At 42.8% G+C, this 60,948-nt stretch overlaps 1 protein-coding gene and 1 long non-coding RNA gene across 4 annotated transcripts; both read right to left on the reverse strand.

Moving 5' to 3' along the window:
- Positions 1-17,948: 17,948 nt before the first annotated feature.
- SLC71A2 (solute carrier family 71 member 2) lies at positions 17,949-59,160 on the reverse strand. Of its 3 annotated transcripts, none has more exons than XM_028748206.2 (12): positions 58,734-59,158; positions 51,807-51,899; positions 48,434-48,496; positions 38,911-39,038; positions 38,540-38,654; positions 32,827-33,036; positions 30,881-30,994; positions 29,495-29,566; positions 26,564-26,676; positions 25,370-25,467; positions 22,850-23,007; positions 17,949-19,478 (listed from the first exon to the last, which is right to left on the reverse strand). In XM_028748206.2, the coding sequence occupies exons 1-12, from the start codon at positions 58,926-58,928 to the stop codon at positions 19,275-19,277; spliced, it is 1,563 nt and encodes a 520-aa protein (XP_028604039.2). In that variant the 5' UTR covers positions 58,929-59,158; the 3' UTR covers positions 17,949-19,274. The 3 variants fall into 3 exon arrangements, with proteins under 3 accessions (XP_028604039.2, XP_028604040.2, XP_077792164.1); XM_077936038.1 differs by lacking the exon at positions 17,949-19,478 and adding an exon at positions 20,262-20,686 and having other exon boundaries at positions 58,734-59,160; XM_028748207.2 differs by lacking the exon at positions 51,807-51,899 and having other exon boundaries at positions 58,734-59,159.
- LOC144329190 (uncharacterized) lies at positions 39,212-42,666 on the reverse strand. The gene is made up of 2 exons (XR_013394617.1): positions 41,861-42,666; positions 39,212-41,472 (listed from the first exon to the last, which is right to left on the reverse strand). It is a non-coding gene; the product is annotated as an uncharacterized LOC144329190 (long non-coding RNA).
- Positions 59,161-60,948: the final 1,788 nt, after the last annotated feature.

The following is a 60,948-nucleotide window of genomic DNA, read 5'->3' on the forward strand; positions in this document are numbered from 1 at the left end:
GAATATGCAACAGATGGAGACATTGCCCTTCCAATGTAACCATTCTGCAGATCTTAAGTCACAAGGTCTCAGCTTTATTTTCTTCCTCTTTTCTGCTTTCTGCTTAGTAAGCGAAGTTTTTATTGTTTTTAAATTAACACAAGCCTTGGCACCAGCTTCCTCTGCCCTGCCTCTCTCCCTCAACTGGCCTCTTGAGCTCAATATCAAAGGCGAGGAAGAAATAAGTGATTTAGAAATGCCACATCGAAAGCCAACCCTTTTAATCTTTGCAATAAATATTCTGTCCAATATCAAGCCCTTCATAAACGTTCAAGGATTTAATGGACCTTTATCTCTTTGCCCCCCCACCCCACCCCTGCCAGCCTTTTGTATGTCGGTGGAGAGTGGGTGTTCTTTATAGTTTCATAAAAGTTGGGAAATATATTTATTTTCAAATCAACACGGATGTAAATCTGGAGTGAGCTGGATTTTATTGGTGGAATTAAAATGGTTTCAAGTTTCCACTCATCTGGCAAACTTTTTAGTCTGAAATCTCAGTATCAAAATCGAAAAATAGGCAGAGGCAGTATGTGGGCCCCTTCATACAGCCTTCTTATTGTACATTCATGATTATTTGGGCTCATGTTGCTCCTGTGGCAGTCACACATGAGCCAAATTTCAACACTGTATGGGGTTTTGGGGTAGTCACACTGCTTCATTTCCAGTTAGTGCAAATCCTTTTTATATGTTTATGGGGAGCAGGGTATTTTATTCTGTACATGACAGATAGATGACTGATTGACTGATTGATTGAGAAATAGAGATAATATAAACAGAACATTTTTTCCTCTTTTCTGATCTTTTCTCCCCAAGTAATATTCCATTTTTAAAATGATTATCCCCCCCCCCCCCGCGTACAGAATTAGATCATTTGCAGCTTCTGAATGCGAAACTCAAAGAGCATGTCACTGAACTCTACAGATGTCATGCAAGTAAACACGGCACATCTCCGTAAGAAATTGGAACTGAGAGTTCATTATTCAAATGCAAATATACCGAAGTGCTATTTAATATTTCAAAGTCCCATTAAGAATGGAAAGGGCACCAACTGGAAGGCAGGAAGATATTTCAATTACTCGGATGGAACCAGGGACCATTGTGCCTCTTTATTTTAAAAATGCATACCCCACGTTTCAAACAAGTTTCAAAGCTGCACACTTAAAATGCGTATGTTTCGAGTATTAAAGCACAAAGTCAGCAAAAAACAGAAAAAAGAAGATTCCCCACACCCTCCAAGCAGCCTCTTTCTCACAGTGGCCAACCAGAAAGCAAAGGAAAGCCGACATGCTGGACATGATAAGCCAATATGCTGTTGGCGAACAGCCCCCCTTGGGAAAGGCTGACTCCTCTTCCCAGGCGCTGGGGCCTGTTGCTGGTGATCTGCCCCTGGCTGGTCTTCAGTCAGTCCAGGGAGATCGGTAATTAGCGACACCTCCCTTTTGAGAGATGCACACTGCCTTTCCCCTTGCATGTTAGCAGAAGAAAGAAAGAAAGAAGAAAGAAAACAGTCACAGACTGTACACTGTACATGAGTTTGCACAAAGCATGTCTGCTCTCTCAGAACTCTCCATACAACTGACTCACTCCCCCTTTACAGCAACAACAGGAAGGTCTCAAGTTACACTGAGAATACAACCCTGAGAAGAGCGTTGAACATCCTGTCGCACGCTCAGAAACATCAGATGAATCACATGATGTAAACAATGAGCTGCTAGTTCGCAGCTGCTGAGCATTCATATCCCAACATATGCTTCTTGTCTTATTGTTCTACACTAAAATCCTGAATATCTTGTGGGGGCGGTCCAATGGAGCCACAATCACGCCTCCAAAACAAATGAGAAGGTCTCCAAGGGTATGATAAACAGCAGACAAATTCACAGGAATCCCCAAAACCAACTAAAATGGCAGAAAAAATATTTATAAGTTTTTTATTTTATTTTATTTATGATTTTCCGTTTTATACATTTCAATAATTTTACAATCATTTTAACATTTCAAAACTCACCTTCCTTCCCCCCCCCTTTCTACGGTTCCTTAAATTTATTTTTAATATCTTCTGCATATCCAAATTAACTTAATTTGCTCATTTATTCATCTGCTTTAAATATATACTCTTCTAGAACTGCAGGTTATTACAATAATCCTGCCCATGTTCTTATCTGTTTACAATTTATCTGTAAATATTCAATAAACCTTTTCTTCTTTTGTAAAAAAATAAATAAATTGTTAAAACGATATAATGAACTGTGTGTAGCTGAGTCCCCAGAGAGGCTCATCTGCCAAGTCTTGTCTGGAGTTTGAGTCCTTTCTAGTGTGCTTTTTGACACCCAGCCTGAGCATGCACCCCTGGCGGGGTATCCCTGCAAGAGGGTGAGCTCCCGTTGCTCTGTCCCAATTTCTGCCAACCTACCAGGGACGCGGGTGGCGCTGTGGGTAAAAGCCTCAGCGCCTAGGGCTTGCCGATCGAAAGGTCGGCGGTTCAAATCCCTGCGGCGGGGTGGGCTCCCGTTGTTCGGTCCCAGCGCCTGCCCACCTAGCAGTTCGAAAGCACCCCCGGGTGCAAGTAGATAAATAGGGACCGCTTACTGGCGGGAAGGTAAACGGCGTTTCCGTGTGCGGCTCTGGCTCGCCAGAGCAGTGATGTCACGCTGGCCACGTGACCCGGAAGTGTCTCCGGACAGCGCTGGCCCCCGGCCTCTTAAGTGAGATGGGCGCACAACCCTAGCGTCTGTCAAGACTGGCCCGTACGGGCAGGGGTACCTTTACCTTTTTTTACCAGTTCAAAATCATACCAGTGCAAGTAGGTACTGCTGTGGCGGGAAGGTAAATGGCATTTCCGTGTGCTCTGGCTTACGTCACGATGTCCCGTTACACCAGAAGTAGTTTAGTCATGCTGGCCACATGAGCCGGGAAGCTGTCTGTGGACAAATGCCGGTTCCCTCAGCCTGAAAGTGAGATGAGTGCCGCAACTCCATAGTCGCCTTTGACTGGACTTAACTTCTAGGTGTGCTTTACCTTTAGTTTTACCCTTCATCTGCTTGCTGCAGTCAGAGATGAACTCTCCAGATAATGTTTTCACGAACATCTGCCAGCTTCTCTTAGGTCCATCATGAGACGTCCGCCAGCTTCCAACCCCGGATACCAGCAGCCTTCAAGCAAGCAAACTTGCCTTATTATCGCTCCCTAGCACCCGACTGCCAGATGATTGCCTCCTTCCATTCACCAGTTTGCCTCCTCCAAGTGTAAGAAACCTGGGCAGTGCTGAATGTCACATTCGTTGCCAGGTGTGTCCTGTTGGAAACAGAAAAGGGCTTTCCCCTTGGCCTGCCTTTATATCCACTCAGTTGCCAAGTGCTTTAGTGACATCACAAGAAACCCACAGCCAATGGCAACAGCTGGGGAGGCATCATCTTCATTGCTTTGTGCCTCACAATGGCAGGTGGACCTATCAGTGATTGTGTGCTTATTTATTTGGCAAATAAATGGTTAGAAAGCAAGCAATGGGTTTCTCAAGTGTCTATGTGGGCTAAAGGTTAGTTTTGGGTCTGCATTGGTTAAACGACAGAGTGCACCTTCTCCACCACAAGCAAAAACAATAGGTGGTCCCTGAAACCATAATTTTTTGCTTAAAAAGAAAAAGGTAAAGGACCCCTGACAGTTAAGTCCAGTCACAGACGACTCTGGGGTTGCAGCACTCATCTCACCTTACAGGCCGAGGGAGCTGGCGTTTGTCCGCAGACAGTTTTTCTGGGTTATGTGGTCAGTATGACTAAGCCACGTCTGGTGCAACAGAATACTGAAACCAGAGCAGTGCACAGAAACGCCGTTTACCTTCCCGCCGGAGCAGTACCTATTTATCTACTTGTACTTTTTGGCGTGCTTTCGAACCGCTGTGTTGGCAGGAGGTGGGATAAAGCAATGGGAGCTCACCCCGTCGCAGGGATTTGAACCGCTGACCTTCTGATCAGCAAGCCCAAGAGGCTCAGTGGTTTAGACCACAGTGCCACCTGCGTCCCAAATAAACAAGCACACAATCACTGATAGGTTCACCCGCGTGCTTATGACAGATCTAAAGTGGTGCAAAATGCTGATCTGTAATAGGTTTATGCAGATAACCATTATGATAGCAAAAGAAATCTGCACGATCCAACCTCGGGAGTTCTATCAGCTCCTTCCAAGAGGTTAAAAGATAACGTGATCTACACTCTCAGTTCAAAACCCCATGGCTTATAGACATTCCAGGGTTGATTTATCCCGAAGCTGTCCATGGACCTCAAAATAAAGAATTAAAGGCTTCCCCGTTGGCCTAGTCTGTTGCCTGGTCCAAAGCTTGCCATCCCTGCTGTGACATCTGAGCAGCTGAATCAACAGCAGTCGGCTGCAATACTAGAATTCCTATTTGAAAATCTTAAATTGGAGATAGCCTTGTTAAGTGCAGCAGAAGCAGATAACTGCCTCATATGAGGACCAAAGGTCACTGCAACATCAAAGCGACTTAGCTAATGGCATTAAGAGACAGGGAAAGAAGGAGGATGGAAGCTGAGATAGCTGTACTTAATTGCCTTTATTTTGCCCTGGCCAAATCTGAAGGTTTGTGAATTTTTATGGCTTAGCTTGGTATGATGAAGACAGACAGGCACAGATGTATAATACGTATTTGGAGAAGCAAAGCCTTTTGAACCCAGGACAGAAGAAGAGACACAAAAAATGCTCTATGATTGCTTTGGAAATGAATTTTTTTATAAAAAAAAATCTGTGCTGTTCTCCACTCGTAACCTTTCTATGTACTGTGACAAAATTCAACATTTTGAATTGATTGTGATAGATTAAACACATGGCGAAAAACAATTTGAATATACGGCAGAAAACAAGAGGAATCCACTAAAAATGACTTAATGCATAACGTTTTTAGAGAACTAAAAGTGAGCAAACCATGCAGGCATCTATTTTATGTATTTATTTCAAGAATTTATAAACTACCCCTATTCAAACACATTGTGATGAAAATACAAAATACACACACACACACACGCGCGAGCTGTAATCCTTCCAACAATTCTGTAAAATAAATCCGTATTATTATCTCTATGTTAGAGATGGGGAGGAGCTTGCCTAAGACCTAATGAGTTTGTGAAAGAGCAGAATTTGAACCAGGGTGTTATGTACTGAGTTGAATAGGATCCAATATGCAACAGTCTGATTGGTCCTAGAACAATAGGATCCAAAATGCAGCAGTATGATTGGTCCTAGAACAATAGGATTCGGAATGCAGCAGTCTGATTGGTCCTAGAACAATGCAGCAGTATGATTGGTCTGCAGGAGCCACCCAATCCAGCTCCAGGTGGAAGTGAATCCACAACCTGATTGGCCTACAGGAGAATTCTGGAATTAGTCAATCACGTGCAGCCTATTGTGTAAATAATGTATATAAAGCAGATACTTTGGGGAAACTTTCATTCCTCCTCACCACTATGAGCTGAATAAAGAGCATGAAATCCACTCTCAACTCCGAGTATATTTCACAGGGTCTTCCCAATGCATTGCTCAGGCTGCAATGCTATACTGTCTTACCTGAGAGTAAGGTAAACCCCCATTAAATTCAGTGGCACCTGCTTTCAAGTCCGGACATCCAATTGTGCTGTCAATCATTTAGCCACTATGCTGCACCAACTTTCTGTCTTTCAGGGTCTGTTTTCCTTTTAGTTAAGCCAGCTGAGAATTCACCAGCAAAATACTAAAAAAAAAAAAAAACCACTCCCAGATGCACAGAAATCCAATATCTTTCCCCACCTTTTAAAATAAAAACACACACATATCCTTTATAAGTTATGATGCGATGCATCCATGGTAAAAGCTGTATAACAATGCCAGCTAGTGGCCAGTTGGCTGCAAGACACAGTTATTCAGAGCAAGCTGTTTCAAAAGCTTTTCCTGCAGCAGTAAGAAATACCGTATTTTTTGCTCTATGGCTCACTTTTTCCCTCCTAAAAAGTAAGGGGAAATGTGTGTGTGTCTTATGGAGCGAATGCAGGCTGCGCAGCTATCCCAGAAGCCAGAACAGCAAGAGGGATTGCTGCTTTCACTGCGCAGCGATCCCTCTTGCTGTTCTGGTTTCTGAGATTCAGAATATTTTTTTTCTTGTTTTCCTCCTCCAAAAATTAGGTGTGTCTTGTGGTCTGGTGCGTCTTATAGAGCGAAAAATACGGTAATCCTATTCTTAAACTCCAATGTAAAGCAGCCATTTCAGATGCACATGCTAATATTTAGATACATTTACTGCACTTGAGTTTAGTTTTTCATTTCAAGTACGCTAGTATATCGCAAACCATAAAAGTCACCTAACTGGCAGGAAGTAGGAAATTTTATTACCCTTGGATCAGCATTAGCCCCATTCTTCAATGGTAAATATAGTCTGGAATGTCAGGATTACTGCTGCTAGTTCTCCTGCGAGGGAGGGAGGATATTGCATGCCATCATTTTAATAACCTCAGCAAAGGCATTACAGTGGTACCTTGGCTCTCAAACGTCTTGGTTTTCAAACACCTTGGTTCTCAAACGCCAAAAACCCGGAAGTAAGTGTTCCGGTTTTCAAATGATTTTCAGAAGCCAAACGTCCAATACAGCTGTTGGCTATTGTTTCCAGGGCACCTGCACCAATCAGAATCTGCACCTTGGTTTTCGAACATTTCGGAAGTCAAATGGGCGTCTGGAACGCAATAGGTTTGGTGCTTTTGTTTTTGTGGTTTCATTTGCATTTTTGTTTTTGAGGCTTTTCCAGTTAATTTGTTTTTGTGACTGTGTGGAATCCAGTTCAGCTACTGATTGATTGATTGATTGATTGATTGATTGTGTGACTGCGGAAATGGATAAAAGCCCCCCAGTGACTGTCATCAGTACAGCTAAGAAAAAATAATATTTTTTATTTTTATCATCTACAATACTGTCTGATTTATTTTATAGTACAGTACATTGATTATTGATTTCATTTTATGTGTGGTCTCTTTAGATAGTAAAATTCATGTTAAATTGCTGTTTTATGGGTTGTTTTTAAGAGTCTGGAATAGATTCATCCATTTTGCATTACTTTCTATGGGAAAGCGTGCCTTGGTTTTGGAATGCTTTGGTTTTGGACTGGACTGGACTTCCGGAATGGATTAAGTTTGAGAACCAAGGTACCACTGTGTACATGTTTTGCATGCAGAAGGTCCTTGGCATCTTCAACTAAAGCAGAAGTAGCAGGCCTGTGGCCTTGCAGAGGTTGTTAGCCGACAACTCCAATTCATGATACAAGTTAGGGACAGCCAAAGACGTTTTGGCACCTGAGGTGAACCCCAAATCGCCGCTCCCCGCATCTGGGGAAGAAGGGTTGAGTGAGGATCTACATCAGGAACAAGCGGGGTGTTAGAAGTGGGCCTTGAGACCCTCAAAATAAAATCTGAACAAAACTGGTGAAGCAGCAAAGAGTTTATGGATTACAAAATGTTCTTGCAAGAGTGGGTGTCCCAAATAAGGTACAGTGGTACCCCGCAAGACGAACGCCTCGCGAGACGAAAAACTCGCAAAACGAAAGGTTTTTTCGTTTTCGAGTTGCCTCGCAAGACGAATTTCCCTATGGGCTTGCTTCGCAAAACGAAGCTTGCCCAGGGGACAGCGGGTCTTCTCTTTTGAAGCAAGGGGCAGCGGGGAGATCGCTTCTCCCGGTGCTCCGAAGCCGGGCGGGGGGGAGGGAACACCTGCCCCCACCGCCCGGCTTCGGAACGCTGCTCCGAAGCGGGGCGGGGGGGCGGGAACACCTGCCCCAGCCGCCCCGCTTCGGAACGCTGCCCCGAAGCGGGGCGGGGGGCGGGAACACCTGCCCCAGCCGCCCCGCTTCGGAACGCTGCCCCGAAGCGGGGCGGGGGGGCGGGAACACCTGCCCCAGCCGCCCCGCTTCGGAACGCTGCTCCGAAGCGGGGCGGGGGGGCGGGAACCTCTCACCCCGCCGCCGGGCATCGGAACGAGGTCCTGGACCTCTTCTGAAGGCAGGCGGGGGCAAAAGTCTTTGCTCCCCCCGCCTGCCTTCCCGGGACAGCGGAGACTTCTCCGCTGCCCCGGGCGATCTTAAAATGCTGGCGGGCGGGAGCGAAGTGTTCGCTGCCGACCCCCAGCATTTTAAAATCTCGGGGCAGCGGAGACTTCGCTCCCGCCCGCCAGCATTTTAAAATCGCCCCGGGACAGCAGGGGCTTTTAAAATGCTGGCGGTCGGCAGCAAAGCCCTCCTGTCCCCGGAGCTTGCGGGGCGGGAGGTGGGAAGAAGGGCTTTTCTTCCCACCGCCAGCCTTCAGAACAGCCTTCTGAAGGCTGGCAGTGGGAAGAAAAGCCCTTGTCCCCCCCCCCCCCCCAGCCTTCAGAAGAGGTTGGGGGACAGACTGTCCCCGGACCTGGTCTGAAGGCGGTTTCCCTAGGAACGCATTAATTGATTTTCAATGCATTCCTATGGGAAACCGTGCATCGCAAGACGAAAAAACTGCAAGACGAAGAGACTTGCGGAACGAATTAATTTCATCTTGCGAGGCACCACTGTAAAGGTAAAGGGATCCCTGACCATTAGGTCCAGTCGTGGCCAACTCTGGGGTTGCGGCGCTCATCTCACTTTATTGGCTGAGGGAGCCAGCGTACAGCTTCCGGGTCATGTGGCCAGCATGACTAAGCCACTTCTGGCGAACCAGAGAAGCGCACGGAAACGCCGTTTACCTTCCCGCCGGAGTGGTACCTATTTATCTACTTGCACTTCGTGCTTTCAAACTGCTAGGTTGGCAGGAGCAGGGACCGAGCAACGGGAGCTCACCCCATCGCTGGGATTTGAACTGCCGACCTTCTGATCGGCAAGTGCTAGGCTCTGTGGTTTAACCCACCGCGCCACCCGTGCCCCTTTTGTGTGCAAAATAGTCACACCCAAAATTGACAAAAGCACAAGTTTATATTTCCTCAACCAAGCCACATGGTTCCTCCCTCTTTCCTCCACTGGCTGGATACTCAGAAGTTTACAGCCTATCCTGAACACTTAATTATCTTATTCATTATTTGATCTATGTTCTTATCAATTTAGATACTGACGCAGGCATCAGAGTCACATCCTGTCCACTAGTTGTCCCAGTTACAGGTGTAAACGAGTTCTATACCTGCTGAAACCTACGAATAAACCATATTCCAGCAGCAAGCTGTCCTGTTTTATGAACATCCTAACCACAAGTGTTCTAACTACGAGAGTAAGCAAGTCTGGGCTATCTGAGTTTGTCTAGCAGTTGCAGCATGTGGAAAATAAAGATCTACAGTGGTGCGTCGCAAGATGAAATTAATTCGTTCCGTGAGGCTCTTCGTATAGCGGTTTTTTCGTCTTGCGAAGCAAGCCCATTGACAGCTTAACGGATTAGCGCTATTAGCGGTTTAGCGGCTTTTGGCAATCAGCTGTTAAGCGGCTTATCAGCTGATAAGCGGCTTAGCGCTTGGGAAAAGGGGGGGGGGAGGGAAAAAAACCCGAAGGAACTCGCAAGACTTTTTTGTCTTGCGAAGCAAGCCCATAGGGAAATTCGTTTTGCGAAGCGCCTCCAAAACGGAAAACCCTTTCGTCTAGCGGGTTTTCCGTCTTGCGAGGCGTTTGTCTTGCGGGGCACCACTGTACATCAGAATCTGCTGATCCTGTGGGTCATGCTATCTGAGGCAGTCACCTCACCTTGCCTCATGGAAGGGCCGGCCCTGGGCCCAGCACTGAGATAGCAGGTGGAAAAAGGCGGATGAAAAAGACCCTGGAGAATAAACAATACTGAGGCTGAATACCTGTTTAAAGCACATTGCCTTCTTCAAAGAATACTCCCTTCACAGAGAGAGCTACAATTCCCAGCATAAACTACAGTTCCCAGGATTTGGGCAGGGAGACTTGCATGCTTTAAATATGCTTTAAATGTGAGATAGCTATTAATGATAAATTAAGGTGGGGAATATGCAGAAATGATTTTGAGGAGATACGGAAGGTGTTTGTAGAATTTGCACTGTCAAAACAGAAAGGCGTCAAACCATCGCAAGAGGTGTTGACATTTTGGGAGGTTGGATAGTTACAATGGAATGGTCTCGGGAGGTGAGGTGCACATTTTTATTCTTTTTTCTTTGTCAAAATAAAAAATAAAATAAAATTATATTTTTAAAAAATGTTATAAATGTGTGGTATGCAAGCAGTCCGGGTGTGAACATTCTTCATGAATTCAGGACAAATTATGAAAGCAACTCTATTTACGCTGAGGTCTACCGGAATCTTACCTGATCAGATCTAGCATGTGGAGAGACTGACCTCAGAAGTAAAATTACAGAAGGAGAAGGATGGAACAGGTTGCAGTCACCTAGCGTTCTGGCTTAGTTTTCATCAGCACAGTCATTTCTTCTTGTGCAACAGAATGTGCTCGCCCTCTCCTCCCCCTACATTTTGCTTAAATCTGTTCAGAGGATTGCCTCAACCCTCTGGAACAAATTTGTGGATGGCTCTGGCAGGTTTGGTAGGAGAGGAGGCAGGAAATTGCCTTGTACTTAGTGCTACTCCCTAACGGTAAAGGTAAAGGGACCCATGACCATTAGGTCCAGTCATAGCCGACTCTGGGGTTGCGGTGCTCATCTCGCTTTATTGGCCAAGGGAGCCGGCATACAGCTTCTGGGTCATGTGGCCAGCATGACTAAGCCGCTCCTGGGGAACCAGAGCAGTGCACAGAAACACCATTTACCTTCCCGCCAGAGCGGTACCTATTTATCTACTTGCACTTTGACGTGCTTTCGAACTGCTAGGTTGGCAGGAGCAGGGACCGAGCAATGGGAGCTCACCCCGTTGCGGGGATTTGAACCACCAACCTTCTGATCGGCAAGTCCTAGGCTCTGTGGTTTAACCCACAGCGCCACCTGCGTCCCAGTGCTACTCCCTACACCAGCACAAAAAGTTAGCTGAATCATGCCCAGTAAGTTTTTACCTCAGAAAGTGGCTGAGGAACAGTTCCTTCTAGCTGTGGGTTCCAAAATAAAATCAAAAGTAGACATGCACATAAACTCTCTTATTGTTTACTCCCACCCTCAATATTACAGCGCAGTTGGTTCAATTAGCACTGTATATATTTGGCAGTATCCCAGCTGGAAAGCATTTGGCCCCAGCAAGACTTACAGAGATCCTGATTTATTGATTTTTTTAGCTTAAAAAGCCGGAAGCAATGTGATTAGGATTTCGGACCGGCATGCAAGGCTTAAGTTTAGTTCCTTTGAGCAGAATTACGCAAAGTTAATAAATGAATAATGTTTATGAGGCCCGTAAATCCATTTCTTCTTGACAGCATTTTCGGGTTTATTTGCCAGATTTCCACCCTCCTCTGTGGAATACAGGAAAACATGAGGCCGTACATAACTGAAATATTCAGAAGGACACTGCATGGTAGATCGATGGAGATTATGGCTAACACCAAACCCACAGCAGCTGTAAAGGGAGACCTGGATAAATTCGAACAAATACAGAACACAGTCAAGCAGGACTCGGTCGAAAATAGCACAAGCTATTGTCACCCTTATTGATCATCAACTAGGACCCTAGCTGATAACATCCTTTACTTCTGTCAAGCGCCAATCACAATACACTATATTATGTGTTATGGCTCTCAGCTTTAGCTGCCAGAATGGTTTGGTCCACATCCATATATACAGGCATGTTTTTGCAGGCACAGGAGTCATGGCCGTATCTTGTATCAATGGAAACAATGTACCATGCGACCCATCAACGGACAAGTCTCAAATGAGACATCTTCTAAAGTCTGATGTGCATTTTAAAGCCCCAGATTTCAGCCGAGATTGTGAGCTACCATCTCATCTTACGTTTCTCACATAAACCCAGGAGTTCTTGCGGCATATGCAAAACCTGGCTCTTGGCCAAAAGATTACAGCAGAAATAATTAAGGGCCTTTAGATCCAAGCAATTAGACAAAGCACAACAGAGAACACATTCTGGCCTTTGGTTATATATGGCTACCCATTCGTCATCGTTTAAGAGTAGGCATTGTGAGTGCAAGCCCAGATAGCGCAACACAAAATTAATCTTCATGAAATTCAAGCAGGAAGAGGGATGTGTATATGAATAAGGAGGAGGAGGCAAGCTAGAAAAATAAGAATTCAACGATGTAGGTCAAGCTGATTGATTGCATGAATCGCAATCAACACACATTTGTAGCTTAACTTTCTCTTTGTAATTTTCCCTTCCCGCTCCTTACACCTATTTTCTTTGTATGGGGCTTTTTCATAACAAAACAGTCTTGGGGGAATTAGCCTGCAGTGTTGAAACATAAGCCATTGTTATGCAGATAAACAGATACGCTGCCTTAAGTGTGTGCGTTTCTTCAAAGAAATAAGGAAGCCTCAGATGCTAATGCTCACAGCTCATGTTTTAACTTAATACTTGAAGGTCAGCGCCTGAGGCAAAGTCAGACTTAACAACATGTTAGGTATTGTAGATTGATGTACAACTTCACTTCGGATTTTCTCCTATGACTACTTCTCCGTAATAACAGAAATGTTACAATCCTTTACAGAGACACTGACAACCTAACACACCCCTGAGATTTTGCTGTGAGCATTTCAAGGAAGAGAAGGCAACAGTCTGGATTTTCGGATATTTTAACCCCTAAAGCAAGCTTCCTGCAAAGCTGTACCTAGTATGGGAGCCGGTTCTGACATTCATTAAGCCTGCAGTTCTTCTTCAAACCCCAATCACTTGAGACCTTGGCAGCACAAAAGCTTGAAAAATAAAAGGGCCCTGCAACCTTGTACACTTGTTTTTGACTTCGTATCTCCACCCAGAACGTAACTGCAGGGCACTGCTTCACATTTTAACATGCCTTTCTTGGAAATATTAGCTGGTTTTGATAAGTCACAGAGGAAATACTTCTAGCAACAGGAAACCACCACTGACGTACCTAGGCATCCATTTATTGAATTGCTAAATGCTAAACATGCAGCTGTTTACTGAAATCTTCACCAAGAGTATTTCACACACACACACACACACACACACACACACACACACACACACACACACCAGGTAACAACCCTAATTAAAACTGCTCAGAGACACTTGATAGGCACTTAGTCTATCAAAGTAGGGAAGCTAAAAGGGAAGTCATTTTAGGAGCAACCCTTTATCAACAAATCATCTGTCAGGTTAAAACAAAATTAACCAGTTTTGCTTTCTTGAGAGAAAATTTATCCATCAAAGCAGAAGGAACATGGTGCGTCATGTCAACAGTTTATGAGAAAAATATGTGAGATCGGATCCTAATTTATCTTCAGAAGGTTCACAGAATGAAAGATTATTGTCTCCTGCTTCCAGCAGACAACACTCATATCCCCAAATACTTCTCTGGAGAGTTGGGAGGGGGTTTCTGCCAATGTAGGAAGAGGGAAATTGTCCCAAATCAAGCTACACGGAAAAATGAGCAGAGCCCCATCATCCCCCATGCTTTTTAATATCTATATGAAGCCACTGGGAGAGATCATCAGGGGGTTTGGGCTGGGTGCTCATCAGTATGCGGATGATACCCAGCTCTACTTCTCTTTTAAATCGGAACCAGTGAAGGCGGTGAAGGTCCTGTGTGAGTGCCTGGAGGTGGTTGGAGGATGGATGGCTGCTAACAGATTGAGGTTGAACCCTGACAGGACAGAAGGACTGTTCTTGGGGGACAGGGGGTGGGTGGGTGGGGGAACTCCCTGGTCCTGAATGGGGTAACTGTGCCCCTAAAGGACCAGGTGTGCAGCCTGGGAGTCCTTTTGGACTCACAGCTGTCCATGGAGGAGCAGATCAATTCTGTGTCCAAAGCATCTGTCTACCAGCTCCATCTGGTATGCAGGCTGAGACCCTATCTGCCCACGGATTGTCTCGCCAGAGTGGTGCATGCTCTAGTTATCTCCCGTTTGGACTACTGCAACACGCTCTACGTGGGGCTACCTTTGAAGGTGACCCGGAAACTACAACTAAACCAGAATGCAGATGCTACGTTTCCGAGCACAGTTCGAAGTATTGGTGCTGACCTTTAAATCCATAAACAGCCTCAGCCCAAGATACCTGAAGGAGCATCTCCACTCCCATCGGTCCAGTGCTGAGAGATTCTGGCGGTTCCCTCCCTGTGAAAAGTGAAGTTACAGGGAACCAGGCAGAGGGCCTTCTCGGTAGTGGCGCCTGCCCTGCGGAACGCCCTCCCAGCAGATGTCAAAGAGAAAAACAACTACCAGACTTTTAGAAGACATCTGAAGACAGCCCTGTTTAGGGAAGTCTTTAATGTTTGATGTTTTATCGTGTTTTTAATATTCTGTTGGGAGCCACCCGGAGTGGCTGGGGAAACCCCAGTAATAAATATATTACTACTACTACTACTACTACTACTACTACTACTATATACCCAAACCAAAATCATATCAATGTATGATGTTAAAAATACTGTTTGGCATTAACTTAACAGCAGTAGAATTGTAAGCATTTGAAAATAAGCCTTTAATGCAGATATTGATAGTTGTTGTCAGTTTGGTGTCAGTATCTTATGTGTCTATTGTTTTTGAAAAATCAATAAACACATTGTTAAGTAAAATTAATTCTAAAGCTGTTTGAACGTTTAATCATAAGAGCAAAATGAATCCATAGGAAAATGAATCCAACTAAATCTACTCTGTATTGGATAAAGGTAAAACGGTAAAGGGACCCCTGGACGGTTAAGCCCAGTCAAAGGGAACTATGGGGTTGCAGCACTCATCTCGCTTTCAGGCCGAGGGAGCTGGTGTTTGTCCACAGACAGCTTTCCGGGTCATGTGGACAGCATGATTAAACCGCTTTTGGCCATGACAGAAACCAGAGCGCACAGAAACACCGTTTACCTTCCCGCTGCAGTGGTACCTCTTTATCTACTTGTATTGGTGTGCTTTCGAAATGCTAGGTTGGCAGGTGCTGGGACAGAGCAATGGGAGCTCACCGTCGCAGGGATTCAAACCACCGACCTTCCAATCAGCAAGCCCAAGAGGCTCAGTGGTTTAGACCACAGCGCCACCCACATCCCATTTACCTCTATATTAGTTCCATACTGAAGCACTTAGCAATCTTCATTCCTCTCAGCATAAAGCATCTCCTGTTTTTGGAGTGTGGCTCCAGGATAGCCTTCCAGCTTCTTTCTCCAGATTTCAACTGTCTTCCTTTAAGCAAACCCATTACAAGCTTTTGTTTTTGCTTGGCACAGGAAGCTGGGATGTGCTCTGCAGCAGATCAAGATGATGAGCTTGTTTTTTTGAGAAAAATCTCTTTCGCTCATCTCTAAATACCTTGGCACCAGTTGAAGGTTTTCGTTTTTCAAGGCTTTTAAACTCTTAGTTGCCTGTATAATTGTTGCAACTGTTGTTTTTATTCTATTCATTGTTGTATTTACTTCTTATGCGGTTTGATTTTTGGAAATTTATTTTGAATTGAAAGACTGGATATAAGCTCAGAGTAAAGCATGGGACTGGCGGAGATGACTGGCAGAATTCGAGACCGGGGAAAGGAGGCGGTGGATGATGACTGGAGTAAATTTAAAGTTTACCTTAAAAATTGTTATAATTTGGATGAAAACTAGAAGATCAGGGAAATAAGAGATAAAGAACTACAGCTGTTTTAATAACTTAAGGAAGTTAAATTTATGAAACATAAAATAAGTTCATGACGAAAGGGTTGCTGAAAAACTTTGAAACAAGGATGCAGAAAAGGGGTGGTACGGGGAAGTCGATTTTGTGTTTGTTTATGTTTTTGTTTTGTTTCTTTTTATCTATGGAAAATCAATAAAAAATTATTTTAAAAAAAAATATATAAGCTCAGAGTAAAGCAAAGCCACTATGACAACCATACAGCTTTTTTGGATTAATCATACTGGTAAAGGTAAAGGACCCCTGGACAGTTAAATCCAGTCAAAGGGGACTATGGGGTGTGGCGCTCATCTCCGTTTTCAGGCCAAGGGAGCTGGCATTTGTCCACAGACAGCTTTCCAGGTCATGTGGCCAGCAGGACTAAACCGCTTCTGGCACAACAGAACACCGTGACAAGTGCCAGAGCGCATGGAAACACTGTTTACCTTCCCGTCTCAGCGGTACCTATTTATCTACTCATACTGGTGTGCTTTCCAACTGCTAAATTGGCAGGAGCTGGGACAAAGCAACGGGAGCTCACCCCGTCGAGGGGATTCGAACCACCGACCTTCTGATCAGCAAACCCAAGAAGCTCAGTGGTTCAGACCACAGCACCACCCTTGTCTCTAATCATGCTGGTAATTGTTTTATTGAATGCTCTCATTCCAGCCTCAAAGCACTTTACTATACCTTATATAGAGTATGCACTTCTCCAAAAGGCACTGTTATTCAGCTGCAAAGCTTAGAGCAAGTTTTCATCTTGCAACTGTAGGCTGTCTTGTGTGTGCTGTAACAGGGAAACACAGTATCTGGGTCCAAGGCAGGGATTGGCAAGGTTTACCGGCCATGGGCCGGATCACTCCCACTGAGATTTTCCGTGGGCTGGACTGGTGCAGCATGATGCCGGAAATCACTTTTGTGCATGTCTGCGGTGCCGGAAATCGCACCTGTGCAGAAGCGATTTCCGGCGTCTAGACATGCGCAGAAGCGTTTTCCGGCATCTGGACATGCGCAGACGTGATTTCCGGTATCTGCACAGGTGCAATTTCTGGCGCTGCTTGGCGAGTCCCCGCACCGCGCTGGTTTAGCACAGCACGAGGGGACTTGCCAAGCTGGCGGCTTAGTTCGTTGGTGGCTCTCGGGCCGATAAAACGGTCTTCGTGGGCCGCACATTGCCGATCTCTGGTCTAAGGTATCAGGACACAGGCATTTCTGGCTTCATACATATTGAGAATTGCCAACTGAGATTTCTGAGTTGTAGACATAGAGAATCATCAGTGCTGGGATGCATATCACCAAATGAATTCTGTACAGTGGTACCTCGCAAGACGAATGCCTCGCAAGACAAAAAACTCGCTAGACGAAAGGGTTTTTTGAGCTGCTTCGCAAGACGATTTTCCCTATGGGCTTGCTTCGCAAGACGGAAACGTCTTGCAAGTTTGTTTCCTTTTTCTTAACACCGTTAATACAGTTGCGACTTGACTTCGAGGAGCAACTCATAGAACGCGGTGTGGTAGCCTTTTTTGAGGTTTTTAAAGACTTTGGTGATTTTTGAAGCTTTTCCAAAACTTTCCCGACACCGTGCTTCGCAAGACGAAAAAAATCACAAGACGACAAAACTCGCGGAACGAATTAATTTCGTCTTGCGAGTCACCACTGTACTAGTTTAGCCATAATATAATCAAAGTGAGAGGAAGAATGCTTGTGAAATACGGCAGCACGGTAACTTGTCTTCCCTACTTCTTCACTTTGCAATTAGGGCCAGGGAAACAGCGAGTCATTCCAGGCACTCGAAGGTTACTTCTTCTTATACCTCACTTATACTGAGAGACCTACACAATCTTGTTTTCGTCTTGGGAAAACTCACTAACAGCTCTGAGATCCCCAGTTTACCTGATACTAGTTATGCTGAACAAAAGTGTGAAGGGAAGGGAACAATTGTTACTAGCAAAGCAGTTGTGACTGGCTCATCCTTACAGATTTATCAGTGCCATCATAGGGGTGTAGGGAGAAAAGGAGTTCAGGGTTAAGATGATAAATTACTGTTATTGTTGTTGTTATTATTATTATTATTAATTACTTATACCCCACCCATCTGGCTAGGTTTCCCCAGACTGATATGCAGTAACGCATTAGCCAAGAATGTGCTACAAATAATTCAAACTCAGCTTCAGTATTGGAAGAAAATATATGGAATAAAAATAAAACCACGCTTGTAGTAGGTATATAGCATAGGTTGCAAATTTATTGTGCATTAGGAAGCTTTTTAACTTAAAAACCAAACTGCATAGTACAAAAGGTTTGTTATCTTTGCTTAAGGCGGAACAAGTTTCAAAATATATATATATATATTTATTTTGTTCAGTCATTACACAATCCTTTATAAAAGCTGTATATCCATCACCATCATTACATTTATAAATACAAGATTTACACAGTACCTTATCTGGAAAAAGTAAAACTTCTTACAAATATCTACATATATTCAATACATATAAAACATTCTTAAGAGTACTTGGTTAGTTTGTGTGTGTGTAATGGTCCATTTCCACTGCCGCAAAATACATAGAAATCTGTGCAATTTAATAAAATGTCTCTAAAAATTATAACATGATACTCTGTAGAAACTAAACCATCTTTAGGGCCTCTTTGGGAGAGGCATTTCATAATTATAACCCATGAAATTCTTCCGAAGTTTGATATGATGGCTAAATAAGAGTTGGTAACAAATGCACACTAAGTAGCAGTTAAGGCAGGAGTGAAATTAACAGGAGAGGGAGTGCTTCATACGGCAGATAAAAAGTGATAGATGATGCAATAAATACACACAAGTAAATGTAAATTGCCTCAGCATCCAGTTAATTAGCCTCTATGTCAAAACTGGCTACATTGGTAGTGCTACCTAGTTCAGTGAGCATTACTAACCATCAGTGAAAGTACATGTGCCCTTTTAAGGTTTCCAAAGGAGCTCCTGACATACGGGTTAAGAGTCCTTGGGAATGAGGGTTGAAGACTTCCAAAAAAACCAAAAACCAAATCTATATTCAATGGCTGAAATTCTCTTAACACTTCTAACACAATATTCAATTTACCAGGCAGCCTATTAATTAGAAATGTAGGAACATAATGGTGAAGGGTTTTTGTTATCTTTATCCATCAGTAGAAGTAACTTTTCTCTGATTGGCGGGGGCTGTGGTCTGCTCACAGTGAATCTGTGTACTCAGTAAGTTCCACTTTGTTTGAAGGTTTTCCAAGATACTGTGTGTATTCCATATTCTGTCCGGTGCGGGGCTCGATAGCATTTCCAAATCAGATACAGAAAAATAACTGCGTTGAATTCTTATTTTTTTTAGAAAAAAAAGAAAAGTGGTTAAATCCGTCCCGACGGGACATCCATGGACACCAACATAGCAAACCTTAGGTGAGTGAAATGTGCAAAGCTTCTGACAAATCAAAAGCTCACTCCAGTCCTGCTCTGGATTCAGAGCTCAGTGCGTGGGTTTTGCTTGCTTGCAGACTACATGAACGTTAGGAAAATCTAGCTCTCACACGCTGCTGTCCTGCAGCAATGGCTCAATGTCCTCGTCGCTGCCTCGGTCGGGGTTGGTGCTCTGTATGCTGCTGATGCTGTTGGTGTGCTTTCTGGTACTGCTGGCTTTACTGTGCTCGGGGATGAATAAGGCAACCAGAAAAGCGAGGAGGACTGCACATGCTCCAAACAGGAATGGCGGGCCAGGAATAATCGAACTCTGCAGAGAGAAAGAAAGGAGCCACAATGAACAGGCTTACGGGGAATAACTCAGGCTGTGCAAAGCTGGGTCCAAGCATTCCTATTTGCCTACAGATATCAGTTTTTAGTCAGATTGCTGAACTGATTTACCAAGGAGATTTAGCCAAACTGATTTAGCCAAACTGACCGGCAGGATTCGGGATCAGGACGATCAGAAATTCCAGGATAATTGGAGTAAATTTATTGTATACTTAAAAGATAACTGTAAAAACTTAAAAGACATTAGCAGGATTGAAGTAATTCCTACAATGTAGATAAGATGTAAAAAGTTAAAATACGCAATTGGATTCGATAAGGGCGCTGAAGGGAAGGAGGGAAGTCGCAAGCTCGGCGGAGCAAAAAGGTTTATATGTTGAATAACGTATTGTAAGAATGACTGTGTAAAGAAAATAATAAAAAATTATTGAGGGGGAAAAAGAGAGTACTAAATAAATATATTGGAATATATACTGGAATGTATACAGTGGTACCTCGGGTTACATGTGCCTCGGGTTACAGACGCTTCAGGTTACACACTCCGCTAACCCAGAAATAGTACCTCTGGTTAAGAACTTTTCTTCAGGATGAGAACAGAAATTGCGTGGTGGCAGTGCGGCAGCAGCAGCAGGAGGCCCCATTAGCTAAAGTGGTGCTTCAGGTTAAGAACAGTTTCAGGTTAAGAACGGACCTCCGGAACGAATTAAGTACTTAACCCGAGGTACCACTGTATTGGAATATATATTGGCAAAAAAAAAAGTAAAGCTAGGAGACCAGAGATTTCGGCTGGCCTCGGCATCTACTCAAATATTTGTGGCTTCCACTGCCCCGCATCCTCCCTGACTCAGAAGGGGGCTGAGATCTCTTGTCTGACGTCATGTACAGTGGAGGCAGCACTTGGAAGTGGGGTTTCAAATACCATCCAAGTTCATCAGAAAACAACCCACGTTTGTGTCTCACCTTGGCTTGCAGGAGGCTGAGAAGAGCCTGCTCAAGGAGGCAGCTGAAACATGCAAGATTGCCTGTCCAGAACCTGCAAGGGAGAAGCTGGTCCACAATTGAGAGTGGCTGTCTGAACCACGGGATTAAACTCAAGCATGCCCTCCTACCCAGCTGCTCAACTTGATCGGACTTACTTTTGAGTAGACATGTCCAGTACTGCAGTGTAAAAGGATTACACCCGTATCAGCCCTGATGAAGAATATGAAACTCAGGCGCTTGTAAAATGTTTCACTCGAGACCCTTTGTCGCAGGCTTCAGCAGTGCATACAGCACAAAACGCAAATTATCGAAAATACAGGACTATCAATGGAGGTGCTTAATTGGCCATAACCTTGTGGAAATTCTGACAACCCTGTTACAAAGCACCCCAAGCACACAAGCAAAGAGTAAACTACATAAATATACAGTGGTGCCTCGCAAGACGAAAAGAATCCGTTCTGCGAGTCTCTTCGTCTAGCGGTTTTTTTGTCTTGCGAAGCAACCCTATTAGCGGCATAGCGGATTAGCGCTATTAGCAGTTTAGCGGTTTAGCGGCTATTAAAGGCTTAGCGGCTTAGCTGCTAAAAGGCTATTAGCGGCCTAGCGGCTTAGAAAAAGGGGGGGGGGGGAGAAAAAAAATCGCAAGACTAGCAAGACGTTTCGTCTTGCGAAGCAAGCCCATAGGGAAAACCGTCTTGCGAAGCAACTCAAAAACGGAAAACCCTTTCGTCTAGCGGGTTTTCCGTCTTGCGAGGCATTCGTCTTGCGGGGCACCACTGTAGATTAATTGTGGTGATGAGGTTGGGTGGGCGGGTACAATGAAATGCCCATTAAACATAGTCGACAAACACAAATGGCAAAATAAATGTTCAGTCTCGATATTCTATTTCTCAAAAGATTTCAGCCTTAGTTCTTAAAAGGATATGGGCATTACCTAAAGAACCTTTTATTTTTCATGGAACTGAATGAAATCTCAGAAGAGGCAGTTTTGGAGTACGGTGGTACCTCAAGTTACAAACGCCTCAGGTTACAAATGCTTCAGGTTACAAACTCCGCTAACCTGGAAGAGTTACCTCGAGTTGAGAACTTTGCCCCAGGATGAGAACGGAAATTGTGTGCCGGCGGGGCAGTGGCAGCAGCAAGAGGCCTCATTAGCGAAAGCACACCTCTAGTTAAGAACAGTTTCAGGTTAAGAACAGACCTCCGGAACGAATTAAGTTCGTAACTAGAGGTACCACTGTACTGTGAAAGCATTCCATGTACATACTTACTTCGCCAAAACTTTATTAGGCATTACAAATATGGGCCATCATAAAACATCCATATATAAAATTTGAAAATATATACAAAAACAGCCATGTAAAAAATGCAGTAGCAAGGATTTTCATTGGAGTTTCTTCCCGCTAAATCACCACTCTAAGAGATACTATTGACAAAAACTCAGCCACCGTTGCTGTTAATTCCATGTATATAAGGAAGTTCTAATGTCCCTACAGGCATTTTTTTCAAAAAGCAAGGCAACCTTCACAATAATTTCAGGAGTGACTGGACAAAATAGAGCAACGCCAGAGCAATTTTTTGCAGGGTGGAGGGAGAAGTTCCACCACATGAACAGATGTTGTTCTGCTCATGCAGTGGTTTCGATGTACAATTCATGGGGAATAATCATTTAACTGGTTCCGGTAGTTTGTTCTTCAAGGAGGTGCTGTGTATTTTAAGCAGACGGTCTCATTTACAGTTGTAAAAACCAAGCATTTACAACTAGAATGGACTGTATGCTCAACTGGCACTATTTTAAAGAGATTTCAAAAAATAGGTTTTTAAATAGAAGCGGTTGGTACAGAATTGTTCTGTTAAGTAGTGGAAGAGGAGAAATTTGTGGTGTGCAACTCGCCACAGCTGTACAACACTGCAAGGAAATCATATCCAACTACTGGCAGACCCATCAAGCGATATTCCAGTTGTAGATTTACTCCATGTTTCACCCTCTAAGCAGACATGAAGCCTAGAAATGGCTATCTTGTATGTTGTTGGATGCCAAAAGATTTCATTATATGAAATGTTACATAGACTTTTGCTCAGTGCCTAAATAAAGCAAGAAAAGCATATATAACATGAGGGTCACCTATGGGGAGGGCGGTTTGCTTTGCTTACTTGTTATGTATGTGTTTCTGTGTGGCTGTATCAATGTTGTAACGTATTTTAAAATGTTTAAAATAGGTTCTAAGTCGCTGGACAACTTTGTTTAACAAGTGACTAACAAGTCTAATAGTAATATGAACAGCATGGGTTCTTACCAGGAAATTTAACATCACAAATAAGTGGGGTGCCTTGATCAAGCACTATTAAAAGTTATGATTTACAATAATTTACCTCATCGCTTGGATCTTGCATTGCTTTTTTATCAGGATCCGGGACAGGCGCCAACTCGGTGAGCTCCACATGGAACAGAAAGAAGATGAAGCCAAAGAGAGCAGGACCAAGACCATTGCAAAGGCCTCTGATTCCAGTTATTATCCCCTGGACAACACCTGTAAAAGAGAAAGAGAACGGGAGATATAATTTCCATGAGCTTGACTCCCGTTCTAAAATGATGCAAAAACTGGAAAGCTTACCGTTTAATTGCTGTACTTTCAGGCTATCCTGCAGTTAACAGGCGGGCCTTATTTCAAACTGATCAGTTTCAATAAAATAGTTTAAGGAGGATAAACTGAACTTTCCTTGTTCCAAAATGACTGAATTAGTCTACTTGTTTCAATGAAGGAAGAGGAAAGTTCTGATCCAGGGGTTCTCAAATTTTACTGAAGCCCACCAATCACAAAATGGCAGTGCAAGAGATGAATGAACCGCAAAATGGTGGTTGACGGAAGCGGAGTTTGGCATAATCAGCTGGCTGGCATCACTTTCTATTGCCCACATTTAATCTTTGGAAAACATAAAATTCTTTGCTATAGCATTTTCCTTGTGGCAATGTCCTCCATACCTCGGACTACAGTTTCCCTCAGGCTAAATACAGACACTTGCTCGGTCAGTCTTGTCACTTAGCTACCTCATTTTAGGCAGAATTTGCTGATCCCCTTCCCATCTCTACATATTGCTCAAAAATATTCACACACCCATCTCCTGTCATTCCTTCTCCCAGTCTCCTTTAACATTCAACTTGTACCTTTCCCACCCCAAGTTGCAGCCCAAGACCTCACCATTCCTTGCATCCCTCCTTTCTGGGTCCTTTTACGATCACTTCTTCCACCTATTACTGCTTTTGTTTCTTATCCCTTTCATTTCTATTCCCGGTTTATTTCTGAATAATTATAATAAAGATTTATCTTTTATCTGTATCTTATTTCCTTCAACACCTCCTCCAGCCATCGCTGCTCAAGACAAACCTTCCTTCCATCCCCCTTTCCTAAACTTCTCTCTGTCTCCCGACCGCCTTTACTTAGCATGAAATGAGTCAGAACTGGTCTGATTAAAAGGCTGTGTGGCATAGTGAGCAGATGGGGCAAGCAAGTGTGGAGGCACTGGGCAAACGGTGGCACAGAGCCCCACCAAAAAGTGGCCTAAGGCGCTCTGGTGGGTTCTGATCCACAGTTTGAGAAACACTAACCTGTCACATGTTCAAAACACCACTAGAGGGTGTTAACATCAACTTCCTAACTGCTAAAAAATACTTCAAAGGATTCTTAATTGAAAAAAGAGGAAGAACTTTGGGATTTCTTTGGCTGTAACTTGCACTTACCCACTCAAATTACTTTTAAAAGGTCATGTTTTCTCATGTTAATGCCAACAAATTTAGCCCCATTCGGCAAAAACTGTAGATATCCTACACAGGAAAGGGAACCAAATCTGTATGTCCTGTTCAGATAATCTCTCACACAGAGCCTGCAACTGGGATAACCAACTGCAAGATTCTCACATTCCTACTGGCCCTGTGAGACCAAATTTGCAAAGAGTATATTTTAATTAGTCATCTCTAATACTGAACAGTTCTGGAAACAAGGCTCAGCTACAGTCAAAGTACTTTTGGAAGAGAAAAATAATCTACCACAATCAACCTTCCATGGAAATTGTACCAAAGTCTGTGTACTGTTATACTTGTTATTATTATTACCTGTCCTCAGAGCAGGTCCTCAGAGCAGATTATAAAATTATAAACAGTTAAAATGAATTAGTGTTACAGGAATTAAGCCGGTCCTGTAAACATGTGTCTCAGGTGTCAAAGACCAGGGTAAAATTGTGTGTCTTCCGCATAAAAAAAGAATCATCATTTGTGAAGATCAATAATACCACCACTTACTTTGCCTAGAGTACCGTGAACATCCAAAAGCAAATTGTTTTCTGAAGCACAGGTAAATGTTTGCATGCTGGTGTTGGAAAGAAAATAGCTCTATGGAAGATGCTTCACAGAACTTGGTTTCCTAGAACGTAAGAGCGTGGGGCTGATAACGCCAGGGTTGCTGGTTTGATCCCCTTATGGGACCACTACATATTTCTGCATTCCGGGGGGTTGGACTAGATCAGGGGTAGGCAACCTGAGGACCGGGGGCAGGATGCGGCCCAATTGCCTTCTCAATCTGGCCCGCGGACGGTCCGGGAATCAGCGTGTTTTTATATGAGTAGAATGTGTGCTTTTCTTTAAAATGCATCTCTGGGTTATTCGCGGGGCCTGCCTGGTGTTTTTGCATGAGTAGAAGGTGTGCTTTTCTTTAAAATGCATCTCTGGGTTATTTGTGGGGCACAGGAATTTGTTCATTATTTTTTCCAAAATATAGTCCGGCTCCCCACAAGGTCTGAGGGACAGTGTTGAAAAATGTTGCTGACCCCTGGACTAAATGACCCACGGAGTCCCTTCCGACTCTACAATTCTATGAAAAACAAAATCAGTGTACTCACCTTGTTGGTCTGAGTCTGCATTTCGTGACACAAGAGCGCTGATTGCTGGGAACGTAATACTTGACATGGATGCTACGGCTCCAGCTGCCCACATCATCCTGAGAGCAAGACACAAAGCAAAGCCATTACGCCATTTGTAATGAAGGAGCTATGCAGAAACAAAAACTAGCTCTCCTGCTATTGGGGTACCTTGTTGGAAGCGTTAGAATTGTAGTCAGACTACATGGTACAGTTGCCATGAGGGTTTGCAGCATTCCAGGGGAAGTTTATTATCCCACTGGCTGTGATTTTTAGCAGCGCTGAAATGGATCAGGACCATCAGTTAGCATATTTCCCCACACCAGTAGCGGCTGCTAGCAGAGTCCATAGTACTTAGAAGGTGGTGCTCATTTCGCACAATAACTGTGGCTAAGTACCGTATTTCTCCGAGTATAAGACATGGGGTTTTTTGTTACCAGGGCTGCCTAGGCTGCGGATGTGTTCCCGAAGCGTCGGGCGCTCTGCTTTCAGCGCGCCCGGCGCTCCGGGAAGCAGACTGCTATCCGCAGCCTAGACAGCCCTGCGGGAACTCCCGCAGGGCTGCCGATGTCTTCCTGAAGCCTGGAGAGCGAGAGGGGTCGGTGCGCACCGACCCCTCTCGCTCTCCAAGCTTCAGCAAAAGCCTGTATTCGCCCCATAGGACGCACCCAGATTTCCCCTTCATTTTTGGAGGGGAAAAAGTGCGTCCTATAAGGCAAAAAATACGGTAAATCTGTTCTGGGTTTTCCTCCAACCCTCCAGAGCAGATCTGGGGAGGGAGTGGAAGGAATCTAGGGAGAGGAAGGGGAAGTTCCACTGCACAACCAGAAGTTATTGAGCTAATCGAATTACTTTATGGGATACTGCCCTACGAAAAGATTTAAGAAGTAGGTTGACAAATGCACACGGGGAATAAGGATTTTCAGATATGAAAAGGCTGAGGAATACTGGTCTAGAAAGTTCAGATCAGCACTCGGGGGAAAAAACCCCATTATTTTTTTTATTAATCAAAGTATTTCTACATTGCCATTACTGATCCCACTGCCAGCCCAAACAGGCACCCAAGGTGACTTGCAGCAATATGAAAGATAAAAGTACACCCAAGAGTAAAAGAATTAGAAAGAGCACTGAAGCAAATAGACAGAGACGTGGCTATTCTGCAATTACTGCACTTACCAAGGTTGGGAACCAAATCCATACCAAGCCAGCTGGAACATCTGAAAGCCAAGGCCAAGGAGCACAGTATTTTTGTTTCCTATAGACCTCATTAGGATACTGAGAAAAACAGTCTATAAAAAAAAGATAATAAATAATGTAGGAAAAAGCTTTACAATTGGATAATTCTATATATTTATAATAAAAAAAAACATTTAATTACCAATACAGTGGTACCTTGGGTTAAGTACTTAATTCGTTCCGGAGGTCTGTTCTTAACCTGAAACTGTTCTTAACCTGAAGCACCACTTTAGCTAATGGGGCCTCCTGCTCCGCCACGCCGCCGGAGCACGATTTCTGTTCTTAGCCTGAAGCAAAGTTCTTAACCTGAAGCACTATTTCTGGGTTAGCGGAATCTATAACCTGAAGCGTATGTAACCTGAAGTGTATGTAACCCGAGGTAGCACTGTACATACATTTTCTAAACAAGATACTGTTAGAAGCACAAAGCTTCAAATTAATCACTTACAGCGCAGTTGTATGAATATCTACTCAAAAGAATTAAGGGCTTTAATTCCACCCAGTGAAACCACAGCCAAGGCAAAATTTGAACTGGGGATTTCCTACTCAAAAATGCACGTTCTTAACTGTCACCGTAGATCAGGGGTGCCCAGCAGGCCACTCGTGACTTGCCAGGGGCCAGAAAACTTTTTCAACAGGGGGCTGGTCCACTGTCCCTCAGACTTTGTAGGGGCTGGACTATATTTGGGGGGGGGAGGCAAATTCCTATGCCCCACAAATAACCCAGAGATGCATTTTAAATAAAAAGACACATTCAACTCATGTAAAAACACGCTGATTCCTGGACAATCCGCAGGCCGGATTTAAAAGGCAACTGGGCCGGATCCGGCCCCTGGGCCTTAAGTTTGCCTACCCATGGGCTAAGGGATCCAATTTGGGCTGTGGATCCATTTTCCCCAAAACATGCCCACCCATTCACTCATCAACTGACATGACTGGCGACATAAGCTGATTGGCAGGAAGACAAGGTTAAATCCAGCACTGGCTGCATATCCTGCTCTCAGTAAAGGATAGATAGTAAGATTCTCTCATTAGCCGATGAGTAGGGGTTAAAACCTGCACCGTTCTTTGCAACAGACCATAGGGGTTGTCTGAAAGCATCCACAAACAGGAGGTGATGGAGTGGAGGGGTGGCTGGGAAAACCCTTTGCCTTTAAAATCACTCGCTTGTTGCGACTGTTGGGACTTCAAAGCACATCACCTGACATCATAGTGATATCAAGGGATGGGCAGGTGGCTGGCCCGGAGCTCCTATCAAATTTGGCCCAATGGGAAGATCCGGGACCCACTGGCAGCAAAATGTTCCCCGCCCCTTCCCTAGCGCTTCCACCAATAGTTAATCGGGAAAATGATTTCATCAGTATTCATCCTTCCTTTCTGGCACTCCCAACCACTGCAATTTCATCCCCCCATCCCGTTTTTATGACCGCATTCTTTTCAATTCTGGACTGCTAATCCCCAACTATGCAGGGGATCTAGGGGAGGGCAGGCTCTTAAGGCAGCCTCACATCAAACAGATGTCAAATTGTGTGCGCAGCTCTCAGCCCTAAATGAGTCTTACTACCCAAGGCAGACAAGGCAGACATTTGGTAAAGCATTTATACTATACAAAAAAGCAACTCATGTGAAAAGGAGACGGAGAGGACTTCTGAGTAGCAAAACTCCAGCTTAAAAATGTTCTCCAGGAAACCAGTCCGATACCTTTCCCGCACCAGGCCAAATACCATTTTATTATCCCAGGATTGTTAGCACTTTCAATTTTTTTAATATGGACCCTAAGTGTATCAATGTTGTTCAGACCTGGAGTAAAAAATGTTCTCCCTGTCTCAATCAAACTTTAAACAAGCACACCATTCTATCGTAGCTAGAAGTTCTTGCATGTTGAAAAGGTGCTGGAAATGTAACAACCTTAATAGAAACCAGGCAGGGACACCTTTATGCATAAAGATCCTTCTTTTCTTTTCTTTTTTCTTTTTTAAAGGAATATAGCATTAGGCGGCAAACCAAACATCTCATCTAGGTTCATTGTATAAAGGGTAAAGGTAACCCCTGACCATTAGGTCCAGTCGTGACCGACTCTGGGGTTGCGGCTCTCATCTCGCTTTATTGGCCGAGGGAGCCGGCGTACAGCTTCCAGGTCATGTGGCCAGCATGACTAAGCCGCTTCTGGAAAACCAGAGCAGCGCACAGAAACACCGTTTACCTTCCCGCTGGAGCGGTACCTATTTATCTACTTGCACTTTGACGTGCTTTCGAACTGCTAGGTTGGCAGGAGCAGGGACCGAGCAACGGGAGCTCACCCCGTCGCGGGGATTCGAACCGCCGATCTTCTGATCGGCAAGTCCTAGGCTCTGTGGTTTAACCCACAGCGCCACCCGAGTCCCATAGGTTCATTGTATATTGCATATTAAAAAGTTACAGGCTTGGTTGAATGTTCAAGAACTGTACAGGTGAAACTCAAAAAATTAGAATATTGTGAAAAGGTTCTTTTACTTCAGTAATTCAACTCAAAAGGTGAAACTAATATGTGAGATAGACTCATGACATGCAAAGTGAGATATCTCAAGCCTTTATTTGTTATAATTGTGGTGATTATGGCATACACCTGATGAAAACTCCAAATTAACAATCTCAGAAAATTAGAAAATGTTTCATGGACGAAGTTTTGTTCCTCCCAAAGAATGTCGACTGTTTTTAAATACCTGTGGTCTGCAAGAAGGCCACAAGAATTCAGTCACAATTTGCGCACCTCTATCTCAGCCTTCCCACAGAACACATGTACTTAATGTGCAAATCACTTATCACCCTGATCGTTAATATTTGCCTTTTATTATGAGCTATCACCTAAGACATAGGATTGTAAATGCTTACCTGCGCAACGATAGACAGAATTCCTATCACAGCTATGAATGCTGCAATGCTGGCATACTCAAATTTTATCACCTGCAGATAACACAAAAACAATGCGTGTAAAGTTCAAAGAAACAGTAAGTGAAGAACAATTACATTTATAGGCAGCTTACAAAACTGAAGCAACCCAGTACAGTAAATTTTCATACAGTAAGGACAAATTTGGAAGACTAGAAGGTAAAGTGATTTCAGAGGTGGAAATAGGAGTTGGGGTGGGCAAAGGAAGACGGCAGTCAAGACTAGGTAAAAATATCTTATCAACATCCAGTCAAATATAGGTCATCACATTCAGGTCATATTTAGTATAAGACTATAAACTGAACTCTCTTACGGGAAATAAAAAGAACCACCAACCTATGTATTATGCTTCCATATTTAAATCATGCATTTTCCTTCGTACTCACTGAACTACACTTGAGGGGGGGTGTTTGCATTATCAGGAATGCCCAGGTGTATACAAGATCACAGCCTTACAGCAAACATGCAGGAAAACAAACTGCCATGGGCCAATTCTAATTTGACAAAAGGCAATCTAACTTTTCCATTGGTGTACTTTGTATTTTCTACCCAGTTGCATGAGCTAATCCCCTGTATCCTGAACAAGCTACTGGATATGTCTATACCATATAATATGGTATATGTCAATAATGCCTATGACCATATCCCGAAAACCCCTTGTTATCTCAAGGCCCAGCTTGAAACTTTCTTTTGAGTAGCAGTTCCCCATATGGAATCAGAAATTACCTTTGAACTTCTTGACCTACTTTTAAAAAGGGGTGGGTGGGAATCTACTGCGATAATACAATTATTAGTCATGCAATCTGGATTTTTGGCACTGTGCTATTTAAACAGCTTTGCATTTTTACCAATGACTGGCATTTTGAATAAACTCTAGGTTACACTGTTTTAATTTCATTAACTGCTGTAACTATATGGCACAACTGATTTATAGTTTTACGAATTTGCTTTCATTGTATTTTTAGCGATTTTACTACTGTGTAAACTTCTTTGCTATTTTCTTCAGAAAAAAGTGTTACATATTTTTAATAAATGCAACGGCTACGTACTATGTACATGTTTGATGCGAGTCTTTTAGTTTTTACGCTCTTACAGTTGTTTTAACTGAATGTTTTATTTGTTTTTAGTTTTTATCTGTTTTAATTATCAATTCTGTTTTTTATCCACTTAATATTCCATTCTCTGACTGCTGGTCTATGACTGTAATAAACTGATTGATTGATTGATTGATGTTTGATACTTTCAAGGCTTCATTTGTTCCCTGCATGTATTCTTAATTTATCTATCCAGAACTTGTCCAATACTCAAAAAATACCTTTAATTACTTACTTGTCTCAAATATAGGAAAAAGCTAGAATATTGGCCAGCCTCAGGCAGGTAAGAAAGAAAGACAGTGATGCAAGTCAGCAAAATTGTAGTATCTTTTCCAACTCTTCTCAAAGACTGTCAAAAAAGTAAAGCAAGTCAAAATGAAACATCTGAAAAGGATTATTACATTTTGAGCAAGTGATATTTTTCGCTAATGAGTGCATTTGTCAGAATATATTCCATCTGTGGTTTGTTTCAAAAAAACCTATGAACAGATTTTATTCAAAGACCATTGTTTCTCCTGTTTTTGAGTTTCCTTGATAATTTCCTAATGCTGAATTTAGATGGACCTCTGTTCAAATTCATAAAAGTAATGTTGACTAAACAAATGAATAGCTTGATTGTTCTATTCTGCTCAGTAACAAAGGCTCCTAAGTCAGTGAAGTTCGGCTATAGCAACTACTGATAATGTTGTTTCCTATTTACTTCTTCCTATATACCAGGCATGTCCAACAGGTAGATCGTGATCTACCGGTAGATCACTGGACATCTGCGGTAGATCACTGGCAGATCATTGGCTCCTCCCAAAGAAGCTGAACAACTGTAGCTCCCCTAAAAAAAGCTGAAAATTTTACCTCCTCCCTGAAAAAAACTCAACAACTTTGACCTGAACCCCCAAAAAGGGCGTAGATCACTGCCTGTTTTTAACTCTGTGAGTAGATCACAGTCTCTTGGGAGTTGGCCACCCCTGCTATATACATAAAAATGCAATGCTGTTGACATGCTGCAGTTCAGGTGGCTGCTAACAGGTAGCCACACCAACTCCAGCATGGTGACAGAGCAGAAAGCAGGGGGGCAAACAAGCAAAATTGATGGGGGGGATGGGCAGGCAGCCTAACTGAGCTGTTTAACAGAGGGGAAAGTGCTTCAGAGAGCAGTTTGCCAACCCATTCTCAGAAGTGCCTCCTCCCTTTGCTGAACACAGCTGCAAGGTTTAACAAAGGGAAGGAGGTGCTTCAGATAATGATTTGGCAAACCGAACTCTGAAGCGCTTCCCACCCCCCCTTAAAAGCTCATAGGGCAAGCTGTGCAGGGAGGGTAAAGGAAGGGAGGTTTGGCAGGGTGGCAGCCCCTAGTCTTCCCGTAAGATAGCACTGGAGCTGCTAGAATGATTCTTAAAATTTGCGGTACTCAGGTTGGGTGCATTATACCTTCAGGGTACAAGGTACAAGATCTCAGGTACCTTGTGAGTACCTTCTCTTCAGAAGGGGCATTGGCTTGTCTAGTTCCCACATTCCTACAGCTGCATTATTTAGAAATAGAACAAACCTGTACCAGTAAGTACAAGGTTCCATCAGAGTTTTATCATCATTTAGATTGTACCACCATGATTAACTGGTCTACCATTATAATTAGGAAAGTGCGGCAAGTCAGAGTTGTTCCTAGACATGGGTGAGGGTTCGAAGAGCTACCATAGGCATATATAATGAAATTCTGATTTAGTAAATGAATGAAAAACTTTGCTGAAGATGCATGCGGCAATGAAGCATCTTAAAGTAGTTGGACGGGACTTTTGGAGATCCATGTAGTTCAACCCCTGGAATGAAGGGTTATGCAATGTAAGATACAGCTTCCATCAGCCTCAAATACCCCTAGCAAGGGCGATCCTACTGCTTCCTGAGGCAGTCTGAACAGATCTTACCATTAGGAAGTGTCTCCTAATGTTTAGCTGCAACTTCCTTCTCTGCAATTTCTACCGCTTGGGGCTAGTCTTGGCGCCTGGTGCAAGAGAGAAAAGGTCTACTATATCTTCTCCTGATGAGGCCTAACTAGAACATAATGGAGCAGAACTATTACTTCCTATAATCAGGACACTATGCTTCTGTTTCTGGAGACTGCATTAGATTTAGCACCAATATCACACTGCTGACTAATAAAGGAGAAGGAACAAAAAACCAGTAACTTACTGCAAATGGGTCTGCTTGTTCCCATGATATAAGGGAAGGTGGCCTCATTTTTTCAGGTAGAGATTCTGGTACAGCGAGTAGAATGAAACATATATCTACAACAGCCACCACCGTAGCAATTAATACAACCAAATTATCTCCATATAAAGTAGACAGGTGTGCTCCAATGGCAGGACTAGTTACCAAACTGGCTGCGAACGTTGCAGATACCTGAAAAGAAGACATTGGATTTTACTGCTTAGTTATGACCTCATGAGCAACTTAACATTCCTCACCAACTGAAACCTGAACTATCTCAAATGCACTATCTCCCAAATCCCAATTCCTGCAACAGAGTACCAGAAGAGTGGTATTCAATGAAGCAGTTTTGTTAGCACAAAGGTTTCTGTATGCTCAATGGAACATTCCCCACTCTGCTCCAGCATGGCCTCCCAAATCTTCTCCAGAGGGCTGGAGGAACGCCCAGAAGAGATTTATGGGGAAGGAGAGGGAGGGATGTTCCGTTGTGCAGCCGAAGTCTTTGTGCTAAGAGAACTACATTTTGTGTACTGCCCACAGCCTTTTCTGTCACCATGCATTTTGACAGAAATATCTACCTACTAAGGTGAGCTGCTGAAATTATGATGTTAATAATAGCTACACTGAAGACTCTTGAGCAGTGTTTCCCAAACCTGGCTCTCCATCTGTTTTTTTGGACTACAATTCCCATCATTCCTGACCACTGGTCCTCCAAGCTAGGGATGATGGGAGTTGTAGTCCCAAAACAGCTGGAGATCCAAGTTTGGGAAACCCTGATCTTGAGGATAAGCATGAAGCTTTGCCAGGCTTGATGCTCTACAGAAGCATTAAGAAGCATACATATCTCTTAGATTCCACTTTGCGTTTAAGAACTATTGGCAATTGGAGGAAGACAGAAAATTGTATCCCAGAAGCCTAAAGGCATTAAAACTTTTCAATTATTCTACTTACACATTGGGGGTGCGATTTTCAAGCTGCTTTATAACTATGCTCATTTTATTTTAAACTGTTTGGGGGTAGTTGCAAATAGTGTTTTCCACTCTAACCTCAGCTCTTTGGCTTTCTCTGAATAGTTAGGGGATTAAAGTAGACAGGCAGGGGACCAGTTTTAAAAATACATACTAAATCTAGCAGCCCTAAGCAACTAGACTGCAACATCTCAGAGCATTTATAGAACAATTTATCCCCCTTCTGTCTCTTGGTAGTATCACTATTTCTTATTCGCAAGTGTGTTTAAGATTGTTAAGCCACTGACAAATGCTTGTATTTTATTCTTTATACCGTGCTCAGTAGTTTTATGCCCTTAATAATAATGATGGTAATAACTTAGGTGTCAATTCTGATCCATCTTTTTCAGATTCAACCCTCTACCCAAGAGTTGGCACTTTTCATTCTTTTATATTTTTGAAATTCTCACTATGGCTTCATCATTCCTAAATTGGATTATTGCAATGCTCATCTTTATGGCCCTTTCAGCTGTTTTAAGGTATCTTCTATTCATAATTCTGCCACCTGCCTCATTTGCTCTGCACACAGCTTCAATCACATCTTCCACTTTTCTGTTTTATATTGGATTAGTCTTTCATTTCACATTTACTATGAACTTCTTGCCTTTAAATGTCTCTACTCTTGTACTTAGCTTTATATTTTTCCCCTAGTCTCTTTCCCTCACTCCCTTTATGTCTTTAACTTAAACTTTGTCAGGACTAGAATTTATCCATCCTTTTTGCCCAGCTATATGATGCTGCTATGAACTGTTATTTCCTACAGTGGTTTATCTGAACACAGCTATGCAGGGATGTAAACAGCACTTTCTGGGCCCAATATGCTGCATGCAGTTTGGACACCCTTCGCCATACCTAGTCAGCACTTGGACTGAAGATAACTTGGGAACCCAATTTTATTGCATATTGAGTTTCAGGATAATCATACACATAATAAATTAGTTGAAAATATCTGCGTGTTTTCACACAAAAAAACATTCATTATATAGATCAGCCCTCCCATACCTGGTACAGTGGTGCCCCGCAAGACGAACACCTCGCAAGACGGAAAACCCGCTAGACGAAAGGGTTTTCCGTTTTGGAGGCGCTTCGCAAAACGAATTTCCCTATGGGCTTCCTTCGCAAGATGAAAGCCCATAGGGAAATCTCCGGGACAGCGGGGAAGGGCAGCGCATCTTCCCCACTGTCCTCGGACCTCCTCCGAAGGCTGGCGGCGGGGCGGAGAGACCTCCTCCCGCCGCCAGCCTTCGTTTCTCCGCTATCCCGGACGGCTTTTGAAGGCAGGCGGGGGGGGAGCAAAGACTTTTGCCCCCCGCCGGCCTTCAGAAGAGGTCCAGGACCTCTTCTGAAGGCCGGCGGGGGGCAAAAGTCTTTGCTCCCCCCTGCCTGCCTTCCCGGGGGCTTTTAAATCGCCCCGGACAGCGGAGAAGTCCTCCGCTGTCCCGGGGTTTTTTAAAATGCTGGTGGGCGGCAGCAGAGGCTTCGCTGCCGCCCGCCAGCATTTTAAGATCGCCCCGGGACAGCGGAGAAGTCTCCGCTGTCCCGGGGTTTTTTAAAATGCTGGGGGTGGGAAGAAAAGCCCTTGTCCCCCCCCCCCAGCCTTCAGAAGAGGTCGGGGGACAGACTGTCCCCGGACCTGGTCTGAAGTTGGTTTCCATAGGAACGCATTGATTGATTTTCAATGCATTCCTATGGGTAACCGTGCTTCGCAAGACGAAAAACTCGCAAGAAGAAAAAACTTGCGGAACGAATTAATTTCGTCTTGCGAGGCACCACTGTATGCTCCAAATGTTTTAGACAACTCATATGAGCCCCAGTCAGCACAGCCAATGCTCAGAGATGGTGGGAGTTTAAGCATATGACCTTGAAATCCTACAAGTCTACTGATATGTTACATTAGCATCACGGAGTTCAACGGGATATAATCCCACCTAGATAAGTGTGCACAGGCTTGCAAACTAATCAAACCATTTCTATTTTATCTAATTTTTATACTAAAGAGGCTACACAATATTGCACTAGTTTCAAAAGGAGGACTTAAATAAGCAAGGCTAGAATTAAATTATTTTTATCTTGCGATTCATCCTTGTACTTTATTCTTCCCACCCCACTTTCCTCCCATCCTTCCTTCCATTATCTAACCCATTTCCCTTCCTCTCCGTTCCCCTCCTCTCCCCTCCCCTCCCCACACACTGACACACACCCTCTCTGTCTGATCCACGGGCAGCAGTGTTCAGATCCAAAACAAGCAAGTACACACAATTGCACAGTGCAGCAAATGTGCTTTCACTATGTTCGTGAAACCCCTCCTGCCTTGTATCTATCTTCTGTATGCACACACTGTCTTGTTCATCCCCTGCTATGCAGCTGACTGGTGGACCATGCCTAACTCTAGGTCTTCCACATCAATATCTGCCACTTGGTGGCCACGTTTTAAATCTAGAGGGAAGCTGGCAATGAGATCAAATTGCATTTGAACTACAACTATTTCTATTTCATTGAACTGTTGAGACAGTAGCTTTTTAACACTAGTGGAGGTTGGGGGGGAAAGAGGCGAACATTTAGCCCAAGGTTTCTCAAGCTTGGGTCTCCTGCTGTTTTTGGACTACGATTCCCATAATCCCTCACTAGCAGGACCAGATGTCAGGGATTATGGGAATCGTAGTCCAAAAACAGCAGGAGACCCAAGCTTGGGAAACCCTGGTTTGGCCAGTGTGCTAAAACACAGAGACTCTGATAGTTAATGACTGGGAGGAAGCTGGCACCCGAGGCTAAAGGAATGGCTTGGTAAACGGAGAAACGTCAGACAACAACCCTGAGAATGTACCTTAACAGTACACATCCTTATTTTAAAAGAAATCTGGAACTATTTTTATGCCACAAAACATGTCTGCTCAGCAACAGTTCTAAACTTATTAATTTATTTACTATTTGTATTTGAAACCATCACTAAATGGTTCCAGGGTGGGTTTCAAACACATCAAAATTAGGCTCAGTGTATAATTCAAATCATATAATAAAACCACAAAACCCATCAATATAAGAAACTGCAAGGCAGCAGGTCTAAAAGTCACAAAAAGAAATTGTCTAACAGATGCCTTCCTCCTTCATCACCACTTCAGCTTAACACTTCAAAAATGTTTTTAGCAAGGTGCAAGATATGTAAGCACTCTATTTTTCAGGGGTTGCCATGGTACTTCTGTACTAATGAAGCAGCAGAGGAAATTACTTCATAGAAGACCGCATCCAAAGAGCATTACAGCATCTTGGCAATTCAGGGTTGTATCTAACACAATCACAAGGGGACTTCCTCTCTGTCTCCTTACAACCCCACCCCAATTTGTTCTAGGGGCTCAACCAGCACACCAGAGAGCGGATGCACATGATGAGAGGACATCCTGCTGCTCAGGTGGAAGTCCTTGCACTTTTAGGGTGGCTTCACTGGATGCAACGAAGATTGTCCACTATGAAACTGCCATCCCATAGTAACTCACCTATCACTATTCAGTACATACTGCATGGGGGGAGCTGGGCAGTGGTAATACCTGCGTTGCTGTTATGAAAAACTATGGAAATTCACCTACTATTCCTTTTTTTATTATTCAGAGAGACACACATTCTAAAAATCACACTTTCACTCAGTGAAAAAAGGAATACAAAGTGAGTGTAAAAAGTGTAAAAATCATGCTTTCACTCAGTGAAAAAAGGAATACAAAGTGAGTGTAAAAAGGAATACAAGCACAAGCGCTGAATTAGAAGGAATAGCCCAGTTTTAACCCTTGGTAGCCCCTGCAAGTATAGCATACCAGGGAAGGAAACACCAAGTCACCTGTTGGGCTGAGACTGGAGATTCTCAGTAGAGGGAATTGTGACTTAAGTCAACTGGCATTAATATTCCACTATTGGTTCAGATTTTTTTTTAATGTTCAGATGCGCCTTTATCATTACTCAAAGCCATTCCTGCATTGTGTGGGGTTGGGCAAGAGATATTCGGGATCCCTCCCAAGTCTACAATTCTGTGATTCTATATTCTGGGATTAGATGCTTATTAAGGGTCAGTTGCTGCCTATCCCAGGTAGGCAGGAAAATAAGAAGCCTCCCTTTGTTAGTGAAAACCTACACTGACAACCTTATTGGAGGCACAACCTAAGGAAGAGTTGACTGCCCATACGGCCTTTACATCCAGGAAGAAACCAGAATACTGAAAGGTACTTTCAAAGAAATGTTACCTAGCATATGTCAGATTAACAAGCTGTCTTAATGTCATCCTCCCTTCCTAAGCTGCCATGCTGAGCATCAGACTCAGCAATTAGTAATAAACTAAACTCCTGCTATGCCTTACCAAAAGAATCAGAGCTCAAACAATCCATTAAGTAACCTGGTCCAGCTACGTCTTTTGATACAGGATACCTACAATTAACACAGATGACTGCTCAACCTTCTACCTGTGCAGGATACGGTTTCTCGGCTGAGTGTCTAGGAATAAAGAAATCTAAGACTCTGTTCTCCCTCCTCCAACACATCATCTTTTCTTGACTTTGTCACCGCTGCAAGATAAGCCTATCTCCTCAACCCCCAAAATAACCAGATGTGCCTTATTCAAACATAGTGAGTGTAGTATCTTTAAAATGAGGGACTACCAATAAATGTGACTGTCGAGGCATCAGAAATATTTTCAGAAATCGTCTTACCAGTCCGTATGCAGTGCTCCTTTCATGCTCTTGTGTTATGTCAGCTACATAAGCAAATATCACAGAGAACGTAACAGCAAAAATCCCAGAAACCGAAATCATAGCAAAATACCACCTGCAAAGGAGAAAGGTGTAATGTAACTATGCAAAGATTATTTGATAGTTGTAAAACTGTGTAAGTATCATCACTCTACAACCTTTAATTAAGCATTCCATTTTGAAGAACCCAATTAAAAGAACAGACTTGACACACTTGGACCCTGCAGCAGTAATTGAACCCTAACTTGAGATAATTGACTAGAGAAAAGTGATTTATCTCTTCTAGTTTCCTTCATACACCAAAAACACCTACTGTCATTTGTACCACTTACCATGGACTTATCTTCATTAACGGAATTGGGACACAAGTGAAGAAAACTGTAACAAGGAGGAAAGACTTTCTTCCCCAGACATCAGACAAAGCACCAATCAGTGGAGCACTCAGGAAGGATAAAAACCCCTAAGAATGAAATAGAAGTGTTTTAGTGCATTTTTGGTCCTTTTACCTTTAATCTACAATTTATTCTAAGGAACACAGTAATAAGCAAATTAGCTATACATGCTGGGATGTGCCTTCTTATATAGCATAATTTAAAAGCGCCAAAGAGAACAATCAGAAACATAGGTAGAATGTTTTCTTTTGGGGGGGGGAGCACATGCAGGGTAGGCATGCCAACTATATTGCACTAAACACTTGTGCAATCTCACAATACTCTGGAAGAGTAAGATAAGACTGTTTCAAAGGCAAAGACGAAGATGCTAAGCAAGTGCTGGTGAACTGTTTAGTGAACATATGTACTGATCCTCAGCAGAATGAGGAATGCAATTTCTTCCCGACTAGAAATGACATTTTAGAGTTTCATAAAGGTCACAATAGCCACAGATTGCTACACGCATAAAGCAAAATTCACATTATACAAAGGACAAAAAGGCTGCCAATAATGAGTATAAATTGTAACTGGAGATGGGAGATCCCCTTCTGATTTGCAAATAATCAATTAAAAACTCATGAGTGCCAACCACAAGGTCCAAATTTAAAAGTATGTGCAGGGATTAGATTTTCATAGCCCCAATGCAGCCAAGAATATACTGTAAAATCGCTTAATATATTAGTTCTACAATATTAGAACACTTAAATTTAACACTAATAATGGGTCAACTCCAAATCTACTTTTATCCTTTAATATTTTCCAAATTTCTTCTCAAACCATCCTATCAAAAAATGGCAGCTTCAGCTATTGGGCTGCATTTTTTTGTTTGAAGAAAAGAGTGAACCATTTCCCTTTAGTGCAAAACTGATGAATGTCAATATGAAAAATACATTCAGCACAGAACAACAACATAAATTATCCCGGGAGACAAAGCAGCTATTCATCTGCTTACATTCTGGAGCACAAAGTAGCATGAGAGAAATTGTCAGACTTCTAAAGCATAAAGCCTGCCAAATCCATTCCACATTGCTGCAATACCAGATTATTGTTAATTGTCTGGCAGGAAATCCACACAAGTCTTAGTTAAGTAGCATACCAGTCTCAAGGTTCCATTAAGTCAACCTTTCCCAACTGGTACCTTCTAGATGTTTTAGACTCCCAATTCCCAATTGTTTCTGCTCTCTAACCACTTCCCTGACAGTGTCTGAACTCTGAACCATTTCCCAAAGTTTGAATTTTCTCTATGCAAAAGACCCCTCACAAGAAATGCTTTTTCCATAGGCAAAGATTATTGAACTAGGTAATCACGCTGTCAACAATTAACATATACCCACAATATTTACAAATTGGCACTTCCAGTAGGCAACTTTCATCCATGCTGAAAATTTTACAATTGCACACAGCAGCCGCCATTCTACATAACTTCATCATAATTTAATTTGTATTTTGCCTTTCCATAGTTAAAACCGTGCTCAAGGCAGCTTACAGCATGAAAAGATGACAAACATTACCTAATTACAAACATAGCAAAAGTAGTCATAAAGAATAAATAAAACACATCAAAAAGTACACAACCAAAAATGAACAATTCCAACTATTCCCATATAAACCGCTGTAAGATCTAAAAATAAATATACAAAACAATAATGTCAACAGCAACAACAAAAAACCCCAACAATACTCCCTAAACAATATCTCAGCCCAAGAGTCTGCTATGCTAAATGTGACAATTTGCCAAAAGATGCCTTCTGCAAACTGCTTTCTCTGGTATTATCCCTTTTATATATTTAGAACAATATTTGAAATACAGAAAAGATACAGGTAAGTCATTCAGTTTTTAATACATTCAATTCTCCCAAAGGACATCATTGCAGAGATTTTTATGTTACATCATTGAAGCAAATGTCTCAAGACTGAAGGCTATGATTTTATCCATAATAGCTTGAGGTTGCAGGGTGCACCAGAAATTTGCACATGCAAACAGAAGTAGAGAGACATTTTTTACATGAACAATTGCTAGGAAGGTAGCCAAAAGTTAGACTAGAAAAGAACTGCAGACACAAGCTAATGGAAATATAAAACTGTGCTTAGCAGTCACCAGCCAGATTGAAGCTCACTTATGATGGTTTCTTATCTCTGATGAATTAGGTGTGCTTTCCACAAAAGGGTGAGGTTAGTGGAGGACAGCCTTATTTATCTGTGTTTGTTTGTTTCAGGTGCACTGCTTCCCCACAGAATTTGAGCATGGATTACTAAATAAATTTTACAGGTTTTATCAATATCTGGACACAAGTCAGTTGGAAAGCTGGAATCACTCAAGTCAAAGTCATTACTATTACCAGCCAGATTAAAGATAGTATTTGCATACACTTCAGACAGATCTGAGTAATCAAGGCATCAAAAAGAAAAAGCGGTTTCAAATAACACCTCCTACAGGCAGGGAAGGTTTACCACAGCGCTAACCTTCTTCTTTTTTTTTTTTAAGATATTTATTAAAAGTTTAGTAGTTACAGAAAAAAGAAGAAACAATAAAAAGTTCACAATACATCAAAAATAAAAAGAAAAAACAAAAAAATACAACAAAACAAGAAAAGCAAAAACATTTTAAAAACACATCCAATATCTCTATATCTCTACCTTTCATTTACTTGCATCATCGATCTCCTCACATCTCCCTTTTTTGTATTCTTGTTCAATTAGCTATTTCAGCAAATCCTTTCCATCTTTCTTAGTTTTTTGTTCTATGATTTATCTTAACACAATCTAACCTTAAATTTCCACTTTGACCCATTAACAATCTATTTTTACTTAATTCTTTATAACATTTCTGCTAAAGCCACACAGCGCTAACCTTCTTACCTTGTCCTGACACTTATTACTACACAAAGCTTCTTTTCCTCTCCTCATATACATTTCTGAAGATCAAGCTACCAATCGTCAGTTTCTTAACTATAGTCAGAAAACCCTTTAATAAACTTCTTTTTACAGCACACATTGATATAAGTTTATATTCAGAGTAGCCTTCCCACTAATGAAAAAGGATCTTTCCATTCAGAGGGGGCCATGACCAGCATTCAAAATTCGCCAGGTGCCAGATGCATTTTGCACCTGGCTATCGGTCACCTGCGACCATCTGAAGAAGCCCAGGAGCCAGGATGGTGCTTGATGTCTCCACCATCTGGAGGAGTATGCCTGGGATCGTGACTGTTTTCACGTCCTAGTAACACATCCTGTAGAATTCTACCCATTATATTTTATCTTCACAATCAGAGTGAATTTCAGGAACCAAAAAGTCATATTGAAAAATGTGACTTTCGAGCCATCTGCCCCCCAAAGGGCAACTAGACATTCCGTTTTGGTGACTGTAACCCTGGTTTAAGGAGTCACTTGGCGTCAAGCTTATATATCAGAGTTTCTAACATGGGCCATGACCCAGCAGAAGAGGGAGGGCAGCAATTTTTGCAGATTCTCCCTGCAGTCTTCACCTCCCACTGTCTTCTGACCCTCTGGAGAAGAGCTTCAGAGTGTTCAGAAACCGGGCAAAGTCAATCACCTTCCACAAGCAGGAGTGTTCCATGAACATAAGTCCACTCAGGGGATCTCTGGAATCAGCAACTATTTGTATGGTATTATCAGATTTAGAATTTGACATGAATCCCACATCCAGTCTCCCTTTCCCGTGAGAAACTCCAACAGTACAGACTGTGGAATGTAAACACCTGTCTCGTGACAAGCCCTTTCGCTGCACAGTGAAGGAAAGCAGAAACCAACATCCTCCCCCTTTCTGTGAACATCACCGGGCAGCGTGTTCGTACAACATCAGTACAAACCCAACTTCTGCACATAGGTACAGTGTTGATCCCTTGATACAATCTTGGACAATACATCAGCAGGAATTTCATTACCTGGCATATAGGACACCGTTACGAGTCCCTTCTGAATACATTCCCTAGCATGCTGCAACTTTAATTGCAAGTGCTTCGTGCTTTGCTTACAACCTTCAGACTTCAGCAAAGCCAAACATGCTTTGTTGTCCTGGTAAATCTGGATTGGACATTTGACAGGAATTTTCATATCTTTGCACAATTGTACTAACCATTCACAATCCTTAAGTGAATAAGACAGTGCATTCAGTTCAGCTTCACAAGTACTTAAGCTAACTGTTGTTTGCTTCTTGCATGACCAATCAAACAGACCCTGATTGTACATGTAGCAAACTCCAGACGTACTTTTCCTGTCTGTAGTGTCACTTCCAAAACTTGCATCTGCAAATATTTCAAGACCACCAGACTTCTGATTGTTAAATCTCAGTCTGTAATGCATAGTGCCTTTCAAATACCGCGCTATGCGTTTCAGAGCTTTCCAATCCTTGACACTAGGATTGTTGACTTGTCTGCTTAGCAAATTACAGCTAACAGCAATGTCTGGTCTTGAACATCTGGCAATGAAGTTTAGCTTGCCTAGCACACTTCTGTACAGTGTAGTGTCAGAAAATGCTTCTTCAGTGTCATCTACTTGATAACCTGTTGTCATCGGTGTGTCTACAGGGTTAGCATCCATCAGGTTTAGTTTGCTTAACACATCAGCAATTTTCCGTGACTGGTGTACTAGAATGTTACCATCTTGATTTCTCTCTATTTCCAGAGATAGGTAGTTGTTTACCTCACCAAGATCTTTCATGTCAAAGTGCTCTTTCAGTTGAGCTAGGGCGTTATTGTACATTGCGACATCTTTCCAAAAGAATAATAAATCATCAACATAAAACAAACAGTACAGTTTCTTTTGCCCCTCCTCTTTGACAAATACACATGGATCAGCTTTCCCTTGTCGAAAACCTAGAGAAAACAATACTTCAGTGAGTTTTGTGTGCCAACACCGTGCACTTTGTTTGAGACCATAAAGGGATTTCTTCAGAGCACAAACAAATCCCTGTTTTACCTGTACGCCATCAGGTGGAAGCATATAAAGTGATTCATCCAGAGATCCGTACAGAAAAGCTGTATTAATATCATGGTGACTAATGTGTAGATTTTCCTCTGCAGCTAGCTTGAGCATAAGCCTAATGCTTTCATACCTCACTGTGGGTGAGTAGGTCTCGTGATAGTCTTCACCTGGTACCTGTGCAAAACCTCTGGCTACCAATCTGGCTTTGTGTCTGACTATCTTGCCATTTTGATCCGTCTTCGCTTTGAAGACCCATTTGCTTCCAAGCAGTTTCATTCCTGGAACTACTGGAACTAGTTCCCATGTTTTGTTCCTTTCCAAGGAATCAAGCTCAGCCTTCATGGCATTTAACCATGGCTCAGCTTCCTTTGAATCCAAACCCTGGATTTCTTGGAAACTTGAAGGTTCAAATACCTTCTTGGAGCTTTTAACAGCTGTTACTGCTATCGTAGCAAACTCATCAGCAAATCTCTTTGGAGGTTTGCCTTTTGTGGCTCTCTGTGACCTACGAATTAGCCTTAAGTCTTCAACACTCTCCTCTTCCTTCTTAGGAGAAAAACGACCTATTGTGAACAATGGTTCCTCCAATTCTTGATCAGAGCTTTCAGAGGGTCGCATAGAGGCTTTCGCACTCTTGAAATCCTCTGAATCACCCGATTCAGTTTCAGATTCAGACTCAGAACCTTCATCAGTGGGTTGTTGTGGTTGCTTTTGACTATCCTCAGTCTCATCACTGTCATCAGGATAACATTGGAAAATTCCCACATTCTCCCCCCACTTTGCATTGTACTCAACACTTCTTGTGAGCTTAATTGTCTTAGAGTCAGTCATCATTATTCTGTAAGAACCTTTCTGATAACCTAGAAAGATACCATGCAATCCACGCTTGTCTAACTTGGAGTTTTGTGGTGAATGAACCCACATGTCAGAACCAAAAATTTTCATGTGTTTGATGTATGGCTTCTTGCCAAACATCTTCTCATAGGGGGTACAACCAATCGCTGAAGATAACCTGCGATTGTAACTGTAAACAAAACACGAGAGAGATTCGGCCCAATAACTCTCTGGAAGATTGGCATCATGCAGCAAGGTTTTTAACCCTTGAAGCAATGTCTGATTTGCCCGTTCCGCAAGTCCATTCTGCCATGGCAAGCGAGGACTAGACAAATCGTGTTGAATTCCTTTCTCAGTCAGAAAAGCTTCAAACTGCTGAGAAGTGAATTCTCCCCCGCGATCACTGAAAAGAGTCTTTATCTTCTTACCATGCACATTTTCCAACCAAGCACAGAATTCCTTGAACCTAGGAAAAGCCTCTGATTTCTGCTTGAGATTGTACACAAAAATATATCTAGAAAATGCGTCAATGAGAACCATGAAGTACCTATTTCCACCCAAAGAGGGCGATAGTGGTCCAACCAAATCAGCATGAACAATTTGGTATGGTTCCGTAGCTTGCCTACTAGACACCTTACCTTTCGCAGCCATTTTCACCTTGTTTGCTGCGCATGCTTTGCACTTCATGTGGTACCTGCAGGGTTTAATAGTCATACCTTCAACCAAGGCAGGCATTTTAGATACTGCCTCAAAATGCAAATGTCCAAATTTTCGATGAAAATCATGAATACATTCTGCATGCAAACTTTTGTTAGAACCTGCAATGCAACAAGTGTCATCCTGCACAACATCATCATAATACAAAACAAACAAACGATCAACATATTCAGCATGCAATACATAGTCATTTTTCTTTGTGATGATGCACTTCTTGTTCTTGAAGGACACGTCAATGTTCCGCTCATTCAGCTGTCCAACGCTGAGAAGATTATGTTTGGCGTCTGGCACGTAAAGGACATTCTGTATCGATAAGTCCAAACTGTGAAGAACAACAGTTCCGTAGCCTTTACTGGGAATAGTGTGGTCATCCGCCTGGTGAATCGCACCTTCCTGCGGTGTAAAAGACACAAACAGTCTCTTATCGTTGCACATGTGGTGGGTCGCCGCCGAATCAACAACGAAGAAAGATCTAGACGTCTTCTGGACCTCTGCAACCTTTGGAGTGAAGCGTGAAACCATAGCCTTGTGCTGCGTTGTCCTAGACACCGGACCTTTGCCTTTGCCTCGGCCTTTTCCACGCGATGAGCTTTCGCTGCGCTGCTCTGTCTTGGCCTTGGGATATCTGCATTCCCTCTTCATATGGCCTAGACGTCCACATGAGTAGCATTTCACTGCCTTCAAAGCTTTGGCGCCATCTGGTGGTTCCACTGCACTATGGGATGATGTCTGTGAAGACTCCCCCTTGCCCATGCAGCTAGCACCCCGGCGATCTGCTTCATTCTGAATCACGGCAGTAACATAGTCCACTGTCAGCTGAGCTGTTGGCTGTACAGCAATCTGGGTTGCAACAGACTCCCAACCTGAACCCACAGATTGTAGTATCATGAAAGAATACACAGCCTCTGGAAAGTTGAGTCCTCTCTGTTGCAGCTCATGTCTCAGATTTTGCATCTCCATCAGATGTAAACGCACATCTCCACCTTCAGCAAGAGCCATATTATGCAGCTTGTTAAAGTAAAACATAGTAGATCCAGCTTCTGTCCTTAAGTGAGCCTCTCTCAAAGAGTGCCAAATTTCTCTGGCTGAGGTCTTATCACGCAATAGACAGAGCTCTTCTGGGGATACTATCAATGTAAGTGTTCCCCGTGCTTTGGAATCCTTAGCTTTCCATGCATCTGTAACTGGAGCTGGGGGGGTTTCTGTAATCACCTCAAACAAACCCTCTTTCCGCAGAATTGCCTCTGCATACAAAACCCAGTCCGCATAATTTTTCTTGTTGAGCTTAGGAATCCCACAAGCATCCTGAAGGGCCATCATGACTCTGGCATTAGCCTTCAGCGTTATATATGCTGCTTTAAATCTTGCTGCGTCACTGCTGCAGCTGCTTCATTCCAAAGGCGCACTTAAAAGTTACTTTCGATTTCCCCAGCATAGTAACGTGAGCCTGGGAGCCTTTTGCCTATTCCCTGGCAAAACAGCTTTAAAAGTTCAAAGTCCAGCCATAAAGCCATTAACTAGAAGCTGGCAGGCTGCCCGGAGCAGTAGTACATACCTCATCAATCACTTTTACGCGCAGATCTGTCCCTCTGCATTCCGATCCTTTGCCGGCACTCCGATTCGACTTCTGGAGCCCATAACCACGTGTTGGTGTAAAGCAGAGTTCCGTGCCCAGCGGAAGGATGAGGAGTACGTACTACATACTCAGTATTGCTTTATTTACAGTTCAAAGCAGTTATATTACAGAAAGACATCTTGCCTCTGCAGGAGCAGAAAATGCTGCATCCTCTCTCCTCGACAGCTTGGAGAGAATCACACAGTGAAAAACAGGAAACCAGTGTACGTCACATCCAGTCTCCCTTTCCCGTGAGAAACTCCAACAGTACAGACTGTGGAATGTAAACACCTGTCTCGTGACAAGCCCTTTCGCTGCACAGTGAAGGAAAGCAGAAACCAACATATTTCACATTTTTACCCTTGTATGAAAGGTTTATTCATTGCGGTTCTTTAGTTACAGATATTTGTGACCCCTTAAGTACTCACTGGGATACAATAATAAAACAAAATATGAAGCATCCTTAATCAATAGGGAGGGTCACATTGTATTATCTTCTTAGCGCCATAAACAGCAATAGAGAAAATTATCCCCTAAACTTACAATGAAACAACAATATACCTTATCACGATAGACAAGATTTCATATGCACTGCTGCTGCGCTGACATCCCCCAAGTTCTGTCCCTTTAGTGTAATATTAATTATTCCATCTCATAACATGCCGAAAAGTCTCAACCAAAGTCTCAATGCTCAATTATGATTTTGGATGCCTGCTTCATACCCCATGTAATTACCAGTTTGAATTGATCTGGTTCCAACATTTCACAAATTTGACATTAGTCAGTTGTCCAAGACTGAATGTGTTCTTACACCTCCATTTGTTTCCACATCAGTGCAATTATATAAATGTCTACTCAGAAGGCAGCCCAAATTAAGATTAATTTGACTTAATGTCAACTAAACTGCAGCCTCATGGTGGTAATCCAATGTGTTAGTTCTGTTAGCACAACGACTTCTGGCTGTACAAAGGAACTTCCTCTTCCTGTGCACCCCATGTTCTGGGGGAATCTCCAGCCCTCCAAAGCATATATTGGCAGGAAAGGAGAGGGAGAGGAAGTTCCATTATGTAGCCAGAACTGCTTGTGCTAGTGGAACTACTTTGTTGGACATACTCAACAAGCAGCTAAACATTTTTGTGACTTTTAAAATTCAGAAAATGAGCAATTCATTCTCATAGCTGCATCAATGCTGTTTGTCTCATACAAATGATAAGTCCCACAACACCAAGGTATCAGAAACATTGTGCTATTATTAGGCTTACAAAAATTAACGGTTCAAGAATGGTTATGATTAACCGACTTTTTTTTAATTACCTTAACTCCTTGAATGAGGCCATTCATTAAAAATGTATGCTGAGGAAATGTTTCACGTAAGACCTAAAGAGAAGAAATTGTTATTCAAAGTAACCTTCCATTAAAGAAGATATATTAAACCACTTTAAAACATAAATACTTAGCCATTACTGACCCATCTAGAGCACCATGACTTCCGTTTCAGAACTCATCACAGTCAAGTATATTTCAGTCTTCCCCATCTTATCCAAAGCCATACAGCAGCGTAGTTTTAACAGCTGCCAAACCTAGCTTTTAGTATTTTTAACAGATCTGTCACTCCCCCAGTCAATAAGCACACAAGGGAGCTATATGGATTTTTTTCACCCCACATGCCCCTTCTCTAGAAACAGAACTGTAATGATACCATGATGAACACAGTGTTAACAAGCAGCAGGCTCTCATTAAAAAAAATTGAGAATAAGTTAATCAACAGAACCTAGAAGCTGTTTATGTGTTTTTTAAAAGTTGAGATGTGTCTGCATGTTCAAGCTTTAACACACTACCCCAGTTATACTTCCAACTATTTAAATCTACTAAAAACAATTGGGGAGGGGGCCTGGCAGTATTCATATTATGGTATATGTGTTTAACTACTTTGAGCACTACATCTCTAAACATCACAGTGCAGGATCTAAACCATCAAACTGCGGACTTACATGCACCCAGCCATTCTGACAATAGTTCTGCATACCATCTGATAAAATTCTAACACCCAGCTGACAGTTCAAAAGAAACCAATATCCAAATACGAAATCTGAATGTACAGCAAGTTCTTTGAGGTTCTCTTAGCCTCAATTGTGATCACATCACACCTGTACTTCAAATATTACAATTTAACAGCAAACAAGTGTCTGAGTCAAAGTGCCTAGAAAGCAAAAATATACTAAGCTAAAGCAATGGCAAAACGTATGTACTGTTGCCTTTTTTAAAAAAAAAACTCTATTCAATGGCACATTTAGGTTGCAATGTTCCACATGTATACCTGAGAGTAAGTACCACTGAACTCAATGAGGTCTAATTTTGAGTAGGAATTCTATTCATTTCTCCTTTATATGTATATGTTTGTACTATAGCAAATGTTTCTTAAGCTTAGGAGGTTGCAAGTCACCTTCTATTGTACCAGAAGTTGCACATAACTGACATAATAACATTGCACATATATGCCCATATGCAGATGCTAAATTCAAGACTTGCAAGGTAGCCTGGACCAGCAAAGATGTCTTCCAATTTAGTAAGAATTCAAGAAGTATGAAAATCAGGATTTATAGGTAAAGGGATATGTAGGGGTGTGTGTATATCTATATCTGCATGAGCTCTAGGGAAGGGTAGGGAACCCCTGGCCTGGAGGCCAATCTAATCAGTGGGAGGATATAAATATTATTTGAATTTATATACCACCCTATACCCGGAGGTCTCAGGGCTGCAATGGGGGACTCCCACCTGCTTACAGGAGAAGAACAAAGCAGCATTCCAAACAGCCTCCCCTCCCCGTAAGTAGTGGGACGTTGCTTCAAATGGCACTTTGCAATTTTTAGACAGTCCCTGTGTTCCTATCAGAAGCAAAGAGGCTGCCCCAAAAGCACTTGGCATGGTTCCTTTTTTCATGCATGGTGTGCCTGCAATACACTGCAAAGGGGGGGGGGATTTTTAACAACTTCTCTTCCATCAAGGGCCAGGAATTTAAGCTCGGAGGCCTTTGCAAGTCTCCCCGCTTTTGTATGATCTGACTTCAGAGGCCCTGCCCACCTGACAAATTTGGTACGTGAGACAGATCCTGATAAGGATCTGGTCCGTGAAGCCAAAAAGGTTCCCTACCCCTGCTCTAGATTAATTAAACAAAAACAGAATATAGTGTACACTTCTGAAATATGCTTGCTAGATTCATATTTAAACCACGAGGAATGTGATTCATTTTTTCCACCAAGAGAGAGGTACAATTGAGATTAAAATGGTTGTGCCCAGTGCAGTAGAAAGGTGCAGCACTGTACTAGGGATTTGGCATGGCAAAGGAGCCTGCCAATCTTTTAGCATTTGACCTGATTGCCATCAGCAAATTTAGCAAAATGTGCATTGGGCTCTATTTTAAAGTCAATGCTTTATTGATTTTCACTGTGAATAGCTAATTTAATCCCCTGAAAAGTGGAAGCCTGAAAAGGGTGGGTCAAAAAGAGCACTGAGCAACACTGTTCAAACCATATATATTGTAGTTCAAGCTCATTGATGAATTTTACTCTGCTACTTGAGTGGGGAGGCAACTCAAAATGTTCCCTACATTCTTGCCAATCATATCAATTTACTACTGATTTGCTTTATTTATGCAACATGTTTCTGCACTCAAGGTGGTTCATAATTTAAAATGGCTTACAAATTAATCAATAAAAGGCAAAAGACAGGAAAGAGAAACTAAGCAGATTCAGATAACAGCTCTTACATAATGACTAAGTCATGGGTAGGCAAACAGCTTCTAGGCTTTTGCAGATACTGATATATACATACAGTCGTACCTCGTTTTGCAGCCCCGGCCGCTAGTCGAAAAGGACGCAGGGCAAAGTGCCACATATGCGCACAGAGCGGTTTGTGCTTCTGCGCATAGCGTGATTTAGCGCTTCTGCGCATGTGGGAGTGGCAAACCCGGAAGCAACCCGTTCCGGTACTTCCGGGTTTGCCGCAGACATTCGCCGGAATGGACACTAGACAAGGCGGACGTTCGCAGAGGTATTACTGTACAAATATGAAATATCTCCATTGCTCTAAATAAGTTCAGCAATTCAAAACGTAACACTGAACAAGTAATTGTTAGTAATTAACTAACAGACAGACAGACACTACCAACTGCAGACTCACAGAATGACTTACATTAATGACAGATATAGTCGTGGCACTGGGCTGTTACCAAAGCAACTGGCTTGGCTAACCTTGCACCTGCGATTAACTCATCCATGGGGTGATTTACACTCATGAAGGAAATTAAACCCTTATAGTGTCCAGTTACTCCAACACAGATGTTGCTGAAGTTAAACTCCCAGTAGCCCCAGCCAGCATAGTCATCAGCCAGGGATGGTGGAAGTTCTAGCTCACCAACATCTGCAGGGCCACACATTAGCCACCTTTAGCCTGTGCCAACTTAATGGAGAGGGCCTGCTGGTGCAATGGCAGCTGAAGGAGGCAGTTATGGAAGAAGATGAGCCAGGTAACAGCAGGACTCTAACCTCAAAGTATAGTACCAGAAATTAGAAATAAAAACCATTGTTTAATGTAGACCATTATTATTGCAGGCAAACACATATAATTCTGAAAGTACTTATTAATACTACACAGCTCTGAGCAAAAACACCCAGGTTAGGAAACTTACTGTGAGCATGGGAGTTGTAAGCAGTCCCCAAGCAAAGAATTCCAGGAAGATGACAATAACTGCATGGTACACACTTGGTCGACCAATACCTTGCTGTTAAAGAGGGGAAAATGTGATATTAATACAGCACAACTCTTAGAAACTTGCTTCTGACAACATTCTAAATGGTATAATGCATTCTATTTTAATTTAAACATACGGCCAGTGGGAGTTTTGTCAAATCAATTGGTGTTAAGAGCTCACATTAAACTAGAATACTGCTGTGGGGTACATGCCAATTAATGAAGCAGTAGTACATCAATTCTATGTTTCTCTTTAAATTATTTCTAATTAAGCCTATCCTACGAGTTCAAGGCAGGTTAACAATTTTTAAACATGGGCTAGACAAATCCTTAAAAGATATAAAAGCTTACTTACTAAACTAGGGTATTAAAATCCAACGGAAATAAAAGCTGTGTGCTGTCTGAAAATGGCCAGAATGACAAATCCACAGGGAAAGAGGAAGAATGTGAAAAGAAAGGGCTTCCGTTTTGCAGAGGGTTTGCTCCCACACATAATGATACCTTGTCTGTGTAAACTGGGAGATTATTTTAAAATATTCAGGCTGTAATACTTGACACACTTACTGGAGTTCCACTGAACTGTTCCCTTCATCCCAGAGTACGCCGTTTAATCAAGTGAGTTATTAATTTAACTGGGAGCTAGAGTGCTGAAGCAGGTAAAAGTGGTAAACAAGGAGCATGGAGACTCAGGCTTAAATCCCCATCTGCCATGAACATCACCAGGTGACCCCAGAGTCCCTTGACCTACCCAACCTCACAGTGTACTGCAGTAATAAAATGGAGAGGCTGGGCGGGGGGGGGGGGGGAGAGCCTGTTTGAAATCTTTGGATTAAAGGTGGACTATATATGTAACAAATAACAGAAAATAAATTAAAGGATACTTGTACATTTACTATGTACAACTCTACTCTTCGAAATAGCACCAACTAAAGTTTTTCCCCCTAATCACCTATGAAACAGGAATATAGATTTGCCTATGAACTTCAACAGTTTCCACAATGTTTCCTTTCATTCGTGACGTTTCCTGCTACTCAACAATATTAAATGGAATTGTTTTAATAATCTCCTGTGAGTACACAGAATGCTGGAGTCAGCAAAAATGACAAAATGCTATGCTGTGGACTTACTAACCACCTATATGGTTTCTTTTTACAAAATTAAACGGTTCAGCTTATATAACTCATTAAAACTTGTGCCATTAAGAGGATTTTTTTTGTATGTGTGCCAATGGCAGACATTTTTATGTGCAATTGTTCAATCAATTCAATTAACTAAGCTTTCAGTTTATTTAAGCTGGTACTGACAGAAAAAGAAATTTCTGCCAATTGCAGTGGTACCTCGGGTTAAGAACTTAATTCGTTCTGGAGGTCTGTTCTTAACCTGAAACTGTTCTTAACCTGAAGCACCACTTTAGCTAATGGGGCCTCCCACTGCCGCCGCACGATTTCTGTTCTCATCCTGAAGCAACGTTCTTAACCCGGGGTACTATTTCTAGGTTAGTGGAGTCTGTAACCTGAGGCGTATGTAACCTGAAGCATATGTAACCTGAGGTACCACTGTATAAAGGAAACAAATTCCTTTCTACTAACACTTCCTTGTCCCTTTCACTCCCCTTTCCCCCATACATTTTGTTCAAATCCCCCCTCCTAATACTGAATGGTGAAAAAGAAAAGCACCCAAGACTAGAACATGATATACTAAATAGTCAGTCAAAAGAAGTTCCTGCCAAAAGATGACAAGTCCCTTTCCTCTCTAAAATCAAGCCTTATGAGGAATGGTTGAAGGATCTGGGAACTTTTAAGCTGGAAAAGAAGAGACTGAGAGGAGATATGATATCCATCTTCAAATATCTTAAGGGCTGCCACATGTAAGAGGGAACATGCTTGTTTTCTCCTGCTTTAGAGGGTAGGACTTGAACCAATGGCTTCAAGTTACAAGAAAGGAAATTCTGATTGAACATCTAGAAAAATTTTCTGACAGTAAGAGCTGTTCAGCAGTGGAACGGACTCCCACAAAAGGAGGTGGACCCTCCTTGGAGGTTTTAAAGCAGATGTTGGATGGCCATCTGTCTTGGATGCTATAGCTGAGATTCCTGCACTGCAGGAACCTTGATTACCTTCCAACTCTAAGATTCTATGAATTCTATATAGAAAGTGGATGGGAGAAAAGGGGTCCAATTTCAGCTGGCTGACGTTTGTCTTGCTGGTTTCTTTTCAATTAACCTGTCACACTCCCTGTATCACTTAAAAATAGTCATTAGAGACTGTTAGCTAAGAAATAAGAACTCTATAGTCAGATTTCACATGGACATTCATTGGGGAAATGACAGGATGAGATTTTGCACCTTGTGCCTCCGATGGATATAAGATGCAAATAGAAGGTTGTGATCTAATGTCAGACATTTTTTATACCAGTGGGGACAGACTGCTCTAGAATACTTATTAGTGTAACCAAGAAAAACTATTTCCCCCCCAGTTTGCCTGAAACATAGAAGTCGCATGTTCCTCACCTACTAGTTTATTTCCTCATGCATTACATTTTCAATTCCACACTCTCTACTGATTGTCTTTTTTTATTACATTAAAAACAGCATTGAAATATTTAAGAAAAACCACTCTGGACCTTCTTTTCAATGTTAATAAACACTCTGGAGCTGAATCCTTTGATGTCCCAAGTTCGTAGCTCATTTGTGCTTATGGATAACATTTTCTCACCAGAATTTGGGTGAATGAAACAATGTTCTAACAACAGATGTGCTGAATACTTTGTAACAGAACAAAATTTTGCCTGTCCCTTAATTATGCTAGCCTGTGCTCAAGAGGGCCACTGGTCCACAAAATCCTGCCCTAAAACTCCTATTGAAGAACACAAGGGAAGCATTCCCCTAGGATGTTCAAAAAATATTGCCTAGAGGTTTTCACCCTGAATTTGAGGTCAGGAAATTTGACTGCCACTGTCTAAAATACAGTGGTACCTCAGGTTACATACGCTTCAGGTTACAGACTCCACTAACCCAGAAATAGTGCTTCAGGTTAAGAACTTTGCTTCAGGATGAGAACAGAAATCGGGCTCCGGCGGCACGGCAACAGCAGGAGGCACCATTAGCTAAAGTGGTGCTTCAGGTTAAGAACAGTTTCAGATCAAGAATGGACCTCCGGAACGAATTAAGTACTTAACCTGAGGTACCACTGTACATAAAACAAGGTTTGCACAACTGTTTTACTGGAAAAATCACAAGCTGGTTTTATTTATATACTTGGGAACCCTGTGTACCTAAACTACTTTGCAAGTAACCATTCTGACCAAGAAACAATTCATTCTACATGAGCAGGTTGCAAGACTCAAACAGGGAACCTGGTACAGCTTTAAAGGGCTGTGAGGAACCCTGTACAACTTATTTCACTCCAATAAACCATGTCCAAAGTACACCCACTCTAACTGAAATATTAAACCAGTTATACTGATTTGGCTGCTGTCACAAAACTTACTTGAACATGGTGACTGATGGGAAATATTTATGTATTGCCATACAGCAAGCACGTCCAACACTACCGGTAGATCACAGGACGTCTGTGGTAGATCACTGGCTCCCCCAAAGAAGCTCAACAAGTTTGGCTCCTCTAAAAAAAGCTCAACATTTTTGCCCTGCACCCCTAAGAAAACGTGGCTTTCCTCCCCCCTATAGAAAGCTCAACAACTTTGACCTGAACCCCAAAAAAGGGGGTAGATCACTGCCAGTTTTTAAATCTATGAGTAGATTGCAGTCTCTTGGGAGTTGGCCACCACTGCCATACAGGATGTGGTGGAATACGTTGTGTTTACACCTAGTGGCAGCCCCATCACACAGATGATCACCATGACTGGGTTAGCTTGCTGTCACTTAGGCAAGTCTGGTCCTGGGTTAATCAACAGCCCGTACAGCAAGTGCAACTTCGTCTTCTTCAACTTTTGAGTATCTTGTGTTTGTCTGTAGCCCATTTAATGAGTTTGGTGCAAAATGTATTCCTATTATACAATGTTAAGTCTGCATGCATAGATCTGATCAAAGTCACTTGCATGAATACTATGTGACGAAAGGGCCCCAATTGCTACAAGTTTTCCCATAAATAAGGAAGACTAACTAATGCTAATTCTATACAGTGGTACCTCTGGTTACGAACGGAATCCGTTCCGGAGGTCCATTCGTAATTGGAAACCGCTCGTAACATGAGGCGTCATTGGCAAAAGCGTGCCTCTGGCAAGCGATTTCCACTCACATCCCAGGGCAAAGTTCTCAACCGGGAATGGCTACTTCCAGGTTACTGGAACTTGTAACCCGCAGCGTGTGCAACCAGAGGTACCACTGTAATGGCTTTACCAGTAAAGATAAACTGCTTAGATACTAAGTTTGAGCAGCTGAATCAATAGTTCTGTGGGTTACTGAATGGCTTTTATTGCAACATATTGCTCTTTCTGAACTTACGTTTTTTAAAAAGACATCTAGAGGCTTATGTAACAAATTAGTAATAAATTGCAAAAAGCAACTAATAAACCGAATACATCATTATAAATCACCAGAGCCTGCTATGATATGCACAGCACTAGAATGAAGACATGCCAAATCTTTGTGCCAAGTCTTGCAGTATATCCAAACACAAGCATCATGTCACACTGCATATAAGAGGTTAGGCACACACTATTTTTGTGCACTCTACACTACACAAGTGATACTTGAATTAGCTCCAGTAGGCACGTCATTCAATGTTTACTAGTGATGTGTGCAGGGAGACAGCTCAACTCCTACATTTCAAATGAATTTTTGCATGCCCACTCCTAGATAACGTCAATGTGTTATCTTGGGAAGATACGAACAGCATCTAGCATATAACTGAGAACACAAAATATGTTAGGCACATTTTGCATTCTCAAATTTTTTTAAAGTGCCATTGCTCAAATAAATAAATGAAAAAATTACAGATTGGACAAACGGTGAAAGAGTGGGAGACTCCAGCATAATTTGCAAGCTATAGCAGTGGATTGTCCATGGGCTGAGACCTAAAGGGAGTAATCCAGCTGACTCCAATGCATAGCATTTTTTAAGCAGCAAATAGTACAATGAATCATATAAGAGTTGCAAAAACTGAAAAAATGCCTTTTCTCACGCCTGCCTGAAAGACTTCAGCAGGTACCCAGCCCCTATAGTCTCAACACAAGAACTCACTTAGCCTGTATCAAGGGTGAGGCCTGGAGAGCCCAAGCCAAGCACACATTGAAAGAAAGAAAGAAAGAAAGAAAGAAAGAAAGAAAGAAAGAAAGAAAGAAAGACACCATGCAGAGATCAACAATATTTTAGAGCGCAAAAAGGAGCATTAAGGAGTCTTGTGGTATGAGTTTTCAAGGGTAAATGATATATAACGAAATGAAAAAGATGTTTACAATAATGTTTGGGGGTAAAACCAGAAGCTTTTGTTTTGGAAATTATAGGGACAGAACTACCTAAACTGTTTAGAAACTTATTCATATACAGTATGCGACTACCAGTGGCAAGAATGTTACTCGCCACCAAAGTGGAAAGAAGCAGAAGTCATAGTAAAGGAAGAATGGGTACAAAAACTTGTGCAATATGCAAAAATGGAGAAACTTACTGGATGACAATTACAAGATGACAATTGTTTTTTTTTTTTTTTTGCAAAAGAATGGAAATGATTTGTTCAATATTTACAGATAAATTGTAAACAAATAAGAAGATTGGCGGGATTATTGTAATAACCTGCAGTTTCATAAGAGTATATATTTAAAGTAGAGGAATAAATATTTAAATATATTTAAAGTAGAGGAACTGCAGAAAGGAGGGGGAAGGAAGTCAATTTTTGAAATGTTCAAATAATTGTAAAATTAGTGAAATGTATAAACCTGAAAGGTTTTTGGGGTTTTTTGCGTGTACTTCATCTCTTGCATCCAAGCTGGGGAAACCTATACCCTTTTAAAATTTTACTCTTGGGGGGGGGGGGTTGGGTTATTGGGGTTTTTTATTTTTATTTTATATTTTGTGATCTTTTCTGTAAACTGCCCTGATACCTCCAGGTATAGGGCGGTATATAAATTCAATCAATCAAATAATAATAATAAAAATGAGTGAAGAAGGGAATTGGGATGAAAGTGGGCTGAGCCTACCCCCAACATCTAATGCCTTTTGAATTACAAGAAATGTGGCTCTTTTCGGGGGGAGAGGGTGTTATTGGGTTATTGTTTTTATTTTGAGTTTATATTTTGTGATCTTTTCTGTGAACTGCCCTGAGACCTCCAGGTATAGGGCGGTATATAAATTCAACCAATCAACCAATAAAAACAACTCCCCCGTGTTTCCCTAATAACAACTCCCCCATGTTTCCCCAATAATAAAAACAACAACTCCCCTGTGTTTCCCTAATAATAACTCCGTTTCCCCAATAATAATAATAATAACTCCGCTGTGTTTCCCCAATAATAAAAATAATAACTCCCCCGTGTTTCCCTAATAATAACTCAGTTTCCCCAATAATAACTCAGTTTCCCCAATAATAACTCCCCCCGTTTCCCTAATAATAATAATAATAATAATAATAATAATAATAACAACAACACCTCCCGCGTGTTTCCCTGGCCCGACCAGGCCCAACAGATCGGGGAGCAAAAAAACACACAAATGCGGACGAGCGAGGACGGAGGCGGCCCCCCGACCTCCACCCCGCGGACTGCGAAGGAAGATGCCTCGAGCCTCTCCCGCCACCTAACGGGCCCACAGCGCGCCCGCTTCCCGGGGCCGGGACCCCCGAGGGTGCTGCTTCGGGGGAGGGCGCAGAGGCGCGAAGGGGAGGAAAGGGGCCCTCTTCCCCGGGACACTCACCGCGGCGGCGCCTCCGCCCGGCTTGAGGCCGATCCTCCTCACCAGCATGATGCGGCTGCCCCACTGCTTCCCTCCGCCGGCTCCGGCCGCCGCCGCCGCTTCTCCGTCCACCACGGCCGCCACAGTCAAGGCCACCACCTCCGCTTCCCGGGCCGGAGGAGGAGGAGGCGGCGGCGGCTCCGGCTCGGGGCTCATTCCGCTCCCATCTTGCCGCCCCGGAGGAGGAGGCGGCGGCGAGGCAGGGGCTCCGGGAGGCCTCCCGCCGGCTCCCTCATCTGCTGCCACCGTCGCGAGGGGCCAGGCAGGGAGGGACGGAAGCCGGGAGGGACGGAAGGCGCGCCGGGAAATAGCCTCGAGGCGCCGACGATGCCGACGCTTTCCGTCTTCGCTCCGCCTCGCTTCTTCCCTCACAGAACCCTCCCCACGTGACCCGCCCTCCCGCCCTCCCCCGGCACCTCCCACAGGAAACTGCGTCACATACGTAGGCGGGGCATATGGTGGGTGGGCGGGGCATCTGCGCTACATTTCCTGCGCGCCCTTTCTGGCGCAGTGCGCGCCGCCGTTCGAGCGTCCGGGATCACGTGACTGGGAGCGGGCGTTAGGGCCGTTGCTATGGTTTCCTTCCTTCGAAGGGGATGCTCGTGGCGGGGGATGGAGGGCCTTAAAATACCAGGGCCTTTGCTTCGGATCCTTTTCATCCATTTTTTAAATCCATTTTTATCCAGGGTTTTTGTTTTGTTTTTATCCAAGAAAGGCCTTCCATTTCTTGCACCCTTTTTCTTTCAATAGGCCCAAGAACCCAGTGCTGGAGTTTAACAATTTGTTAAAATTGCTGATTGTAATACAGTGGGACGCTGGTGGTGCTGTGGGTAAAACCTCAGCGCCTAGGACTTGCCGATCGATCGTCAGGTCGGCGGTTCGAATCCCCGCGGCGGGGTGCGCTCCCGTTGTTCGGTCCCAGCGCCTGCCAACCTAGCAGTTCGAAAGCACTCCCGGGTGCAAGTAGATAAATAGGGGCCGCTTACTAGCGGGAAGGTAAACGGCGTTCCGTGTGCGGCTCTGGCTCGCCAGATGCAGCTTTGTCACGCTGGCCACGTGACCTGGAAGTATCTGCAGACAGCGCTGGCCCCCGGCCTCTTGAGTGAGATGAGTGCACAACCCTAGAGTCTGTCAAGACTGGCCCGTAAGGCCAGGGGTACCTTTACCTTTAATACAGTGGTACCTTGGGTTACATACGCTTCAGGTTACACACTCCACTAAGCCAGAAATAATGCTTCAGGTTAAGAACTTTGCTTCAGGATGAGAACAGAAATCGTGCTCCGCCGGCGCAGCAGCAGCAGGAGGCCCCATTAGCTAAAGTGGTGCTTCAGGTTAAGAACAGTTTCAGGTTAAGAATGGACTTCTGGAACAAATTAAGTACTTAAACCGAGGTACCACTGTATTCCTATCTTCCCTAGCAGTTTTTGTGAAAAAAGGAGCACCGATATTAAGTTAGGCATTGCATTTGAAAAGGATCCCAGAGATGGAAAGAAGATAAAGTCCTGACCGGAGAAGAATGGCAGATGAAGTTGAGGGATTATGCCGAAATGGTTAAAATGACCGGAAGAATCTTTGGTTTTTAAGATGAATTATAAACGAAATGAAAATTGTTAGTAGGATTGGAGTAACACTTATAGTATAATGGTGAATTTTGGACATAATGGAGATGTAAAAGATTTGGATTATCATAAAAGATGCAGGAGGAAATGATTAACAATAGGACCCACAAAGGGCAGGAGGGAAGTCCAGGAGATTCTTTGGCATCTTGGTTTTTATGTTGTATGTTGGATATGTTGGTTGTAAAACTTTAATCTGAAAAGCCAAATAAATAAATTTATAAATGAAAAGGATCAACTGTCTTCCTGGAAAAGTCGAATCTGGAGTCCAGAGCCGTTCTGAAACCTAAACCTCTGCCGACTCAGAAAGCAAGAGAAGATAAACAGAATGGCATTGTGTAGTTAACACGCAAAAGGTTTTCATGTGACTGTCATCTTCCAAGGTCAACAAAGTTCAAGAGCTAGAGCAACAAGGTTCTCATGGAGAGATGGACCCATTGAGTCTGTCCCATGATTGAAAATGAGAATTCTGGATCTGAATGGTCACATTTTGAAAACCTAGTAACTTGACTGAGGGTGCAATGCATAACACATGCAGGTCCTGCTCTCTGCCCTCTCAT

The sequence above is a fragment of the Podarcis muralis genome, chromosome 11, assembly GCF_964188315.1.
Source record: "Podarcis muralis chromosome 11, rPodMur119.hap1.1, whole genome shotgun sequence".
NCBI lineage: Eukaryota > Metazoa > Chordata > Lepidosauria > Squamata > Lacertidae > Podarcis > Podarcis muralis.

Excerpts from the sequence above, each read along its gene's own strand:
- SLC71A2 (XM_028748206.2), bottom strand. The coding sequence starts at position 58,928 with ATGAGCCCCGAGCCGGAGCCGCCGCCGCCTCCTCCTCCTCCGGCCCGG. Across the intron at positions 30,995-32,826 it reads AACAAGCAGACCCATTTGCA|TCTTTGAGAAGAGTTGGAAA; the intron begins GTAAGTTACTGG and ends CTTTTTTGACAG. Across the intron at positions 25,468-26,563 it reads GGATTTGGTTCCCAACCTTG|GATGATGTGGGCAGCTGGAG; the intron begins GTAAGTGCAGTA and ends TCTTGCTCTCAG.